The 72,089-nt window shown below is 29.5% G+C and overlaps 5 protein-coding genes and 2 pseudogenes across 13 annotated transcripts; all 7 read left to right on the top strand.

Annotated features, from left to right (window-relative positions):
- Positions 1-11,719: 11,719 nt before the first annotated feature.
- Positions 11,720-21,529, top strand: LOC149886369 (uncharacterized; annotated as a pseudogene). Its single transcript, XR_016454594.1, has 3 exons — positions 11,720-11,970; positions 12,603-15,237; positions 20,533-21,529. The product of XR_016454594.1 is annotated as an uncharacterized LOC149886369 (transcript).
- LOC149886371 (uncharacterized) lies at positions 15,527-15,895 on the top strand. The gene has a single exon (XM_090093779.1). The coding sequence runs from the start codon at positions 15,527-15,529 to the stop codon at positions 15,893-15,895; it is 369 nt and encodes a 122-aa protein (XP_089949905.1).
- LOC149886370 (uncharacterized) lies at positions 17,641-20,052 on the top strand (annotated as a pseudogene). Its single transcript, XR_016454409.1, has 6 exons — positions 17,641-17,768; positions 18,067-18,132; positions 18,927-19,100; positions 19,286-19,350; positions 19,569-19,660; positions 19,902-20,052. The product of XR_016454409.1 is annotated as an uncharacterized LOC149886370 (transcript).
- A 12,971-nt stretch (positions 21,530-34,500) lies between the features above and the next one.
- On the top strand, positions 34,501-41,126 carry LOC145183947 (uncharacterized). The gene is made up of 6 exons (XM_080059451.2): positions 34,501-36,670; positions 36,849-37,043; positions 37,302-37,635; positions 37,903-37,967; positions 39,326-39,514; positions 39,685-41,126. The coding sequence occupies exons 1-6, from the start codon at positions 34,553-34,555 to the stop codon at positions 40,846-40,848; spliced, it is 4,065 nt and encodes a 1,354-aa protein (XP_079915577.2). The 5' UTR covers positions 34,501-34,552; the 3' UTR covers positions 40,849-41,126.
- Positions 41,127-42,940: 1,814 nt separating this feature from the next.
- LOC145184735 (uncharacterized) lies at positions 42,941-49,453 on the top strand. 2 transcript variants are annotated; one of them, XR_016454485.1, is made up of 12 exons: positions 42,941-43,121; positions 43,443-43,618; positions 43,972-44,079; positions 44,323-44,416; positions 46,574-46,626; positions 46,955-47,036; positions 47,145-47,230; positions 47,424-47,539; positions 48,097-48,175; positions 48,282-48,370; positions 48,594-48,925; positions 49,043-49,258. XR_016454485.1 is itself a non-coding variant. In XM_090093987.1 (12 exons), the coding sequence occupies exons 1-12, from the start codon at positions 43,064-43,066 to the stop codon at positions 49,326-49,328; spliced, it is 1,563 nt and encodes a 520-aa protein (XP_089950113.1). In that variant the 5' UTR covers positions 42,941-43,063; the 3' UTR covers positions 49,329-49,453. The 2 variants fall into 2 exon arrangements, 1 of the variants encoding a protein (XP_089950113.1); XM_090093987.1 differs by having other exon boundaries at positions 48,278-48,370; positions 49,043-49,453.
- An 866-nt stretch (positions 49,454-50,319) lies between these two features.
- Positions 50,320-53,924, top strand: LOC145184012 (uncharacterized). The gene is made up of 3 exons (XM_080059551.2): positions 50,320-51,331; positions 51,732-52,477; positions 52,688-53,924. Exons 1-3 carry the CDS (start codon positions 50,457-50,459, stop codon positions 53,860-53,862), a joined length of 2,796 nt encoding a protein of 931 aa, XP_079915677.2. The 5' UTR covers positions 50,320-50,456; the 3' UTR covers positions 53,863-53,924.
- Positions 53,925-58,773: 4,849 nt separating this feature from the next.
- Positions 58,774-71,019, top strand: LOC145183885 (heterogeneous nuclear ribonucleoprotein L-like). 6 transcript variants are annotated; one of them, XM_090093025.1, is made up of 16 exons: positions 58,774-60,816; positions 62,591-62,702; positions 62,845-62,893; positions 63,575-63,613; positions 63,763-63,830; positions 64,292-64,565; positions 64,764-64,824; positions 66,671-66,784; positions 67,069-67,173; positions 67,660-67,725; positions 67,860-68,024; positions 68,286-68,389; positions 68,806-68,927; positions 69,015-69,280; positions 69,401-69,508; positions 69,601-71,019. In XM_090093025.1, the coding sequence occupies exons 1-16, from the start codon at positions 60,501-60,503 to the stop codon at positions 69,681-69,683; spliced, it is 2,052 nt and encodes a 683-aa protein (XP_089949151.1). In that variant the 5' UTR covers positions 58,774-60,500; the 3' UTR covers positions 69,684-71,019. The 6 variants fall into 6 exon arrangements, with proteins under 6 accessions (XP_089949151.1, XP_089949150.1, XP_089949153.1 ...); XM_090093024.1 differs by having other exon boundaries at positions 64,764-64,836; XM_090093027.1 differs by lacking the exon at positions 58,774-60,816 and adding an exon at positions 61,858-62,483 and having other exon boundaries at positions 66,671-66,721; positions 67,138-67,173.
- The last annotated feature ends 1,070 nt before the right edge of the window (positions 71,020-72,089 follow it).

The following is a 72,089-nucleotide window of genomic DNA, read 5'->3' as shown; positions in this document are numbered from 1 at the left end:
AAATATATATGCAAACAAGAAACTACATTTTCTACTGTGTATTTATTTGTGTAACATGATTCTATTTAAAAATATTAGTAACTTAGTCAACGAATGCCTATTCAATCTTTCTTTAAAAAAGTGTTTTAAGCTGTATTTTCGTAGATGTGTGAGATAATCTTTGCAATCGTGCACTTTATATCCATTTTTCCGTAAACCCAGTGCTTTGGATGTTAATCTGACTATGTTTAAAAAAAGCAATGTCTGATAAGGGTTTTCTCTCGTACTTTTGTTGAGAGCCAGTTCGCTGTATGCTTCTTCCTAGTATTCTTGAATCCTTAAGTAATAGTTTTAATTAAGATTCAATCAAAGCTCTCAGACACTTAAATGCCTTTACTGCATCAAAAGATTCGCCATCCTCAAGGAAACGTTGATCAAACCCTCGAGGGTGAAAGTTCGAGAGTTGCTAACTTTATTATGGGAGGTTTGATCTTGAAAACTCTAACTTGGTATTCCACACGTTTTTTTTTTTTAACCTCTCCGCGTTGATCGAAGTACCTGAAGGTATGCAATATTTTTGCTGCCACTAAAAAATAAATTTCTATGAGCTTCATAACTTCTTGCACCTTTTTTTTATGTTGCTTTTATTGTTTTTGGGTTGCGTCTGATAAATCTAAAAGTGGACAGTTAACACTGATCAGCTGATAATTTGCACTTCGTCGTCACAATTCTCAAGCGGATTTATAAACATCAGAAAAAGATCAGATTATTTCCAGTGTACGATGTCTTTTTTTTTTGGAGATTAAAATTTTGCATCTCTCTATTGTTAGCTGCATACCAAAAAAAATGGGGGAAAAGATGTGAAGAAGCACTTTCTATTCGAAAAAGTATGAATATCTGCTAACTTTGTTTCAAACGCACAAAAGTATCGATTACTGTTCATAACTCGCACCTAATTTTTTCCAGGTTCATTTTCCAGATTTGATTGAGGTGCAATAATAATTAGTTTATAAGAGGCAGATAGTGAAGGATCGGAGAACAAAGATGTTTAAGCTTCTTCTTTGGGTCGCTTTACAAACAAAGATTCTTCTTTGGATGCAGCTTTAGCTGTATCTCCTCCTGCATCAAACTTTTCTTTCAGGGAAACATTAAGTTTAGAACCAAAATAAAAAAAAAAGTGGGCTAAAACTTATTCACAGTACTGTATATGAAGATGAAACATCATGACGATATATAGCTTTTGGGGCGAATGTGCAATAAAGTAATTTATTTATTTTTGTAACAGGTGAAAATAACACCTAAAATACCATCATAGAAACTGGTCTAAAAAAAAAAAGTTGATTAAAAAAGGCAATTCATTAAACTTTCCTAACATTATTAAGCTTGTCCATCAGGTTTTCTCGTCTCAGTTTAATGCTGCAGTGGTAACAACCCTAATCTATTTACACACCTCTTTCATACTTTTATTAGCTTAAGGAAGATTAAAAGAATCACACGCAAAAATTGTTGGCTTCTGGTTATGAGTTTAAGAATAACCAGATATTAATCTTGTAAAAAAAACTAAACTTTCACACATTGTATTTACAATGCTATTCCCCAATTCTCTCCAATATTTTTCAAAATTGAGTTCCAGAAATTTAAACCAATACTAGTGGAAAAAATTTTTAAAAAAAAACTTAGTATTTTCCACTTGGGCATGGGGTTATTTAGTTTTCCTCTCGACTCACAAAACATTTATTTAGCGGATTTTTAATTGCTACGCAATGTAGTAAAATTTTGAACAATATGTAAGAATAAAAACTAGTAAAAATTCAAAATGTTTTATCGTAAACATTGGGGAAAGAATAAACATCCATAATGGTTATCAGTTTTTTCTGTATAAATTTCTATTCTTAAAGACGCTAAAGTAAAATAACATAACAGACGTTAAAATAAAAAATAGAACAAAACAAAACAAAAAAAAAAAATCAGAAAGCTTGGAGAATTACTTAATTGAATAAAAAGAAATTTTGAGAAAAATGAAATATGAAAATAATAATCGTCCGTAAAAAATTTAGTAAAGAAAGAAATGTTTTTCAGGTGGTAATATTTTTATATTTATTTTTTGATTTTTATTCAGTACATAGCTTAAATTAGGATAAACATAATGCGCTGCTTTCATTTTGAAAAATATTTTGACTTAGCTTAACAAAGTTTTTCATTTATAAATATGTCATCGCAATAGTCGTACATTTTGAAATTTTCTTAAGCATTTCTTCGTCTTAACATAATTGTTTTTAGATCTATGTTTTGTATTGGGTTAGAAAAATAGTTTTTTCAGCATGCGCCATTACAAAAGGATCTCATTTAAACACAGCATGTTCTAAAAAAAAAAAAGATCTGTTTACTACCTTTTTATGTGGGTTACTTGCTGAAGTGTTAAGTTTATTAAAATTAAAATAAAATCATAGAACTCAAAATACATGAAAAAAACATTTCTAAAATCTTGAAAAATATCGAATTACAAAATCTGCACTTTTAAAAATATTGCGCGCTTCGCAGACAAATGAAACCTATTCCACTATTCTTCCAACAGGAAGGTATAAAAGTTGATGCTTAACAGACAACAAAACCAAATAAACTCTCAAGAAGAGGAAATGAGAATTGGGTTTTCATATTTTTGATTACAAAACTTCATTTTTTACTCTTCTTGATTTGTCACTTTGAAAACATTTATACAAAATCCATCAAGAGCGGTTCATTGAGTGGAAGATGAGATTAATGAAGATACTGATGTTAAATTACGTGACTCCCGATCGAGATTTTGTTAGCCTATTAAACAAGCTCCCAAACTATTTATTGGGAGCTTGTATGGTAGGCTGTATCTATAACTTACAAGAATTTACAGTTAAGTGCAGCATTGCGTGAAACTTTAAGTAATGTATTATAATAAATAAAGCCAGAAGAAGTGAGACAGACAATTAAACAGCATAAGTTTAAATTCAATTACAACCTGGGCAATGAAGTTATCAAGTTATTTGCTGAATCTAAACCATTAAGAAATGCTATCAAAATCTAAAGTGGACTTCTGAAACCTTCGTCCCTATGATGATTAACTAATCATGTCAGTACTGGGAAAATCAGAAGTTGTAAATTAAAACATAAGCTGCATTACAAGTAGCATGAAAAAATATTAGTATTAGTCAGTTGATAGTTTTCAGCACTGAACACTGAGCTTGACACAAAATTACAGTCGGAAGATTTAAGAAAAACTAAAAAGGGTCGCATGGAGAATGAGTTGGAATTATTATACCGCTAAAAGGTGTGTAATCATATAAGTATGTTAACAGACATTAATGATTCAACGAGACTGAATTACTACCAAAGGGGGACTTCTACAGTCTACTAACTCGAGATTATATCCCAGACGAATATCAACACGGGCAGGAAGTTTGAAAGGCATTCATGTGTATTTTTCTTGGTGATTACCACAATCTATACTTGAAGACTGATATCAAACTACAAGCTAATTTGTTCATAGTAATGAATTGATATAATAATGAATTGATCATAATAATGAATTGATCGTAATAATGAATTGATCATAATAATGAATTGATCATAGTAATGAATTGATCATAATAATGAATTGAGACAGTGCAATACCTCTCGTTACCTGGCATGTCCTGAGATACTGTCCTAAATAAAACTAAAAATATGCTTGAGCTATTGACAGATAATGAAATGCGTCTGATCATGGAAAAAGGCTTCTGTGGTAAGATTTCGATGGTAACTAAAAGATTTGCCAAAGCCAACAACCCACAGTGTCAGTAGCATGAACGTTCAAAACCTCATAATTGTGTCATAAATCTCGATTCAAATAATCTGTAGGGCTGGACTATGAATCTTATATCACAAGTAGGAGGATTCCAGTGCTCCAATCCTGAACTTATTACAGATTAAGTATTAGCTACTCCTGATGATGCAGAATATAGATATATTGTAGAAGTTGGTATAAAGTATCCTGAACGCTTGCACAACACTTATAGCAAATATTGATTAGCACCGGAGGCAATCGCTGTACCTGAACTATCTATTAGTGACTATCAAAATAGTTTGGTAAATGAAGTGTTGGTAAACTCATCGAAGGAAAAAAACTGGTCTCAAACTTATGTAAAAAAACAAACGATATATTGTACATTACCGAAACCTAGAGCTTTATCAAACGCTGGGTAAACGCATGTAACCAAAATCCGTCAAGTGGTCAAGTTTAGGCAGACTGGATGGCTCCATATATTCAGCAGGATATAATTTACGGGCAACAGCATGCCGGGAAGAATTATCCAAATCAACCTTACTCTTCAGAAAAGTACAATGAACCTTACGTAACGAGTTCACATATAGTTCCAACAGTTTTTCATATTCCTCGTTATGGATCGCGAGTTTCTCATGACAATTTTTCTAATCGTTTAATTTGCGTCTAAAAAGCCATTTAAACTTCCTTGATGCATTATCTTTTGGGTGTTTCGGAGAACGACCGAAAACCATCTTCTGTTGCAACCAAGCTACCATTAGCAGAGAAAGTTGAACAATACCTGTTTAAGGAAATATCCTGACACCACATGATCAGTGCAACTTCTGATTCCAGAATAAACATTTGAGTTAGTAAGACCGGCTTTAAGCTCCTATTTATCATCAGAAACGGGAATGTTATATTGTTTTAAAATTGTCACTTACGGAGACAACAGCCTAGTTTATGCTTTCCATGCTCAAAGTCTTCTTTCAAATGCTAAAAAATACCTAACCTTGAAAAAAAAACTCTGAGACTTAACAACCTTACAAAAACAAAAAACTTACAGCAAACATAACAGAAACAAACTTCACCACCTGAGTTTGTATTTGATGCTATTATTATCCTTCTTTTGTAATTGAATGTCTTGCAATGGGCGACTCAACAGAGTTTAACAACCCGTTTCCAAAGAAACGCGTTTATCTCGCGTTTTGTGAAACAAAAAAAGAATTAAAAAAAGTTAATTGAGTTCTAGAGCACCACTATAAACAAATTTATCACTTGAGTTAATGACGTTACCCACCAAATATTTTGAAATAATAAGTAAAAGAATAGCACCTGCGATTTTCTGTATTTAAATTTCTGGATTAATTTTAAATCGTATTGAAAAGCCTCGCGTAGTGGTAGAAACTATTTAGTTTGATTGATGACCTATGATTTGCAACGTTTTAGTTTGATTGATGACCTATGATTAATGACAAAAAAATTAATATAACGTTTTCAAGAGTAAAAAAGTATTTTTTAAAAAGATTTAATAAATTTATTGATTCAATTTTAGTTTCAATTGATCGAGAAAACAAGTTTAAATAAAATCTGAATCAGCTTTGCTTGGAATTGCGACGCATTTTATTAATTAGAAATTATACAGATTTGGATGCTAATAATGTCATTATGCTGTAACTAAAAACGAACTAAATAATGTAAACCAGAAACTCGTAATTTAGTTTTAAAAAAACGCTTTAAAAAGCCGAGCATACAGTGTTGACGAGAGATTATCTCTAGAGCTTATAAAATAATGGTAAGCTATCAACTTCAGAGTCAACTGGAGACTTAATATATTAATAAATTGAAGACCATAATTATTATCTTAAGGTGTTATGATTACAATTATTTCAAGGAGGATTATCTTCTTAAATTTGTCGCAAGTAATCGAGCTAATTTGAGTTGCAAATAGACTGATGTTTGATTTCTGCATCATGAATCCGTACATCTAATGTGAAGGAAAAACATATTTTTAATAAAGACAATTGTCTCGATTTCTAAAAACCCGAAAATTCTAAAAATTTGTAGCACAAAAACCTAAAATATATATATATATATTTTTTTACTATAAAATTATATATTTTTTTTACCATAAAATTATTTTTTTTTTTTACTATAAAATTATATTTTTTTTTACTATAAAATTATATTTTTTTTTACTATAAAATTATACATTTTTTTTACTATAAAATTATTTTTTTTTTACTATAAAATTATATTTTTTTTTTACTATAAAATTATATTTTTTTTTTACTATAAAATTATATTTTTTTTTTACTATAAAATTATATTTTTTTTTTACTATAAAATTATATTTTTTTTTTACTATAAAATTATATTTTTTTTTACAATAAAATTATATATTTTTTTTACTATAAAATTATTTCACTTGCTTCGGAATTCATATTACAACATAAATACAATTTTTCTGGTTATCAAAGCTAAATGGTCAAACACGACATTTCTAAAAATGTTAATGTAATAAATTTTTCTAAAATGGATATAAATTATATGGAAAATAATCTTTGAAAAATCCATTCAAAATTTCATCATTGGATAAACGTTTTTCTTGGGTCCGAAAAAAGCCGAAAATACTATGTGAAAAGATAAAAAGTTATCAATTTATAAATTGATAGTAAATCCGTATTATTTTTTAAAATCACCTAGAACGTACGATTGTGTTTTATTAAAGTTAGTTATCTTTTTCTGAGATTCGTTCGAAAGAGGAAAAAGAGGGTTCTCAGAAAAAGAAAAGTAATTTTTTTTTTCTCTCTTTTTAAACAACTTTACTTGACTTCAGTTGATTCTCACTTCCTACTCTTGCTATAATAAATACCAAATCCTTCAAATCGGACAAAGCAACATTTGGATCTGTGGAATCTGTGGAATCAATTATAAAGGATCACAGGGTTTAGTGCCTCGCTGAAACTTTGCCAGAAGTTCTCATCAGATAAAATTTTGCCAATACTGGTTTTGTAAATTCATAAAAAATTACTATGATATACATTTTAGCTTTGCATTTATATAAGTCACTATGCAAGAATTTTATCATGTTGAAAATGGCTCTAAGACTTTTAATCTCCAGAACACTCTGACTTTAAGTAATCATATGGGTGGACATATAAATGCAAAACTCTCTCTCTCTCTTTTCTGGTCAATTTGGTAAAAACTGTTAAAAATCAACATGCGTCGCTATTTTAAAGAACAGTTCGGTAAAATTCCAAGAGCGACTGACAATATTTTTTGTTATTTTTTTTCTATAGAAAACGAAAAGCTTAAAAATAAAAATATTTTTGTACAAAGATTAGGGTAATTCCATGTAAAAGTGGGACAAAAAAATTAAAATTTTAGGCATTTCACAAATTGGTAGCATTTTTAGAACTTTGACAAGCTGAATGGTTTTGAAATTGTATAAACAAAGATTAAATTCCAAGAATTTGATAGAGTTCCAAGAATTTGATTAAATAATACCTAGTACAACTTCGTCTCTTACTTCACTTACTCTATTCTATACTACATTTGCTATATCTATTCTACAAAGGTGGAGTTCTTGAGAAACTTGAACTATATGATAAGATCTACGACCAATAAGTACAAAGTGATTCATCTACCAATCAATTTCTGAGAAGTCCACCATTATCAGAGTCTTTATTAAATGAAGTAGTGTTAGACAAAAACGATGAGGATTGCGGCTTTAAAGGAATTTTTTCATACACAAGTACAATCATCTCAGGTCCGAAAAACCAGTAAAAAAACCAGTAGAAAAAAAGATTATTGCTTTTCTTGCTCCTCTTGCTTTACCATCAGTTTCTACTCCTGGTAAATGCAGCAAGTTTAATAATTGGAAAACCGTCTGCTGCTCTAGAAAAGCTTTTTAGCGGATCTGGTAACAGATCCACTGGCAGAAGAAACAACTTGGATCCTGAAAACGTCCAAATGTTATCTTTTACTCAACAAAGTGTAACACATTGGCGCTACGTTTTACTAAGTGGCCAATTGACAATGATAAAGAATATTTGTCAGAACTACCCGCAAGATTTGCCTTTCGAACTGAAACTGAAAGTTAGAATCAGGACAATCTAAAATTATGACCAACCGGACATCAGAAATGGTAAAGAAAGTCTAGTCAAGACTGAGCTGGACCACCAGGTAAGAACGGAGTTTCTAACTCGTTAACAATCTACATCATCAGGCTCAATTAAATCCACATTTAAAACGTGAAAGTAAAATGTTTAGAAAATAAACTTGACAGGGACTCATTTAGATTTGATTTTTAATCATCCTTATTCTTGTTATCGTTCGATTCATTAAATATAATTTCAAGAAAGAAAAGTAAAAAAACTTTTTTCAGTAAGTTTCGAAAAGCTCTGAGAACAACCGAAAATATTTTTTTAATGTTGACATATTTCAGACTTCGCAAAAAGTTATCGTTTTTTGAATAATTTTAACAAAACCCGTTCCTAATAGAAAAAAAAACCCGTCAAAGAATCCAACGAGCCTTTGTCACATGCTTACCTTGTATAAGTGTTTCAACTCTTCAAGGTATTGCGTCCATTTTATTATTATTTTTTTTTTAAATTGAGTCCATATTATTTTTAATTTAGTCAAGCTTATTTTCTTAACATATGTTTGTATACATATAAACTTGACACAGCAAACACGTTGGTGTTTAAAAAGCATAAAAAGTATTTGCCATGTGACAAAGAGCGCCATCTTGAAAAAAAGAACTTTTTTTGAGTCACAGAAAGCATCAGTAATCCAAGGAAGGACATTAGTCTAAAAAACTTGCCCCAGATACTCTTAAGCACCTATCTTTTAGCCTGTCTTCAGAAAGATGTGTGGTATCTTTTCTCCTGAAGAGACAATGAGTCCGAAAACCATAACATGTGCACGATGCTTAGTTTTTTAGCTCTGATTTCATCAGGGACCATCTTGGGATTCTTCTTAGTTTTAAAATGATTAGTTTGGCTGTTGCTGACCAAAAATCATTAGTGAAACATTTTTCGTCTAAGAACTACAAAACTGATTTTTTTTTTCCCCTCCACACTTGAAGTAGTTTCTTGGAGCATTTTACTTTGATAACATTCAGAAGGTCAGTGAAAAGAAAAAAGTTTTGTTTTTTTGCGAAAGAGCTTGCACCAATCTTCGTTTTGATAAAATGTTGCTTTAGACACTTTGAGCACTTTTGTCATTCTTCTCACTTACCTGATGAAGTTCCTATCAATCCCATTTTTAATGGCATTAAGTTGCCTGGGTTTGAAAACTGAAGGCTCCCTTTCTGATCTTGCCTTACACTTGACATGACCTAGCTCTTAGATTGTAAATTGTGCTCAGAGATGATCCAACTTCTTAACTATCTGTGAAAATGGTGCTTACGCGCGAAGCAAAGCAACTCTTTACGTTTGGCTTTAATTCTCAGAGATGGGATTAAGTTATGCAACAAAACTTTTTCTCGTCAACTATTTGTAACTCAATCATATTATTTAATTAAATCGCGTGACTTTAACTTTTGGAAGGCCATTGGTTTTTAATAAAAAAAGAAAACTGACACCAGTTTATAAACATCTAAAACAGAGTTTAATCTCAACGAAAGAGTACATATTTACTTTGAAAATTTTAAAACTAAAAAAACGATCACGCTGATCTCCGTTTGGTTTAACACATAACTCGTTCGATATTTTTCTTTCCGCAAAACAATTTTAATTTTTTTCCATTTCAGCGTCAACCTTAACTCTTTCCTAACCATAAGCCGCTAGCAGCGGCTTTTATTTTTTAATAATTTTGACCACAAGCCGCTGGTAGTGGCTTTCTGATATGCTTCATTATTTATAGTTTTTTGAATATTAGTACTAATTTATGACTCATTTCATGAATTTATTCAAATAGTGTACTTAATTCTCTGCATAATTAGTCAAAAATAACAGCCATATTGTATAAATTATAGCAAGATATAATAACAAAATTTGTACTTTTTTTAAACCGCTTTCAAAGTAAAGCCGTCGAAAGTAATGCATAGTACCAATTAAGCTTCTAAATTAATCCTTGAATGGTTAAATGAAGATCATAGTGAATCAGAAAGTGAGTTTAAAAGCAGTTCTAGCTCAGAAGATTTAGAATATTCAATTGTCTCGTCCCCTTTGATTATCAAAGGCGACGATACTTCTTTTACAGAAGCTGCTCCTATAAATAAAAGAAAAAGAAAGTTTAAAGCTGGTATATCTGCTCATTATGACAATATTGACTTATGAGTACTTCTTGGAGAAGATTACAACGATATTCCAACACATTCGTTTCGTTTTTGTCCTTATAATAGACCTGGAGTCAATACAAACCTCGATGAAAGTTCACATATTTTAAACTCTTTTAAAGAACTTTTTAGCGACAAAATTCAAGATGAATTAGTTAGATTAATTAATTCTTTTGCCTTTTACAAAATGCAGATTAATAGTCCATGTTAAATTTCATCTATATATTTTTCTTGGGCCCTAATTAATGAATATGATCTTGCTAAGTTTATCGGTGTCATGATTTCAATGGAATTAGATAAAAGAACCTCAATTTAAAGGCTCACGTGGTCACTAACTGATGTATATCGCACTCCTTGATATAGCTCTATGTTTCCAAGAAATAGATTCGAGGCAATATACCATACAATTCTTCATGTTGCTCCATCTCAAGAAAGCCATGCAAAAGAAAAAAATTGAACCATTTATGAGAAATCTTATCGCAAATTATCAAAAAGGATTTTATCCACACGAAGATGTTTCTTGTATTACCATGATGCCTGATAATTCTACACAAGTTTCAAATCCAGTCTTAGAAAGATTCAACAATACAAGACGTTTGATTAAATATGTTGAAAGCGATAGAAAACGTGTGATCTGTAATACTCCTGTCAATAGAAAGCGTACAAATTTTATATGTTGTGGCTTCAGTAATGAACCTCATTTGCATCCTAAAGATTGTTTTTTGATTTGCCATTTCAGAAAAAATTTTTTCTGTTTGTGTTTAAAGCACATTTTACAAACTGTTTGATTTTTTTTTAACTTTTCAAAACTCAGTTCTAAAAAAAAAAAACTGGTTGTAGATTTTTTCTGCACTCAAAAGGAGAACAAAACTATTTTTTACTGTGTTTATTTTTATTTGCTTATGATAGATTCCATTGCCTATTTAAGTTGTTATAAATGTCTTTTAAATATATGTAAAAGAATTTTGCTTTTTGATTTTAATTTTTTTTTTCTTTCAATAAAAATACAATGTTTTTGAACTCTTCGCAGTTTTCAGTTTGAAATTTAACTTTTATATATTTAAAAAAAATTCTTTTCTTTAGCTTTTTTTTTTATATGTATATATATATACACAGTTTGTTACGTTTTCAAAAAGATTATTTCAAAGGGATTTATCACTTGAATTTCTATTAATTTTGAATAACATGTAATCTTAATTTTTTTTTTTTTTCTTAATTTAGATCGGTCACGGCAAAAAGCTTTTTTAAAAAAACTGCGGAAGTGAGAGTTAAAGTTACATAATTAAAATTCCTTACAGCGCTAGCTCACAAAACCACAAAAAAATTGGAAACAAACAATGGCTTTGTCGAACAACGTAGAATTCATCAGCAAAAAAAAGAACTTTTCGGAGTAAAAGAATATCTGGAACTTTTTTTTTGGCGGGAAATCATATTTGAAAACCTTGGCTTCGAATTCTAATTCTATTTCTATTTACAGCGCAAATATTTTGCGACATTTTACAGAGGATTTTGGTATAATTTATCGTGACATTTAACGGCCTTAATATTTATAAGAAAACTTTATAAGACCTTATTCTAATGGAGAACGAGTTTGATGATATCAAAGGTAATTACATATTTTTTACTTTTTTAATTTGAGACGGAGATTCGATTCTCACAAATAAATCTTGTTCTTTAGTTGAAAATCTTCCACAAGATGTGTTTACAACTCTAGCAGATTTGTTGACTTATGATTGGCAAAAAGTTGCTCGATGTCTGTTGGTTGATGACACAACAATTGACAATGTAATAGAAGAATTTAAAACAATAAGAGAACAAACTTTTCAAGTACTAAACCAATGGCGTAAAGATAATCCTTTAAAAAAATGGCGAGATGTTAAAACCGGACTAATTTGTTGTAAGCGGAAAGACTTGGTCCGGAAATGCGAACGAAGTACGTTTTTAAAGCTTTTTAATTTAAAGAAACTTTTTTTTTTCTTTTAGCTTTTAATTAAAGGAATTCGAATTTGAAAGAAAAATGTTAAACGTTAACTACGTGAGGTTCGTGTTCCAATAAAAAAGTTTGCTTCGATAACCGTGGTAGTTTTGAAGTTCAACTAAAAAGCGTAAGATAAGATTTCCTGAATGTAGACTTTGAAGACTAAGCATTTTTATCATCATTGCTGTAATTACATCTTAAAATACATTTAGCAACAAGTCAAACCGCTTTTGTTTCTGCAACTCTTCGAAGTAACCGTCATTAAAGTTTAAATCATGATGTGATTTTAATGCATGTGCTCTCTATATGATATATGTTATATGTTAAAAGCAGATATTAGTCACTTATAGTAGAAGAGGCAAAAAAAAAAAAAAGAAGAAGAAGAATTTAGAATAATATGAACAAGAGTCCAGATATTCTTTTACTCCAAAAAGTTCTTTTTTTGCTGATGAATTCTACGTTGTTCGACAAAGCCAGTGTTTGTTTCCAATGTTTTTGTGGTTTTGAAGAGTGTCCAATAGATAACTAAGAAGCCTTTCTGGACAATGTTATACCTTAGTTAAAAAGTAAATGTTTTTGTATTTTAGAATTGTTATCCCGACACTCAGTTTTCGGTGTCCTACCGCCGATAAAAGCCTTTTTTTCACGTGACGATGAACTTAATCAAATTCACGAACACGTTTGCAAAACAACCGCTTCGGGTAAATCAATCACGGTTTTAGTTGGAATGTCTGGAGTTGGAAAAACTCAGCTCGCTAGAAAGTATGCAGCAACTTACACAAAGTACTTTGAAAGGGTTGTCTGGTTGGACGCAGCATTTGATAAAATGCAAACCTCCATGACTAATCTTTGCCACATATTAGGGTTAAGCGTAAAAGATTCTCACAGCGATGCGTTCGACGTTGAAGTAGTTTCTATAAAAATACATAACTACTTCGAAAGTGAAAAAACGTTGTACATTTTCGACAGCGTTGATCATGAAAGCGTTTTGAATTTTGAAAAATACGTTTCTAATAAACCAAACGCATTTACCTTAGTAACGTCACAATGGAAAACGTGGTCTGCCAATGCTCATCAAATCCAAATTAATCCTTTTTCTCATCACGATGCATTTACATTCATGAAAAAGAACATTAAAACAAACGATGACAAACAATTAACAGAGATAACCGAAGTGCTTCGATATCATCCACTCGCCATTAATCAAGCAATTCTCTATATAAACAACAACAACATTTCCTTGCAGAACTACTTAGACCTTTATCAATCCTATCCCTTTGAAATACTCGAGGAAGGTATCCCCACCGAAGCTGAGACAAAGTCTGCAGTAACATCAATCAACTTAGTGTTAAATAAAATAGAAAGCTCTCATGAAAAATCATTTGAACTTTTAAATCATTTATCGTATTGCGACGGTCAACACATTTCAAAACAGTTAATTACCAAAATTTCAAAATACCTGAATATAAACGAAGAGTATTTGATTAATCGCTCTGTATTACTATTAAATAGTTAATCGTTACTTGATCGTTTCGACAATGATAACGAGATGTACGCTATGCACGAAATGACACAATTAGCGTGCAAATATTATCAAAAACGTAAAGAAATAACAGAAATATGCATCAAAAACATGGCGGACTTTTTAAAACTACAGTTGAAAGATGTAAAGGAACACGTTGATGATGGGAAGCATTTTTATTACCATTTTCTCCACATGTTTCGTATAAACCAATCAAAAATGTGTGAAGTACTCCATCAACAAAGTAAGAGAATCCTAAAGTTCTTATCAAATAAAGGTTTTTTTCAAGAAGCATTAAACATACTTGATGCTATTCAAAACTATAACACAAAAGCTTATGGAGCTGAGAATGAAATAACTATAAATACAAAACATGACAAGGCTTACTGTTTGAATGGAATAGGAAAACATAATGAAGCTATAGAGATTTATTATCAAATTGAAAAAGTACAAGCTGATATTTTAGGAATGAAACATACATCAACACTGCCTACAAAGCATAATATAGCAGTCTGTTTGAAGAATATGGGAAAATATAATGAAGCTTTAGAAATTTTTTATTATGTTGAAAAAATGCGAATTAATATTTTAGGAATTAATCATTTATCAACATTATTTACAAAAATAAATATTGCGAGCTGTTTGAAGAAAATGGGAAAATATTATGAAGCTTTAGAAATTTATTATCAAGTTGAAAAAATGGAAGCTGATATTTTAGGAACCAATCATCCGTCAACATTGATTACAAAAAATAATTTAGCACTCTGTTTGGATAATATGGGAAAAAATGATGAAGCTTTAGAAATTTATAATCAAGTTGAAAAAGTAGAAACTGATATTTTAGGATTCAATCATCCATCAACATTGGTTACAAAAAGCAATATAGCACTCTGTTTGGATAATATGGGAAAATATGATGATGCTTTAGAAATTTATTATACAGTTGCAAAAATGCAAACTGATATTTTAGGAATCAATCACCCATCAACATTGGTTACAAAACATAACATAGCAGTCTGTTTGAAGAATATGGGAAAATATAATAAAGCTTTGGGAATTTTTTACGAAGTTGAAAACATACAAACTGATATTTTAGGAATTAATCACCCATCAACATTGGTTACAAAAAATAATTTAGCACAATGTTTAGATAAAATGGGAAAATATAATGAAGCTTTAAAAATTTATTATCAAGTTGAAAAAATGCAAAATGATTATCCATCAACACTGGATACAAAAAATAATATTGCAGTCTGTTTAGATAAAATGGGAAGATATAAGGAAGCTTTACAATTTTACTATCAAGTTGAAAAAATGCAGGCAAATATTTTAGGAATTAATCATTCATCAAGATTGGTTACAAAAAATAATATAGCAAGCTGTTTGAATAATATGGGAAAATATAATGAAGCTTTAGAAATTTATTATCAAGTTGAAAAAATGGAAACAGATATTTTAGAAATCAGCCATTCACCAAAGTTAGTAACAAAAAGTAATATAGCAAGCTGTTTGAAGAATATGGGAAAATATAATGAAGCTTTAAAAATTTATTATCATGTTGAAAAAATGCGAACAGATATTTTAGGAATTAATCACCCATCAACATTGGTTACAAAAAATAATATAGCAAGCTGTTTGAATAATATGGGAAAATATAATGAAGCTTTAGATATTAATTATCAAGTTGATAAAATACAAACTGCCCAGCGGGCACAAGAACATTTAATGTATGTACATTGTACGTCCAAACGTCGTTCGTCCGATCTCGGACTAGAAATGAACCTTCAAATTTTTTTAAATAGTAGTACCAAAATAGCAACTAAACTTCAAATATATATATACTGAATGTTACTAAAAAAACAAAATTTAGCATTATCAACTATTATGTATTTTCACATGAAAATTGAAAGCGGACATCTTATCTAAATAACGTGGTGTTTTTTTTTAAGATTCAGCATAACTCACATTTGAAATTCAGTTTTTGTTTAAATGGCATCCTATGTAAAAAAATGGAAAGGTATCAATAGAAAAGTAAATGCATTTTTAGATTCACCAAATGAGGATGAGACAGTTGTTGAACAGCATGTTATTGATTTTTCTCTCCTTACAGAAAAATCAACATCGCCTGGTTCTACAACAGTTTCATCTTCATTTGATGACTTATGCTCAGAGAATAGTAACAATGAATTATTGGAGAGTATAAGTATGTCAGACAATATTTTTTTATGTGATAATGCTTACTTAACTGATGGCTATTATCCGAACAGTAGTGAATCTGACAGTAACAAAACAGATTGTTACAGTAGTAATGATTCTAATGAGGGTGAAATGTCATCATTAAATAATGAGCTTGCTTAATGTGCAATTAGAAATTGTTGGACTTGTTCATCTGTTAATGAACTTTTATCTATCTTTCGTGAAAATGGTTCTTCTCTTCCTAAAGATGCAAGGACTCTTTTTAAAACACCAAGAAAAATACCAACAGAAAGAAAATGTGGTGGGGATTATGCATATTATGGAATATATAAAGGAATTAAAAGTGTTCTAAGTGAAAAAAATGTTGTTGGTAATATCAAGTTGTCAATAAATATTGATGGAATTCCTCTTTTTAAATCATTAAGTATGCAGATTTGGCCAATTCTTGCATGCTTTGATAATTCTGATATATTTATTATTGCTATCTTTTATGGTGATCATAAACCAGATAATATTAATGAATATTTGTTAGATTTTGTTAACGAATGGAATGAATTAAGACACACTGGCATTATGTTCAATGGAGACCAGCTAAGCATAGAGATTAAATCTTTTGTTTGTGATGCACTTTCCAGAGCCTTTTTAAAGTGTATAGTCCCTCATTCCAGTTATTATTCCTGTGAAAGGTGCATTATTCATGGAACACATGAAGAAAGAGTGGTATTTAATGAAGATGAACACTTTCAATTGAGAGATAAAATTACTTTTGAACAGTTTGGATATCACAATAGTCATCAATGATCAATGTCACCTTTAATTGGAATAGGAATTGATTGCATTTACTCTTTCACACTAGATTACATGCATCTTGTATGTTTAGGTGTAATGCGTCGCATCTTAAATTATCTGAAAAAAGGACCAGGTGGGAAAATATCTGCTGCTCAAATTTCAGAAGTATCTCAAGTATTGGTTGGTAATAATAGATGTATACCAAGTGAGTTTGCTCGGCAACCTAGAAGTTTAAATGCCTTGGATAGATGGAAAGAGACAGAATTTAGACAATTTTTGTTATATACTGGTTCAGTTGCATTAAGAGGTATAGTATCAAAGAAGTTGTATGAACATTTTTTGGTCCTAAGTATTGCAATGACCATATTATTAGAGGATGATGACCATCTACGTGTTCCATATTTAGATTATGCAAGTGATTTGCTAAAGTATTTTGTGAATGAAGCTAAACATATATATGGCAACACATTTACAGTGCATAATCTTTTGCACTTAGTTGATGATTGTCATAATCATTCATGTTCTCTTAACAGAATATCGTGTTTTCCTTTTGAAAACTTTCTTCAAAGAATGAAAAGGAACATACGGAATTCTCTAAAAAAGTTTGAAAACGACAATCTGAGTACCAACATTTTTTTGGAAAATTACCTAAAAAAACTTTAGAAACTAAAGTTTCAGCTAACAGAAAAGATATAGTTGTTTTTTGCTCCATAACTCTTCTATTGCTTTTGTAAAGGCTAAGAACAATAATGGTACCTTTCAATGTAATGTTATTGCTACTAAATATTTAGACAACGTCTTTGATACTCCAGCTCCATCAATGCAGTTTAACATATCATTGTTTCACACCAAACATTTTAATAAAGTTGTTCAAAAAACATTAAGTTGTGCAGATTTTCAAAGGAAATGTGTTTGTTTGAATGAAAAAAGAGGTTTATCAATATTTCCATTACTGAACAATAATGAAAGAATTTAATTTAGTTTTTTTTCTGAACTTGATATGTAGATCTATAAATTAGTTTACTTATATAAACAGTTGGGAGAAAAACTTCTTTCCGTGTCTAGAACTCTTTTATATTTGTTTTTATTATGATATAAAACCGCTTTAGCTTCTATTATAGTAAAATAAGTATGTCTTGGTGCAGAGCAGTATGGTTGGAAGGGTCAGTTGAAGAAGAGCTGACAATCCCTTCAGTGTGGATTGAAGGAACTCCAAATGAAAAGCGTTTTGTACGATGGCCTAAAGGTATTAATGTTTTAAAAGCATGTAAACAGCAGCTAATACCTCAGAGTGATTGGTTTTGCTTTCCGCTCCTTAAGGAAAAGTGTCGTCATAGTAAGTATTGTGATATTGATATTTTCTCGATCCCATTTATATGTAAATGATCTATAAAATTTATATATATATATATGTATATATATGTATACACACACACACACACACACACACACACATTCAATTACATGTATCAATAAAAAATTTAGATGACAGAGCAGTATGTGAAGCTTTTGATTTCACAAGTGAAATCAAAAAGAATCTGAAGCACCTTCAAATAAGAAAGAAGTTGAAAATCAGAACATGACTAAAACTCGAAAGATAAATATAATACGTATGCTCTATTGTTTAATTGATTTATGTTGTTTGCAATTTTTTTGTTTTCAAATTTGTAGTATATATATATATATATATATATATATATATATATATATATATATATATATATATATATATATATATATATATATATATATATATATATATATATATATATATATATTAAAGATTTATATATATTGAGAATATTTTTATTTATTTAGCTACATGTCCTAAAAAGCCCACTTTTAACAGAGTTAGGTCTCGATCTCCTTTTAATGTATCTTCCCATACATTAAAAGGTGCAAGTTCTAGAACTGAATGTCTAGATTTCCTCTTCCTGTTTTCATTTTTTTTTTTTTTTTAATTTTAGTTTTAAAAAAAAAGCCAATAAACAAAAGACATATTTTAAATATTTATATAAAAATAAGCCATTAAGTTGTTATTGTTTTATTGTTAAATTTTTTGTATTCAACCTTATTTAATTTCTATTAAATCTTAGCCACAACAGCATCACAGCTGTTACACAAATTTGCAATACAATTCAGATTATATCTGGAAAGATAAAAATGCAAGGAGCATAAAATATTTAATCAAATTACATATTGTTATGACGAGCACTCATGAATTGTTCAAATTCCATAATAATTTTTTTTTTATAGCAAAAGGTACTCTCCTGATATGCAATTAAAGCCAAAATTTTAGTATTTCCTTAGTATTTCAAGGTTCAATCCGATAATTTTTTTGATGTTTATGTGATTAATATTAATATGATAAACGTCTTTAGAACAATTCAATGTTTATTTTCAGAGTTCCAATATAAAGTAATTCATTTGCTCACACAAATTCTTGAAGAGCAGTGTAAGATTGGGGCACACTATGAACCAGAGCCATTCTTCATATCATGTAAAGAAATTTGATAATTTAGAAGAATTTGAAAAGTTTGATGAGGAACTTTCTGATGTAATAAAATATCAGCTTCTAGTAAGTGATAATGTATGTATGTATGTATGTATGTATGTATGTATGTATGTATGTATGTATGTATGTATGTATGTATGTATGTATGTATGTATGTATGTATGTATGTATGTATGTATATGCTTTAATAAGAAAAATTTCTAATATGTAATAATGTGTATTATAATAATGTATCATATTAATTTAAGAAAAAACAATTAACAATGGTTGGTAGCAGTTCCTGTCATGCAAATGTCAAAGCCATCCTCTTAATGTAAGTTTGTTAAATATTGTTCTTTAAAACCTTAGTTGTTAATACCTTGTTTAAAATCTTAGCTATATAAAATTATTTCTTTGCCTTTAAAAAATTTACTGATCAATATTTTATCATATTTTTAAAAAATAAAATGACGTGAAAAAACAGGTCATTTTTAGTTCAAATTATCCAAATGCAGTAAGAAATTTTATCTTAAAACAAAATTTATAAAATAGGCTTATGACCAACAAGTTGATGGCTTGTTACAACATGTAGGGTAAACACAAGAAAGCCCTCAAGAAAACAAACATTATAAGAGTAATTACGGGTACATTATTTTCACATTTTTAATGTATTTATTAATAAAAATGGTCTATTTAGTTTTGAGAAAGTATTAACAATTTAACAAAGTTTAAATATATTTTAAAGATATGCTCGGTCCTTTGGATATATTTGATGTCTTATATAATTAGGCAAGTTAACTTGTTCTCATCTTAAAGAAAAGTAAAATTTCGTTTAAAATTTTACTTGTTTATAATCAGTTAGTATGTAATTATTTTATATTTTAGATTCTATGACGAAGTACACTATAAATGAAGTGCACCATTCAATTGGCAATGTTCTGAAACGTGCTCCTGACAGAAAAGATGGTGGTGGTCGTGGTGGTGGTAAAGCTGTTTTAGAGGAAGACTTTTTCCATAATAAATCTTTATGATCCCACATGAGTTGTTTTATTTATTTTTATTTGTGTGAGTCATTTTACATTAGTCAAGTAAAAGAAAAATTAAAAAATAAAGGTTCTTTACTCAAAATATAATACAATACAGATATAATAAATAAAATATAATACAAGAATGGTTTAATTTGCCTTTGTTACTTTTGTTCCAAATAGGCTCAAAATCTGTTTTTTTCGTATATACGATAACGTACAATAAACGATCTTATTGGACATATGTCTAAAAGATCGTAAACTGTACGTTCTAATTCGGAAGTCTTTCAGTAAATCCATTATGAACCAAAATCGAGCTTAAAATTTACGTACAATTTGGACCGAAATTGTAAGTCCAATTTGAATATACATTGTACGTTCAAATTTGGACGTCATTCAGTATTTCCAATCTGAACCAAAACTGAACTAAAATTGTACGTTCCGTCCGGACGTACAATGTATGTACAATGAACGTACCCGTGCCCGCTGGGTGATATGTTAGGTATCAATCATTCATCAACCTTGGTTACAAAGCATAACATAGCAGTTTGTTTGAAGAATATGGGAAAATATAATGAAGCTTTGGCAATTTTTTATAAAGTTGAAAACATGCAAACTAATATTTTAGGAATTAATCACCCATCAACATTGGTTACAAAAAATAATTTAGCACTCTGTTTGGATAAAATGGGAAAATATAATGAAGCTTTAAAAATTTATTATCGAGTTGAAAAAATACTTACTGATATTTTAGGAATCAATCATCCATCTACATTGGTTGTAAAAAGTAATATAGCAAGCTGTTTGGTCAGCATGGGAAAATATAATAAAGCATTAGAAATTTATTATCAAGTTGAAATAACCCAAACTGATATTTTAGGATTCAAGCATCCATCAATATTGGTTACAAAAAATAATATAGCAAGCTGTTTGGATAATATGGGAAAATACAATGAAGCTTTAGAAATTTATTATTATGTAGCAAAAATAAGAATTGATCATTTAGGCATCAATCATCCATCATCATTAGTTACAAAAAATAATATAGCACTTTGTTTGGATAATATGGGAAAATATGATGAAGCTTTAGAAATTTATTACCAAGTTGAAAAGGTACAAACTAATATTTTAGGAAACAGTCATCCATCAACATTGGTTACAAAAAATAATATAGCACTCTGTTTGTGTAATATGGGAAAATATAATGAAGCTTTTAAAATTAATTATCAAGTTGAAAAAATAAAAGCTGATATTTTAGGCGTCAATCACCCATCAGCATTGTTTACAAAACATAATATAGCATTCTGTTTGAAGAATGTGGGAAAATATAATGAAGCTTTAGGAATTTATGATCAAGTTGAAAAAGAACAAACTGGTATTTTTGGAAACAGTCATCCTTCAACATTGATTACAAAATATAATATAGCAATCTGTTTGAAAGAAATGAAAAAAAGAGAAGCGGAAACTTTATCTTGTAAACTATTTTAGATTTGCTGAACAACTGGCTTGACACTATCAATACGAGTAGACCATCTAGTTCTTGACATGCTGAATAAAGAAACAGGTATAAGTATTTTTAAAATATCTCACCTCTGGAACTACTACTGCAGAAATTATACATTTCCTGGATTGGACCAAAGTATGTGATTGCCTCTTTGCGTGATTTGGCAGAATTGTAACGCGCAAGGTTCAGAGTGTGATTCTTCATGGACAAAAAAGACAACTAGAGTTTACTTCCTGTGGTACTACTTGGACTCCTTTATATGTACCTACCTAGTTTGCACCATTATCATAGGCCTGACCAATACAGTTCTAAAAATCTAAATTCAAGTATTTAAAGTTTTTTAGGACACAACTTGCAATATTCTTGCCACTTTTCTTTGTAAAGTTATCAAGTAAGAGAAACCTCTCTTTAGTAGACATTTTGGGTCCATCAACTACGTTTAAATATCCTATAGTGAACGTAGTTTGTTCTTGGTGGGAACAATCAGGAGTGGCATCAATGATATTTAAAAAGTACTAAGCAATATGAATTTCATCAATAATTGCTGTTTGAAAGACAGACAAAGGAGTCACAGAGACCAACAAACTCATTTTGTGTTGGCGTTGAAAGTTTTTGATCTTGCAGACAGCGACTATTTTGATTTGCAAACGTTTTTCACCTGTTTTGACAAAAGTGGGTCATATTTACTGAGAAGCTATAAAAATATGCCCCAAAAGTTTCCTTTTTTCATTCTTCCTAGAATCTTCGTCAAGCTGTTAATAGAAGGTGATCAACAGGCTTTTCAGCTTTTGCTGCCTTACTGGCTGATTTTCATGCTACACAATTTTCACAATTTAATTTTTTTTACCTGAATCAAGGCTAATAGTTGAATGCACTTCATTTACTGCTGGCAAAGAAACATTACTATTTGAGCTTAGGCTATCAGATTGTCTCTCTAAGGTTTCCTGATACCACGGCGATAGGCGAATGAAACAAAGTATATACTTTGATAATCGTGGCATTCAATTGTCCACTTCTCAGCTCGCCTACCATCTCAAAGATGTTGAACATCTAACTGAAGCTACAGAGCTGTTAAAAGAACAGAAAGATTAGAAACGTGAAAATGACGAGGTCTATGCCAAGATAAAGAACAAGTTTGAAAAAGATGAAAAGTAAGAAGTAAGAAGTGGGTGGCTGAGAATTTGTCATTTTAAAAAGATTAGTTAGGAAAAGGTAGTTGATTGGGGCAGTTTACAAAGAACAAGCCATCTAACCTGTGCCAGCTCAAGTTTCGCATGAATCTCAAAATTTTGCTGGAAACGGAAAGTCTTCATGGAGGCAAGCATCGATCTTTGACTAAGTCCCAAGTGTGCCACCACGTTTTCCCGGTAAAAGTTTTTTTACAATTAAATTGAGTTTATGCAGATATAAATCGTTGAATCGATAAAAAGTTTGAATTTTAACACAGTAAACAGTTTCACAGATTTAAACTTCTACTGTTGTATGAAAACTTGCGAAAATGAGCGACAACTGCTGAATGCTCCCCCTCATGGTGAAGACGTTGTCTTCGCGAATGAGTTGTAGACCAGCAGATTGAATGATACGTTGGTATGAACTTCAAACAGAAGTAATTAATCATCAATTGTTCTCTATTCAATCAACGCCACATTGCTAAAAGGATTGATAGCAAGATGGACAGGTAAATTAAATTGTTAATTAAAATGTTAATTGTTAATTTAATGCCGTGTAGACGGTGAAAGACAATCATTTTCAGTCCGAGAAGTGCCCGGACTCAGGTCTAATGCCATGAAAACGACAATCTTCGACGCGGGTTCCAATATGATTCTTGCAGTCAAGAAAAGCACCAAAATCCAACTCGGTATTAGCTGCATAGCTCACCGACCGAACAGAATCATTGATGCAACGCTTAAGGCAAAAGGTGGTTTATTTGTCAGCGAGGCAATCAAACAGGCCACAGCGCTTGCTAGTTATGCCACAAGTGTCCGACAACAAACTCACAAATTAAAAAAAAATTGAAGTAATTGATGACGACAGGGACGCTGGCGGCAAACCTGAAGCTGCAACCTGAAGTGCGTGTACATGCTAGTGCATTGGCTGCGAAATGACCATTCCAAAGATAAATAAGCTGAAGACAAGTAGAAATTTTTGATTATGTCTTTTGTAAATTTTGATACATAACTTTAGGGAAAAGGCATTTTCCCTCTATTTACGATGAATTTCTTTAAACTTTATATAATTTTAGATGATCCTAACAACAAAAACCTTTAAGGAAAGACAAGCTCTCTTTAAGAAAGTAGAAAAGTCGTCTACATAGTAAGACGAAGAAATGGAAGGTCTCCTGCAAAAAAAAAACTAATGTATCTTATAATTCAACTTCATCCAAAGGCAAATGAAAGGCTTCATACAATCAATAATTGGTTTTAATTGATCTAAATTGAAAAACTTAAGTCACCGTGTAATGTGTAAATTGATGGTACTCCATATTAAATAATTAAATTTATCAAATTCAAAGGGAGTAATATCAGAGTTTCTACAGTATCACCTGTAGATTTCCATCGCCATCAGAGTTTCGATGTCACTGTTTTGAGACATTTTCTAAAAAAAAATAAAATTTTATTTCTTCAAAACCAACTTTTCCTTAAACTCCGCAATAAATTAAACAAAAGCCATTATTACGCCATTTTGTTAACCGATGTTCAGCACAAAATTAACGTAAATTTCCGAACCGCAGTCACCGATAACACGAAAGCAAAATTTCTTCACCGTTCACCGTATTGATGCGGTATGCAGACTAAGCATGGGACTTTTTCAAGAAAATGGGTTTCAGCTTCGACTCCGGACTTCGGACAATATAATATTTTGATTTCGTGATTTAACCGAAGACCGTCTACGCAAACTCGACTTCGACTTCGAAGTCCAAAAACACCCGAATTTTAGCGAAACAAAGCGAAGAACTTCGCCTACCTTCGTCAGACTACCGTTTAATTCAAATCATAAGTGTTATTATAATAATAATTACCTTTAATTAAACGCTTCTACCTTAATGTTTTAATTGTCATCACCAAATCTTACTTAACACTTCGCACATTATCGGATAACTTCGTCGGTCTACAAAATTTGTTTTAGAAAATCTTTTGCTCTCTTGAACCTTTTATCATCATCATCATCATCATCATCATCATCATCATCATCATCATCATCATCATCATCATCATCATCATCATCATCATCATCATCATCATCATCATCATCATCATCATCATCATCATTATTATTATTATTATTATTATTATTATTATTATTATTATTATTATTATTATTTTATTACTATTATTATTTCTGTTTAATTAAATTTCATGATTAAGATTTTTTTAATCTAATAAAAAAAAGGTTTTTTAGAACAGAAAATGACAAAAAATTGTCCATATCTCAGAGCCCATCTGCGCGCCGACATGCGGGGCCATCAAGAAGCTGAGCCTCTGCGAGAAAGGGTCTTTTCATCATTCAATCAATCAAAGCAGATTAGCTATTAGAAGAAATACTTTTATTATATGAAATTAAATCGAAGTTGATGAAGTTTAAAATATTGATAATAATTGAATACAAAAAGTTGTTAATTTCAACTTCATTTACTTTCTGTTTCAGCTGGGTTCCCATTCCATCATTTGCAGATGACCCCATTTGCTTCTAGACTTTCATTGAAGGACTCCCACGGTGTTCTATCTTGCAGCTCGCTTTCCTTGCTGGTGTTCCAACTTCACCCCTCAGGTAAACTCCTCTTTGTGCTTCTTGGTATTGACACTCTACCATTTTTAAGAAACAGCATTTCTAACAAAGTTAAAAGTGTTCTGACGAAGTTAGACAATGTTCGAAGCCGAATTCGACGACCGAAGTTGGTTATATAAAAACTTTTCAACTTCGCTTCTACTTCGACGAAGCTAACGGAGGCTTCCGAATTCTCGGAAAAATTAGAAAATTCCTCGAACTTCGTAATCTTCGCTTCGTTATCGCTTCGTTTATTACTGATTTTTGAGATTGTCGAAGTTTTCTCCCACCCTTAATAAAATCTTCTCTAAATTACATTGGTTTTCTTAAAACAAAAATTTCAAGGTTTCCGGAATAATTCACAACTATGGATAAACTGCAGAAAAGTATAAGCTTGAATTATTTGCTTTTTACCTTAAATATGTATCACCATCCCTTTAACAAATAATCCAAAATAAATCTTGTCATTTTTTCTATAAAATTTATAAGCTTAGTGTCGTTTTCAATTAAATAACGCATGAAGACGCCGTTTCTGTCTCGTTTGATCAGGCGATATCTTTAGAGGTCTGCCACTCTTTTGGTCTGGTATTGTCTCTAGGGGTCTGCGTTCTGAGCAGTTTTTATCGCATTTGCTCGCAAATTCCGAATTCCGTTGAATCGGAACTTAGAAGAAACTTCAAGCTAAACTGAAATTTGGGAGAAAAAAAAATGCTCAAGACGTAGTTTAACGATACTGCTTTGAGATATAGACCCTTGGTTCCTTACAGGTTTGCAATAACATTAATGTACCAAATTGGGAATTTTAATTGATTCAAATAAAAATACCTGGTGCAAAACCAATAGTGACTGAAAAATTACTCTAACACTTTCAATGTCTTCATTTTTTTTTTTTTTTTTGTCATTTTCTCATAAATAGTTTTTAAAAAATATGCAGTGTTCTCTAAACCTTGACTGCCGTATTTCTCAATGATACATAAATATGAAAAAAGCAGATTAAAATCGATGAAATTTAGCTTATGAGCTCTGAAATTCCTAAGAATCTTCAATATTTTTTGTAATCAAAAATTTTCACCAGAACACGTTTGAGGACACGTTGAGGACACATTCGAGAACACTTTGAGGACATGTTCTCTTTATGTAAGTAGAACTTGGTAATGAATTCTTCAAAATTTAGAAAACCGCACTTCAACAATTCAACTAGAAAACCACACTTCAACAATTTATGACTTCACGATGGGTAAGAGAATATTTGTGATCAAGAATTCGAATGTTATTAATCCCCCAATCACTAAATCTAGTTTTAAAAAAATAGTATCTTTTTTAATAAAAAAATTTTATGGAATAAAGCATATATTTCAGGTAAATAAATAAAGTATATATTTCAGTATATATATTTGATAAGGAATAAAAAAAACATTTTTGGATTAGCCATCAGAAGATTCAGTTTCTAGATGAAACCGCTGAACTTATTTACATTCGGTCCTCAACTTGGATTAACTTTATAAAAAAATGTCGTTGGTTTGGAGACAAAGGAAGCCGTCCGACTTTTCTTTTAGTAAACTCGATTTTTCTTTTCGAAATGCTCAAATCCAGTATGTTAGCAACATTCAAAAGTTGTATATACTTGATTTAATTGCAGTTCTAATAACTAATAAATCAATTTCGTTTTAAATTACTGCAGATGCGTTTTCTCTGAATTCTAGGTTTTTGGATTAACTCTGGGATTTTTAAATAGGAAAATGATCATAAAAAGAATGAATAATAAAAACAATAAAAAGACTGTATGGAGACCAACTGAACCATTTAAGTCATTGAAAATTTTTGATGATGAGTAACATTTTTGTGAGTCGTAAGCTGATACTCTTCATAATCTAAAATTAAACAAAGGAAATACTGGTTATAATTGAAGATAAGCCTTTAGTAGAGTAAAAAGAAAAAGGAAAACCTCAAACATTGCAAATATAAGTTATCACGTTTCTCCTGCGCTAAAACCTTTACCACAATTATTTTAATCCTCCAAAAGATTCTTAAACACATCAGAAACTGACTGTTTGATCGAAGAGACCACATTTTGCTTTTAGAGTTTCTATTGTTACAGTAATTTTCCAAAAACATGCATAAAACCTAATATATGTATAACAATTTTGGTAATTTCCTTGAAGGTAGTTTAAAATATTACACGTGGAAGAATAACCCAGTCAAAAAGAGTTTTAAAAACGTAAATTCAGCACACCCATCGACAACTAATGCATTAAAAAAGAAAAACTTCGGTCATTTAGCACTATAAATGTTTTCGAATATTGTGAAGAAGATGCAAAATACTTTATCCAATGACACTTGTTGCCAGAAGAGATGAGACAGGCAATCACAGAGCGTAAGTTTGAATGCAACAATAACTTGTACAACGAAGTAAATATTAACAGTTTCGGATCACCAAGAAGCTGAGATACCTAAGAGTTACCTGAGTTACCAAAAAATTTATTCAAGCGTTATTGTGATTAACGTTTACACCCTTTATTAGCGCTTCATATTAAAAATCTTATTTTGAATTTTTATAAAAAACAAAACTCTGCTTAAAATAAATCAAATTAAAAGAAAACAATAAACGCACAAGAGCAACAAACGTACAAAGATGGATCGCAGTATTTAGCTGGTTATGATGGATCGCAGTATTTAGCTGGTTATGATGGATCGCAGTATTTAGCTGGTTATGATGGATCGCAGTATTTAGCTGGTTATGATGGATCGCAGTATTTAGCTGGTTATGATGGATCGCAGTATTTAGCTGGTTATGATGGATCGCAGTATTTAGCTGGTTATGATGGATCGCAGTATTTAGCTGGTTATGATGGATCGCAGTATTTAGCTGGTTATGATGGATCGCAGTATTTAGCTGGTTATGATGGATCGCAGTATTTAGCTGGTTATGATGGATCGCAGTATTTAGCTGGTTATGATGTACACAAATTTGTTTAAAAAAAAAAAAAAAAAAATCAGGAAACATTAATTGATCAAAAATTATTTTTTTCTTTAAATAGAGAATATTTATATTTTTCTTTAAATAGAAATTATTTTTTTCTTTAGATAGAAATTATTTTTTTCTTTAGATAGAGGGAGTTGAACTGCTGTTACAAGAGCAAAAGAATATTTTTATTGTAGCTGAAAGTTTGTTTCGGGGAAAAACTAAAAAAAATTACAAAAAAAAAAATATTACAAAAATGGTAAGCACCTTGATGGGAGTTAGAGAAATTGTAAGTGAGCGTAGCAACATGATTGAAGCATTTGAAATTGTAAACCCTATTGTTTATGATCTGGCTTATAACACTTTAAAAAATACGCCTAAGCTTTATATTATATTCGAATTTACTCATTTTGTTGTTATTGTGAGGGCGGCGTTTTTAATGAAATTAAATTATTTGTTTGTTTTAATGTTTGTTAAGTGATGATGATGAAGGATTAGGGATAGGGAGGTTTGGGTTTTAGAGTTGAGTGGAGGGGTATATGGAGGTTGGGAACAAGGTTGAGGGTCTGGGGATTACTTGGCTAGGAAAAGGCAAGGTTTAATCGTTAAAGGGTTAAGGTTGTGTTTGCCGTCCTCAGTATATTCTGTTAAACAATAAAACTCAATAAACGTTCTATTAGTGTGTAATGGTCACCACTCTTTTACTCATAACGTTTATATAATACAAATAATATTTTCTTACACTTCTTAAAGTGTTCAATACTGTTTATATCAATTACTCCTCTTTTTTTATATCTTCTTTTTATTAAAAATCTTCTTTATTTGAATCTTCTGGTTATTCTACTTTAATCAATATTAAAATCTTCTTCTGATTATCAAAACCTTTTCTTCTTTTTCTCTTTTATTCACCTATAAAAACTGCTTCTTCATCAAAGTATTTTTTCAATCACAAAAAATTTTACTTTTTAAAATACTTTTTAAAAAAACTTTCTTAAAAACTCTAATTTACTTCTCTTTAAAAAACTTCGTCTTCCTCCTCCTTTTAAAACTCTTCTTCTAACTGAAAGACACTTTTTTTTTATGAGCTTTTATAGTTTTTGCTTTTCACATTAATTTCTCCCTCCTCACATTAACTAGAGATATAGTTTAGTCGTACGAAGAAAAGAAAAAAAGAAAGAAAAACCTTTGCACAGCACAATTAAAAAAGCATCTCACCGGCTTCGCAACCGGAAACCGGCTTTGTTTACGAGAATGAAGAGTATTTACTATACCAAAAAAATTTTAATATGCAAACAAAAAATAATTTTTATTGTTACACAAAAAAAAAATTTATTAATTTATTGGTTAAAAAAATCACTTTACTTTAAATTTATTGGTTAAAAAAATCATTTTACTTTAAATTTATTGGTTAAAAAAATCACTTTACTTTAAATTTATTGGTTAAAAAAATCATTTTACTTTAAATTTATTGGTTAAAAAAATCACTTTACTTATTAGAAATTTTAACGATATGTTTAAAAAATAAATTTTAATATGTTTAAAAAATAAGTTTTAATATGTTTAAAAAAATAAATTTTAATGACATGTTTAAAAAAATAAATTTTAATGACATGTTTAAAAAAATAAATTTTAATGACATGTTTAAAAAAATAAATATAATGATGTTTAGAAAATAAGTTCAACGATATGTCCGAACACTGCTTAAGAAGTCTTGTAATTGCACATGTACACACAATATATACGCACAGACAATGTATATGCACACACAATGCACGTATAAAAAGAAAATTTCTTTAAAAATTTCGGAGAACAAAAGAAAAATTTTAAAGTTTCTTGCAGTACCAACCTAAAAGAATTACCAAAGAAATCTTAAAAAAATTCAAGATAGACAGAACGTAAACATCAGCATATTGCATAAGACACAGCAAAAGGTAAAATTTTAAACTCAAAATGCTACCAGCGTTTACTCATCATGAGAAAACGACATCATTCAAAAAGTTTATAGAGCGTTTCTTGTTTCTTATTTATGAAATAATTATTGATGAATCCTTTGTCTATAGTTGAATTATCCTATCATGGGTCCTTCCGAATGACCTTGCTTTCATAAAACAATACTTAAGTATTGTTTCCAATTGGAAATTAAGAATAATGTCTTTATCGCCAATTAATAACTGAAGTAGAGGATTTTAAAGTGTGCCTAGGGTTGAGAATACTACCTCGAGTGAACTTATGCGTTATTATGTAACCAGTACTCTCAGTTCACAAGCATTATTTAAAACTAAAAAATTGTGACATTCTTTACACTTTTTCTGACCATATCTAGTTAATTGTCATTCTACATTTTTTCACATTAAGGTGGTTCACCTATAAAAAAAATTTTTTGATAAAAATAAGCTCTACGAAGATAATTTTTTTTTATATAATAAAATAAAAATTGAAGAATTGAAAAAAAAAGCTGAAAGTAATTTGCCTCGATTATCCATACTTTTTTGTACACTTTAGTGTAAAAAAATGAAAATTTTATCACAGGACAACTAAAAATGTTTACATCAGATAGTGCCAAAAATTTACATACTGGTTTTAAACTACCTTTCTTTCATTTGTGCCATGGTTTTTAAAAATACATGCTCCTGTGTGATGATATTATTATTTTTTTTAAAGATTGCACTAAATATCAACATTATTGCGTGTTACATTGCATAAAAATAATATTTCCCATTATCAGGATTATAAATCCATGGCATAAATGAATCTCTTAACTATTATGAACAAACTGTGAAAATTTCAAGTCAAAAGCAGGTGCTTAACTAAAATTACAATGTTTTGAACTTCTGAAAAATTGTAAAATCTAAAAATCAAGTAAATCAAGTTTTAAAGTTTTATTTTTATAGTTTTAGACAATTACAAGTTGAACAAACGCATCAAAAAACCCCCAGCTTCATACCCCAGTTGTTCCTTTTGGTTTTCAATATCAAGATACCCTTTTTTTTATTGTTCTTAAAGTTTTCCTACGCTCTTTAACAGGTTGACGAGATTTGTGTTCCATACGTGTTATTCGAAGAATATCTTGTTTCTGAGTTTTAGCGGCTGTTACAAAACCATCACATCCAAATGATGATAAAACTTCTCTAATACCATTTCTTCCATCATTAAAATGTAAGACTGCAGAGTATACTGCCATTTCAAAAACCTCTCTGGTAACAAAAACTGATTTTGGACACTTTTGCCACACTAATGAATTAAGACATTCATTAGCATTTTGAGTTTCCCCATGGAGACATTTTAACAACAAGGTATCAGCAGATAAATCAAAGAATATAGGCTTAATTATATCATGAATCCACTTTAATAGTGATATTTTGTTTTTATAGAAAGAAGTTCCTTTGATTTTATCATATTGCCATTTACACCATGTGTTTTCAGACCGTGGGCAAAATGAATGTCTAAAGTTTTGATCCGGAAACTCCGTTGAGTGAAAAAGAATAGCAAAAACTGCTTTTTTCATAGCATAGACATTACTTAAATTTTTTCTTATGGCAAGATCATAATAATTTTGCATACTGTTTATAGCAGACTCAGTCAATTTATTTCTACCATGAATTGGGGTCTTCGTACTTTTATGACTGTACAATACTGCGCAATCGTGATCCCATTCGCTTTTGAGCGTTCATATTTCAAAAAATATAATTTAAATGAGTTAAGGATAGGATGATATAAATATTTTTTTGGTTGCCAGTATGTTGCTATGTGCGTTGCTATGCGTTTTAAAAATACATAGTACAAGATTTTGTTTAATAACAAAAAAACTAAAATATATTTTAAACTTTTTTTTTTCACAATAAGAAAGCTGAATAAATTTTGTACAAAAATCATCCAACATAGAAAAACAATTTTTTTTGAACTTTGTGCCTTTTTTTTATAGGTGAACCACCTTAAAATAATCAGATTATCTGAAATAATTATTTTAATGGCCTAAATCTCCAAATAAAACTTTTGTCTCAGTTTTATTTTTTGTCTCTGTTTCGAATGACCTAAAAAGTGAGAAGAAAGATTTCGAGCTGTTTTTTCTGACGAGATTACCCAACTCATATCGAAGACATCTTAAAACATCTGCAGTGGTAATCGGGTAAACGTTTACTTCGCTTTTATTTCTCATAAGTTGACATTCAATCAGTAGTAAAAGCCTTTCTAACGGAAAATCCTTTCCGTTACTCTTCTCTTTATAGCTCCTCCTATTCCTCTTAATCATCCATCATCAACTAACATCATCATCATCAACTAACATCATCATTAACTAATACCATACCATATGAAATTCCAAAAAAGTTTCAGATTTTTAGTGACTAAGCATTGATTTTAAAAATGACCATCAGATCAAATTTGTCAATTTTTGACTCCGCTTTTTAAAAAGCTCAATTTTTACCTGTTTTATAAAAAAGATTATTAAATTTCACAAATGACTTAAACCAAAAAAATGGTCATTGATTTTCTCAGATGATTTAAAACCTTAAAAAAATGAACTAAACCTTGAGTACCGCTTAAATTCTTTTTGTAATCTTCATAGGCCGTTAAAGATTTAAAAATTAAGAAAAAAGAATAACGGGATGCATTTTTTTAATCATTGGGCAAATGCTTTTGTCTATTTAAAAGATCTTTTTAAGAGACCTATTTTCATTCATTCGCATATCTTATTCATACTCCTTATCAACCCCCCCCCCCTCCCCCTCGACCAGATACTAGCTGATTTCTTTTTCATCGTTTGTTTCGTTTAAACGATTTTAACAAACAACTTTTTTTCGTGCACGGACACGATTCATTTTTAGTGACTAAATATTTAAAAAATTTTCATCGTTTCGCAAAGAATCTTTTAACAAAGCTGTTTCGTAAAGTTGCTGGCAAAAAGTTGTGAGAATAAAGTAACGCTTGCATTTTTATGCAATGTGAAGAACATCACTATTTTTAAATTGTTGACACAAACGTTACTAAACAGCAGGCTTAAAAAATATATGGTCTTAAATTTGCTTAGATTTACCAGTAGAAAAATGAGGTATTTCTGATTGAAATATTTGATAAACGTCGTTGGTGCTCCATTCATAAGTATCTTTTTAGTTTTATATTCTTTTACCTGATAATTTTCACAAAAATAGTGGAATAGCTGATTATATTATCATATCGGCCCAAATATACATGCGCGAAGTCCGCAGAAAGAATTCGAAAGAGTTAACTAATTGCTTATTTGTATTTTTTAAATAAAACGTTAAGATTTTTGCCGATGTTTTTTGTATTCACTTTTTTCATGTCATCAAAAACGAAATGTTCTTATCACCAATTAAGACAAAAAAGATGTTGGAAAATATCATTTATCCTGGAAAATAGCATCTAATCTGGAAAAACCACTTATTGTTATTTTAAAGAACATCGCTTCTATATATATATATAGATATATGTGGATAAGGTTATATATAACCTTATCCACAGTTCTTTGTCCGCCGCTTGTTTTTTTCATTAAACCTTATAGACTTACCGTTAAACTATTTCGTGTTGTTAATGGCAATTTCGCCCGTAAAGTTAATGGCAATTTCACCCGTAAATTTAAGAGCTCGTGAATACAAAATGAGGTTTATAACATACGTACGGTAAAAAAAAATAAATAAAAATAAGTCACTCACATTCAAATATACACTTATTTGAATTTTGACTGAGACGGGATGATTTTAAGAATATCACTCGCATTATCGGTGGTATAAAATATTATTGCAATATGTCTGCCTGTTTCTACCTGTTGCGAAGTGTTACTGAACCACTCGAATGGAGTTTATTGATTGGAAATTAGATCTAAGAATTAATCTAGCTTAATTTAATTAAAACATCTGGAATTTCAAGTTTTAAAAATAAATATGATTTATTTTTATATTGAATGGTTTGATTATTACTCAATTATTTCAATTAGTATTTAAATTTACAAAATTAAAAATACTTATACTATTTCATTTATAAGAAAAGTTTTGTATTTTGATTTCTACATTACACTCCTTTTATTTTATTTTGTTTATTGGTCTGCTAGTATCTTCTTAAACTAACAGCAAAGCCAGCACTATTGAGTTTTTACTTTTTAAATAGCAAAACACATCTTGATTTTTTGAAAAAGTTTTTTTACCTTTCCCAAGTTATTTATTTTTAAATACAGTTTATCTTATACTTTTTCCAATTATAAATAGTCTAACTTGTGTTCTCATTGATTAATTGAAGTAAATAAATATTCAATAAAAAAAAAAAAAGTATGGATTCTTATCAGCGCCAACTGAATCAACAGCTTTTTTCCAGACCACATCACTCCCAAAGATATTTAGAACAAAATAATCAACAGTATGCAAATGAAATTAATAACCAACAGCGAAACCTTTTTCCAGAACTTCTTGAAACCCAAAGAAATGCGAGTACTGCATTAAAGGAATTTGGTGATATGGGTGCAGCAGTAAAAAAGTTTGCAGAGACAAGCTCTTCAAAAGCTTATCAAGACTCTATTGATCATGGAAAACTAAATTTTAATGATGTAGTGGATTTGAATCCTTACCGTAAAAGTCATGGATTGACTGCTTGGGATACATTTGGAGGAGAAATTCCTGATCCATATCAACGATTTGAAGACTTTAAAGGTTTGATGCCTGTCCAGTTAAATGCTCTTTACAATTCTGGTTATCAGGCTCCTACTCCTATACAAGCTCAAACATGGCCAATTGCAATGTGTGATCGTGATGTTGTGTCAATAGCAAAAACTGGCTCAGGAAAAACATTAGCATTTTTGTTACCAGCTTATATGAAAATAAATAATAGAAGATCTCAAGGTAGTATTTCTGTATTAGTTTTAGCTCCAACAAGAGAATTAGCAACACAGATCCAAGTAGAAGCTGAAAAGTTTGGAAGTGTTGCTGGCTATTACAGTGCATGCGCTTATGGTGGTGCACCAAAACGTGACCAGTTACAAGCAATTAATTCTGGAATATCTGTTTTAGTAGCTACACCAGGCAGATTAAATGACTTTCTGGAGTCCAATCAAGTTAATTTGTCATCAGTTTTTTATCTAGTTTTAGATGAAGCTGACAGAATGCTAGATATGGGTTTTGAACCACAGATACGTACAATTATACGCTGTTTACCTCGTAAAAGGCAAACCTTGATGTTTTCTGCAACTTGGCCAGAGGAAGTACGTCGATTAGCAAATGACTTTTTATATCAACCAGTTCATATTCGTCTTGGTGGTGTTGAAACTGGTTTACAAGCAAATGAAAGTATTCAGCAACATATCATTTTTTTAAATTCAGGTGAAGACAAAGATGAAGAACTAATAAAATTGATTAAGTCCAGATTTTACAAGAATCGAGATTTAGTTTTGATTTTTGTGGCAAGAAAAAATACCTGTGATTTTCTGACTAACATATTAAATCGAGTGGGAATACCAGCATCTGCTATGCATGGGGACCGGGATCAGAATTATAGAGAGAGGACACTAGCAGCTTTTCGTGATGGCTCAAGACCTGTAATGGTTGCTACTGATTTAGCTTCTCGAGGTATTGATGTGAGAGGCATCAGTGCTGTTATAAACTATGACCTTGCTAACAGCACAGAAGATTATGTTCATCGTATAGGAAGAACTGGAAGAGCTGGCATGCCTGGTGAATCATTTACTTTCCTTACACGCAGTAATGATGATATTTGGAAAGCTATTGGAATTGTTGAGGTGATGGCAAAAGCAGGCCAATATCCTCCTCCAGCTGTCCAGGATATGATTGATAAAGTAAAAATGCGGCAAGAGCAAAACAAGGAGAGGCGTGCAGTTGAAAATGAGCAATTTTCAAAAGTACTTATTGTTGCAGAAAAACCTTCTGTTGCCAAAATGATAGCAGAACAGCTATCCGGGGGACACTTTCGAACACGACGAGGAAAAAGTCGTGCCAATCAAATTTTTGAGTTCATAAAGTGGTTTGCTCCTGCTCAGCAAAAATGCAAGTTAATGGTGACATCAGTTGTTGGTCATATATTTGGTTTAGGGTTTGCTGGCCGTCCTGATAGAGATATATCAAAATTGTTTGATGCAGCAGTAGAAAAACAACTTGCTGATAGCACAAAAAAGTTAAACATTGTTGAGCATCTTCAAGAGTTAGGTCAAGAATCTGACTACCTTTTTCTCTGGTTAGATTGCGATAGAGAAGGAGAAAATATTGGGTTTGAGGTCATATCTTTAACTCAACAATGGATTCACTATGATAATGTTTACAGAGCACGTTTTTCTGCACTTACAAAAAGTGAACTTTTGCAAGCATATGAAAATCCTGTAAGGCCTGATAAGTATGCAGCAATGAGTGTAGATGCAAGACAGGAACTTGATCTTAAAATAGGGGTAAATTTAAAAAAAAAAAATTTTTTTTTTTAAGTTTAGTGATACTAGACTGTTTGTCGTGGTGTTGTATAATTAAACAGAGTATTTATTTTATATTTAGTGAATAACATTAGTAGAAGAATTTTTAATAATTATAATTTTAATTAACTTAATTAGCTAATAATTTTTTTTACTTAAGGTGGCATTCTCAAGGTTAATGACACGTGCATTTTTGGACATGGCTAAAGAAAAATTCCACTTACGAGATCAAAAAATTATTAGTTACGGTCCTTGTCAAACACCAACACTTTGGTTTTGTGCACAGCGTCATAAAGAGATTCAAAATTTTAGATCAACACCTTTTTATGTGGTATCTGTTGTAGTCAATGTCCAGGTAGGTTTCTTTACTTTTCTCCACAAGTAAGGTTTACATATTAATGACCCTAATATTTTCTTTAAATTTGCAAATGGTAAAGTTGATGTGCTGGTTGCTAATCTAAAATGGATTAGATAAAATAATTAAATGAGTATTACAGTGAAAGAAGAGTAACATCTTTAGGAGAGATTTTTTAACGTTAAAAACCGTTTATTTTGCTGCAGTTTTATGACATTGTAAGACAGACATTAATATGATATGATTTTATCTATTTAGGGCCAAAATATTACTTTGAGATGGGTAAATGACACTGTTAAAAATCCTGAGTATTTGCAGCAAATGGAGTCACTTATTAAAAGAGCGCCAGTTGCACGTGTTATAGATGTAAAAGAAGAGAAGAAAATTGTATATAAGCCAATGGGCTTGAATACTGTAACATTGTTAAAGTCTTGCTCTAAAGGATTAGGTATTTCCCCAACACAAGCAATGAATATAGCTGAACATTTATATACATCAGGTTATATATCATATCCACGCACTGAAACTACCCGGTATCCTCCATCCTTTGATCTGGTGGGTGCCTTGGAGGAACAAATTAATAATCCAAACTGTATGTTCATATTTTTCATTTTTCTATTTCTTAAAAAGAAGAAAAAATAGATTTTTTTTTTTGTTCTGCAAATACTAATTCATTAAAAGGGTGTTTTTGATAGCATATCAGATGTTTTTGATAAATAAGTTTAATTTGTTTTATCGCACTTCTAAACACTCCTGTCGTTTTTGCGATACTGTTTTGCATATCACAAATGCAGCAGTAACTTTAATTAAAATTGTTGTTCATTTATTTTTTGTTTTCATGTTTTAATAATTATTTAAGGGGGTCGAATTGCAGCATATATTCTAGAGTCTGGCAGAATGAACCCTTCTGAAAAAGGGTTTGATGTAAGTTGCTTTTGAATATCGTATTATGTATGTAAGTTTAACGAATAGATTATAACCAGCCTCACAACTACCTAACTTCTTTGAATATGATTAGCAAAAGTAAATTTCTACCATCTTGTTTGTTGTCAATTCTTTTTTCTGTTTTTTTTTTTTATTTTGGTAATTATAAATTATGTTAATTAGAGAAATAGTCTTAACAATCTTTTTCTGAGAGTAGGACTCCTCCAGGTTTGTATTATTGCATATAGGTATAGGTAATTATCTGAGAATTGTTCTACAAAAAATGTTATGAAATGGCAAAATTGTGTTTTTATTTGTAATTCTTCTATTAATTCATTTCCACTTGCTAATAGCGGGAAAAATTTTGAATACAATTGCGTTGATCATTTTACTCTGATTTACAGTTTAATAGTAAATAATACCTGGTAAAGTATTTTGAGTCAAGAGAACTTTTAAGTGATGCAATTTTTTAACAAGTAAAATTTAACACTATCCATTTTTCCATTTCCACATTTTTCCAATTACCAATCAATTTTGACGCTGAATTAGCTTGAATAGTTTGTCATAAAAGTTTTCAGTGGCATCACTTCAACAAAACATGGCTATTCATAAATGAGTCATCCTACTATGTTGCAAGATAACAGGAAACTCCTCCTGGATCTCATTGAAATATTTGACTTAGAGTTTGTTTTTTTTCTGAAATAACAGTCTCATAATCAAATGCATATAGATCAAAGTTGCAAATATTTTTCCTCGCTATTTAATGCTGTTCTTCTTTATTATAGCTAATGAGTATTCTTCTAATGAATTTACTATAAAAATGATAAATAGATTTTTGAAAAGCATTAAATCTATTTAACATTGAGTCCAAAAGATGACTGAACTTCTATTGGTATTGAATGGGTGTATGATCTCTTGTGATGTTCTATGCTGAAATGCTTAAATATAACTTGATTAATTCATTAGCATGAAATTTATCTAAAATAAAATAAAACCAAAAAGTAAATTGAATATTACTCTTTCCATAATACATATACTTTTTGACTTTGATGTTTGGTTTCATCAAGTTTTCGTCTGTTAATTACTGCTATATCTGCCACTGATCTAGCCTGAATATTTTAGTTTTAGTAGCATACCTATACCTTGCTCTTATTGTAAACCTGTTCTTTCTACATATTAGTAACAAATGCTTGCAATAAATATATAAAATCAAATAAATAAATTAAAACAAATAAATAAATAAATGCAATAAATAAATAAAAACAAATGCTTGCAATAAATAAATAAAAAAGGTATTTACAATTACTGTTGCAATTACAACAACTGATTTGCTGTTGCTTTTTTTTCTATAAAATTAGGTCGGTGACCATCCACCAATTACTCCCATGAGATCAGCAACTAGAGAAGAGTTTAAACCAAATGAATGGCGTATCTATGATTATGTAACCCGTCATTTTATTGGAACACTTCATGACAATATGGAATACATTGAAAAAAAAATATTAGTTGATGTAAGCGGATACCAATTTGAATACGTCTGGCATGAGGTAATTTTTTACATTTTTATACAGACATAATTTACTATGTAAGTGCTAAATAATGATAACTTACATTTGTTAAAAGGGTCAATTATTAAATGTTTATATTAGTAAAATGATTAAAATTATTCTTATTTCAAATGAAATAAATTTTTAATTGTAAATGTTTTGTTTTACAGATCATTGAAAAAGGGTTTATGTTTGCAATGCCATGGAAGTTAAAAGGTCTTAAACTTAATGAATCTTACATGCCTCCGGTAAACATGTTGCAAGGTTTAACAATGGGTGTTATAAACTTCCTCAAAGATGAACAGTATACAAAGCCACCTGATTATCTCCAAGAAAGTGAGCTTATAAGTCTAATGGACAAACATGGAATTGGGACAGATGCTTCAATACCAACCCATATAAAAAATATTCAAGATCGCCATTATGTTGATGTTTGTGGGCCAAGTGATGGTGGTCAACGTGGGCAAGTAATACAGCAGAATAAGTTCTTTGGAAAAAATAATCGTGGGGGAGGACAGAAGCAGCAGCCAAAGGCTGTTTCTCGTCATATGGTTCCTCGTGGGTTTGGTTTAGCCTTTTTGTCATGTTTTGAAGAATTAGACAAAGAGCTCTGTGAACCAAGTATTCGTGCTTACATGGAGCAGCAAGTGAGTAAAATTGCTACTGGTGAAACAGATAAAAATGAGGTTGTCTCGAGTAATCTTAAATTATTTCAAGAAAAATTTATTTATTACCGAGAAAATTTAGAACGTGTTAATCGGTTTTTTGCACCCAAAGTACAGGGTGGATATCCTGGGAGGGATTTTAATGGAGAAAATACAAACCAGAATTATAGTGCAAATGATAATAGACACAATAATTTCCAGAGAAATGATTTTGGAGGTAGAGGCAAAAGAGGTAGAGGTAGAGGTGATCTGCATAGAGGAAGATCCAGTGTTGCAGGTAGAGGGGGGCATCATGGTGTAAATAGTAATAATTATAGTTTTCAAGAATATACAGAGGGTGATCAAAGTTTTGAAAACAGATATCAAAGTGAAAGAGGTGGATACAAAATGCAGAGAGGTAGCAGCCATGTTTTAAACCAAAACACTTTTGGTAATAATTTTACTCCTAAAAATCAAAGCAATTTCCAAGGAAGCAGTCAGGGTAGTTTTCAAAGTGCCAGAGGTTTGGAAAGTGGTTTTAGAGGAGGAAATAATTATAATGGTTTTAGAGGAGGAAATAGTTACAGTAGAGAAACGAACATTGAAGGTTTTCATAATATCGGACAGAAAAGGGGCAATTCATCTGAAGCTCCATCAAATAATGTGAAACGTGTTCATCACTCTTATTAGGCTTTAGAAACTGTAAAATTTGAGCTGACCACAAGAATCAGTTTTTAATGTTTTTAAACAGAAAGAACTTTGATCGTCTTGATAAGTCAAAGCTTAAATATAAATCTATTTATATATTATTTGATAGAGAATTTTGACTGTCTCAATAAGCAAATACTGTCAAAATTTAATTAAAATTATTTGTAGTTTCTTTTTTAATATTCAAACTAAAATTTAAAAGGTGAATATTTTTGCTCTGTATGTTTTTTGTGCAAGCTAGAAATATATATGCAAAGAAATCTTTTGTCAATCAAGTATCATGGTACTCAATTGAGCAAAGGCTCAATCAAGTATGAGTATTTAATCTAGTAAGGCGGTAAATTTAAAAGTAATTTACTGCTAGTTTTTTAGTAGCATCAGCAATATTTATAGTAACAAAGTTAGCGCAAATTTGAAATTTAACAATGACACAGACCAACAACAATTGCCCCATGTGCTTTTACAATTGTTCCTAATTAGTTTTACAGTATTTCTTTTGCAGTGCTGGTTTTTTTTGTATTGCTGATTTATTTTTTAGTACTGATTTTGAAAACCCAAATCTTTTTATGTTAGATTGAAATCTTTAGTATTGCAAATAATGAGTACTTTAACAAGTTGTGTCTGGAAACCATTGGATATTTAAATACACAAAATACTTTTTAAAGTAAGGTCATTATCTAAGAATGCTGGTAAATTTCATAAAACATTCATTAGAATGTTTTCTATAACTATTTAAATCTATTCACCAGGCTTTGTCTGTGTTTTCAGATAGAAAGTAATATACACAAATAACAATTATTGCTTCTCAGTGAAAAAAATGCTTAAATGATCCTGACCTCTTTTGTTTTAGATGTGGTTTTTTTCTTTCTCTGTTTTAACAAAGAAAATTGATTTTATTTGCTGAAACAGAGAAGAAAAATTGAAATTATTACAAATTTATGTTTTTTGTATTTTAAGTTTAAGTTAGCAGACCATGATAAGAAAAGGGGTCCTCATATAGTTTGGGAGATGGAAGAAGGAAAGGAATGGCATTTGGAATACCAATGGTTTGGAGAGAACCTAAATATTATATCATAGAGTGCTATTTTCGTTTAGCTAACACTCTTTCAAAGTTTCAAAGTTTTAATTCAAAAAAAATGTTCACTGTGATGTTGTCCTGTTCCTATTTTAATAAAATATAACCTAGATGAGGACATCTAGTCAAAAGATGCAATGCCAGATAAACAGCTGTATAAAAGTAATATAGAAAATTGATTCTACAGAAATTCTCACAGAATAAATTAAATGACTTGGTTAGCAAATAAAGTCTCAAAAAAAAATCATCTCCTAGCCTTTACACTAAAGTTATTTGTTATCTGAAGACATTAGAGTATTGGAAACTGTTTTACTGATAATTCAAAACTAAGTTTTATGTGTGTTTTGATACACAATTGAAATGCGTTTGTTGCTAAAGTTCCCTGAAACATGTTACATTTACACAGTTTAAAATTTGATTAAAATATTTGATGTCGTTTGTTGTAATATGAGTATTAAAGTACTTTGATTAGCCATTTGAAGAGTTTTTCTGAAGATTTTATTAGGAACAAAAAAATGGAAGAACATTACCCAGGGACATTGCGATAAAAACATGATTTTTGTTGAGATTGTATTAGTTTTAATTATCATAGAAAGTCATAAAAAAAAAAGTTTATGATAATGATAATAATAATAATAATAATAATAATAATAATAATAATAATAATAATAATAATAATAATAATAATAATAATAATTACTCTAAAAATTAAGTTAGACTTTTGTGAAATCATCTTCTAATCCTAGAGAAAAAATCTTGACACAAATCACACACAAGTGAACTTCAAATTCAGCAGCTCAGAAATGTAATAAAGTTAAAAAGTGCCATGGGGTAAAATTTATTTTGTGTTGGTCTGTGGAATGCTTGTAAGAAGTCAGTTGTATCTATTTCTATTATATTGTCTATATATACTAACCTAATATTAAATGAGCGTTTTTAAGTTTTTTTATTTGGTTAAAATTATTTTATATATGGTTGTTAGACAACATATATTTAATCGAAATTATTTTGTGTATAACAATATGATAGCAAATAAAATTTTATTCAAATGAAAAATAATGAATATGGATTTAAGAGTTAAGCAACACAAAGTTCTAGCAGTGTTGATATGAAACTCTCAAAATGAATGACAGCTTAAAAGAGAATACGTTTGGAAACAATATTAAAGAATCAGCTAAGGGTAGGTTTTTTTTTTCTTTCAGTTTCTTTTGGTAGGAAGAAGGAGGCCACACACTAGATATTACTTTTTAATTTTGATTTTATAAAGTAAAATAAATAAGCAGTTGTTTATTTTTACAAACTCAAATAAAACCGTTTTGAGATTATATACCATATCTAACAACTTATCTATTCATTAACAAAAAGTAGACCATCTTATTCATCAACCTAAAAATTCTGCAAGTTAAATACTATTTTTGAAATCTAAATTAAATAAGAAATTTATTCTTTATGACTTGTAACCTGTTAGCGTTATTTGTAAATTTTGTTTTAATTTACTTAGATTTCAAATCAAAAAAGCAACCTTGCAGAAATAAAGAGAGCTATATTGATGCATGCAAAGAGTATGGTGTTGTGCCTGTCTCTTATTACTTATGCAATATCAACAATCGTAAATTAAATATGTCACGGAGAGGGCTCGGTGTACTGGGAACCAAAGCATTGTGTGCTTCTTTAATAGTACAACTTTATGATCCCATTTTAATCATCTATTTATCCTTCCACTTAATAAAATGCTAATGATCTAACAGTTGAGAAATTTGTTTGTTATAATGATTTCTATGTCATGCATTCAGTGAAAAAGTTTTGTTTTTTAAGTATGGAAATCTTAAATTTAGGTTGCAGGATACCCAGGGCTGTTCACAAATGATTACTAGTATAAAATCATAACTCTAAAACAAGCTATTACTAGTGTAAAATGTTAAAATAAACCAAAAATATCACTTATATTATGATCTTGAAAATTTAGATTTAAAATATTTTTAACATAAATTTACTTTTTTGTTGACATCCCATTAGTATTATTTTTTTAGAGCAATTATCAAGTGTCACACTTAAATTTGTCTGAGAACTCTCTTGGCTCTGAAGGTTGTCTATGTTTATCAAGGTTGCTAAGAGATAATAGCTTTATCTCAACTTTAGTGAGTTTTTTAAACTCATAGATAACTTTATTCTGTTCTTCATAAGGTTTGTGCTAGATATTGCATATATATATATATATATATATATATATATATATATATATATATATATATATATATATATATATATATATATATATATATATATATATATTTCAGTAGAACATATTTAACTTTAAGGAAGAACATTTTATTGAATTATTAAAAAAAAAATTTTTTTATTAAATTAATTGCATATTTTAGGATATCTCTGACAATGACATTGGTTTTCAAGGTATAAAGCATATCTGTGATATTCTAAGACAAACAAAAACATTAAAAAGACTTTCTTTAAAAGGTAAAAAAATTTTTATCAATCATAAAAATTAACATTAAATCATGAAAAGAGTTAACATCACATCATGAAAAGAGTTAACATTACATCATGAAAACTTAAAGTTTAAAAGTTAATCAATCCTCACACAAAGTTTAAAAATTCGACCTCTAGAATACTGCATTCAAAGTTTTGATGGATAGCATAGTATATCAGTTCAATGGATATAAAACAGTACTTTTGAGCTTCTTTAAGATTTTACTAAGTGTATGCTGCTCATAAATAAGAGTTACTTCATGCTGATCAAGATTTTGAATAAGGATGCAAAAAAATGGATTATTCTTTGTTCCATTCAATAATTTAGAATCTGTGTCATCATTTTTAACACAATTGCATTTTCTAACTGAGAGTAACCTTTGATGATTCCTTTATTTAAAAAAGAAATTCAAAATTTTAGATTAGATGAGCTATACCCTAGAATCTCACTAGAATATTCTAGAGTTAAAAATGAAAATTAAATAAATATTTAATTGAAAATAAATTATTTAATTGAATAAATATTTAGAGTTAAAAATTTAGGGTTCTTCACAAATTTTTCATTTTTTATTTTTATTACTTTTAGTTTATTGTTATTAAAATTGTTGTAATGCTGTTATTGACATTTGTTCTAAAATAAATATGGAGAATTAGGCGTTCACGTTGGAGTTAAATTCAGTTCATTCAGTGGAATGGCATTCACCCACTTGGTAAATTTGAAAACAAGTATTGATACAGGCTAGGAATTTAAGAGGTAGTCTTGAATTACACTCAGCAGTTAGTCCACTTAGAAATGTCAATTTTAAAACAAATATTGACACAGACAAGTATTTGAGAAGTAGGTAGATGAATTTTAAGCCTAATAATTAATTGATTGAATCCCATCATTATTGTTTATAGTGGAAAATTATTAATATTATTATTAGTAGTAGTAGTAGTACTAGTATTACTACTACTACTACTACTACTACTACTAAATACCTCTTATTAAATACATGTTTTATCTATCCCCGGGTACCTGTTAGTTTGCATTTTTTCAACCACTTCAGTGCCCTTAAATTATTGTGATTTTATTCAAGTATATATGTAGAATATGTTCTGCAAGATGATATATATGTTTTCAGGAATGGTAAGGACTTCTTGATGTTTGTACAATTTTAACAAATAGCTAAAAAAATTTCCCACTCCAAATCAAAAAAGAGTTTATGCTTGCCAAAAAAAGATAAAGAAAAGTTGTTACCAGAGTGCATGTTGGAGGCTCAGGGGTTTGTTTCTCCAACTCTGGAGTTGGAGATTAACTTAACATTAATATTATAACAAAAAAAAAAGAGGAGCATTGATTAAATTCTTGTACAAAATGCAGTTACATCTGAGTGGCAAATAAATGGTACTGGATTTAACTTCCAGCAGAACAATGGCTTTTTCAAGGTGGCCTTGACCAGGAATAAACAGTTTACCCTTTTTTAAATAACATACCTATAGTTTGACATTAAGTTGAAAAGAATTGTTTCAATTTTAATGAAAAACTCACTTCACTATTTCAAAATGAAGTAAGTGACAGTCTTGCTACAAAGTATTGTAAAATGTTGTTTGCTGTACTTTGTCAAAAGTGTAGCAAATGACAAATAATGTCACTGCAGAAAACCAAGAAAAAGTTTTGTAATTAGATGTACTTTTAACAGAGGAAAAAATACAGGAAAGTTTGGAAGATGTTTAAATATATATAAATACATAAGATTTAAATATATTCCAAGAAAAGACAACAATTTAACCAAATATCACCTTCTATCATGGAATTGTAGTAGTTACTTTAAGTACACAGAAGATAAAAAATTTAAAATGATAAATTAAAAATATGTAAAATGACTTTGCAATAAAAGTTTTGTTAATAAATTTAAGGGTGTGTTATTGTTACAGACTGGTTAAAAAAATTTTATAAACTGTTTTTTATTCTTTTCTTCAGAGTATTCTTTTTTTTTTTTTGTTAGAATTCTAATTCTTTTGTTATATAACAGCAAAGGTTAAACAGAAGCAAGCTCCTTATGAACATGAAAATGCTTCTAAAAAGTGTGTCCAGGAATAAGTCAGAAAATTTTTTTCTGTTAGTTGACTTTCTTAAATGGATTGACCCTGTTGTTATTTTAGGTAATGGCTTGGAAACTTCCAGCGCTGATATACTTGCAGAGACTCTAAAACTGGTATTTCTAAATTGTAAATTGAATAAATAAAATGCTGTGGACCTGGTAGTTGAAATTTCCACTAAAACAATACAGCTTAATATTAAATATTTACAATACAACTATACAGTAATGGTACTTGGATATTGTTTTATGCAATCTTTCTAACATGACACAATTCATTGAGAAATCAAATCATCTGAAATCATTTTTGTAAATGAAATATGTTATCTTCTAACTCTCAATCATTTGAATTAAAGTTGCCAGTGTCAATCAAAAGGCTAACAAAAAATTTCATTTTTTACCTGTCATGAAATATTGACTTAAAATTTTTTTTTTTTATTTTTAGTATGGATTAAGTTTAAAACAACTTAATTTGAGTCACAACTCTTTTGGAGAAGAAGCCGGCCTCCATTTTGCTCCTTTGTTAGGTCATTTGTTAAAAGCTTTATGTTTTATTTTCAAAAATGTTTTGCAAAAAATTTACAAGCTCAGCACAAAAAGTTTGTGTTTTAATAAGTTTTACAGTCTTTTTATAGTGGTTAATAAGACATTAGAAGAACTAGATTTAAGTTGGAACCATCTACGACAGAAAGGTGCTTGTGCAATAGCGTTGGCTTTAAAAGTCAGTTTAATTTCTCAAAAATTTTTTTTGAAAAAATTTTTTTATAATTTATTGTTAAAGTTAGTAAATTTCTTTTTTTATTTGAAGTTTTTTTATAGACTGTATTTTTTAAGATTTTAACAAAATAAACTTTAGAAATAAATTTTTTTTGAAACAAAAAAAAGTTTTTACAAAATTTTCTTCATTTTTTTAGGAAAATACAGGATTAAAGAAGTTGGACATCTCATGGAATGGATTTGCAGATAATGGTGTATTTGTTCTTTCTGAGTCTCTAAGAGTCAACAAATTTTTGCAACATCTCAACATAAGGTATTTTCATTTATCATACCTACTAAAAGCATATTAAGCGTTTCGCTTACATTTCTACTGTACTTAATTTCTACTGTACTGAATTACAGCTCTTTGTAAAAGTAAAATGCAAAAAATAGAATTTTCAAAAAGAAGCAGATAAAAAAAATGTTTCATTGAACATTTCTGGTTTTATTCTTTCAAATATTTTTTTGTTAATTTGGTTTTGTGGGATAAAAACGACAAATATGAATGTTAGTATCAATGTTAACATTAATTAAAGACGGTATACTTTTAACATTATGGAACCAATATAAATATATAATCAATATTAAACTGATATTGCAATAAATGTACGATTGATGTTATAGCAATATTACTATAAATATTACTATAAATATTACTATAAATATTCTTGTTTTGTAATACTACAATAAAATAGTAAAGTACTCTTTACGAAAACTTGTGATTTCAATTTTTTTTAAATGAATTTTTTTTTAATTGTTATTTAAAATTTATTTACATTAAAACCTTTAATGATGATGAATTCATTTTATTATTCTTTTTCCGGTTTTTAGTTCCAACCGCATTACACACGCTGGTGCGTGCCATTTACGTAGAGCATTGATGTTTAACACAGGATTGCTTGTTTTAAAGGTAGGAGGTTGTTTTTATTGTTTGTTTGTTTTTTATTAAATTTTCGTTTAAAATGGGCTATTTTTTACATGACTCTTTTCAAAATTTTTACCATCTTTTAAGGTAGGTCAGAACCCTTTACAACATGGCACCCATGAAATTATTAAGGCATTGCATAACAACACTGTTACTGCTATTGTTGAGCTTGATTTTACTGTGAGTGAACAAGTTTTATGTTTTTTAATTTTTTAAAGGTTTTTTTTTTTTTTTTTTTTTTTAAATAAACAAGTTAAATAAGACGGCTCATGAAAAGATAGTCTAGATGATCTTTCAGAGATTTTAATGGCGTTATTTTTGGCTATTTTTATTTTTTATTTAAGATGGATCTTTTAAAAGATTTTATTTTGTTTTTCTGAACAAGTTTAGTTATATCCTATAGGATATAGAGGTAACACAAGAGTTTGTTGACATCGTTGCAAAAATAAAGCGTAAAATGCCGCTTTTGAATGTTTACCATGGTGGCTTAGGTGGGAGCTTGCAGAGGCCTGCAGAGCGACCGAATCCCATGAAAGTATTGAGAGTTTACATAAAAGAAAATCAGATGAGGATATTTGACTTCTTTAAGAAATTGGATAAAGATAAAAGCTTGAGTCTGACTGTTGCCGAGTTTGTTGCAGGTCTCAAAGAATCTGGGGTTCCGCTTCGCCAAGATGAACTAGTCTCACTTGTTCAATCGCTTGACCTCGATGGAGATGGAGAAATCGATTATAAGTAAATAATTGTTTTCTCATAAGTTTATTGATTTATAAAAATTTTTTTAAAAAGACTTTTGATAAGCCATAAATTGATTGTTAGACAATTTATCTCTTATTTTTCGTTCGCTATCAGAGAGTTAGTGCTAGGCCACCATGCTATTTTAAAGGAAGAGCGACACGAACGAGAAAAAGAAAAAGCAATTCAAGCCCAAAAGGACCAACTCCTTTGTGGTGAAAACCTAACGCCCAGGTCCAAGGAGAAAAGTGGTAGCGAAATCTCATTGGTTCGAAATAGAAGTAAAACCCATTCATATTCGCGACCAGAATCAGCTCGTACTAATAGTTCCCAGTCTTTGTTGCAACGTCCCAAATCCTCTAAAATGTTAGAAATCAAAGAGATTGACTCTAAAAACACATAGTGTCAATGCGTTCCTGTTTGATGCATTATTTGTAGCAGTTATTCGGGCTGTTAGCAAATTCATTTGAAATCTCAACGAATAATAGGTCCATTTAAATCATATTCATAAATTATTTGTTAGTATTGTTTTATTTCTTTATCTTTTCTTTTTTTTTTTTCTGTTTGCAATTAGTTATGGATTTTTTATATTAAACAATTTATTAAGAATTTTATCAAAAATATTTTACTATTTTAATATTAATATATTTTAGCTCGAATTTTTTTAAATTATACTTTTCATTAATGTATTTTTATTAAAATTATTTTTATTAAATTGAAATTTCTTACAAGATTTGTGAAACTTATTAGAAGACGAATATTTTACTACCATTTTTGCGATGTAAGTAAATATAGTTTAAAACGAAGAAAGTATTTAATACTGAAGTTTTTTAATTTTCAAATATGCTTTAGTCATTAATATATTTGAGTATATAAATATTTAAAAGAATTTCTCTTATTAAAGTTACATATTTGTATATATTATGTTTTATTTTTATTATTATTTTATTACTTTCTATAAACTAGAGAAATAAAAACTTTTTAATTCGAAATCTTAATTACTGTTCTCTGCGCATGCGCAGAAAATTTGAGGCTTTTATCTGATTAAAATTAGTAAGATCTTTTTTTCAAATTTTTTTTCGTTGAATTTTTTTTATTTTCCTAAAATGTCAAATCATTTTATACTTCCGCCTTAAGTTCTACATCATCATCATCATCATCATCATCATCATCATCATCATCATCATCATCATCATCATTCCTTCTGTAATACAAAATCCACCTGTTACTTTTAATTTCAAACTCGCGTTTTTTAGTTTTGCAAAAAGTTGCATCATTTTTTCTAATTTGAAATAAATTATTTTTAACATTTATTATTTGTAAATGTGAAATTTTTTTAAGTATGATAATAAGAAATTTAAGTAATTAGAAAAGTAAATTTATTCAGGTTTTACAGTCGATTGTTTGTTTTTCACCTATTTCTGCTTTCTTGAGAAAATTTATTCAAATTAAAAACCTTTTTTATTCGTTTTATGTCAGTTTTTATATCATTTAGTTCAGTTTAGATATCTTTAGTAAAATAATTTTTAGGATGTTAAGTTGCGCTGGTTGCAACAAAATAAATAAGATTTTCTACAATAAACCGCGTGCCATCCTTCGTCCTCTTGTTTCTTGCTATACTACGCATGAAACCGTATTTCCAAACAGAGTTACCTTTAAAGACAAATTTAAAGAGGCTTGGAATGGACCAAATTTTAAATATTGGTTTTTGGGAACATCGTTTTTCGTGTCATGGATGACATACTACGGTTTAAAAACGTATAGAAAGACAAGAATCGATGTTGAGCTGTTGCCACCCTTGCCTAATCACCCAGTTGTAAAACGGACCAATGAAATAAAGCAGCTACATGAAAAAGTTTCATCACAGACTTTTTTAATTGGAGATGAAAATATCAAGACTGTCATGGTTTTGGGTCCTCCAGCCACTGGAAAAACTGTTTTAGTTCGCGATTTTGTAAAATCTATTATTGAAAAACAAGAAGGACCGAAATTAAGTCTTCCAAAATCTCATATATCAGCATTTTTACAGGGTGACAATGAAGAAGCCTTTCTTAATTCTCTTAAAGCATTAGCTTCCATGCTTAAGATTAAAATGAGCGAGTTAGATGAAAAATTGCACGAGCTGGGACTGCCAGATACATTTAAGTTAGCATCTTTTAGTGAACAATGCGATGCTTTAATTAGTTGTATCCAAGAGGTCCTTACGAAGCATGCTGGATGGGTTTTTGTCGTCGACAGCTTGCAACCCAACACTCCTGAATCGGTTGTAAGTGTAATTGATAAATGGTTTGTAGGAAAAGAATTTGCAAATAATTGGAGCAAAGGTACAATAGTGCTGGTGTATGACGCATTGAAGTGTTCTGCATGGAACATCTCTGAAGACAAAAAGTTTTACATGGATAAAGGGTGTGTTTTTTATAATTGAAATTTTTTACAAAAAAAAGTCCAATTTGTTTCAGGTTTTATTTTTTATGTTGCATTTTTAGGATGAGTAGCGATAGAGACGAAAATGATTTCATATTTTTTTTTTTTTTTTTTTTTTTTTTTACGCCTTTTTTTATTACTGGTCATTAGATTTAATTATCTGTTTTTTCTAAAAAGAACAAAGAAGTTTTGCTGTTATTTATTACCGTGGTGTGACCTAACAAAGTCCTAATTACAGTTACAAAGTCCTATGCTTTAAGGAAGTCCTAATTATTTTTTAATTATTTATTATTTGATTATTTAAGCATAGGACTTTGTTAGGTCACACCACGGTACCTCCTTGTTGTTTTGCTGATAAATAATACTGGGCTGTTGTTTTTAGGCTTTCCAATGCTGATTGTTTTCATGCTTTAAAGATAGCTGCTGGTTTAGATGTGACATTAGAAATATCTTCGAGTTTTGAGCGTCTTATTGCTGTAATTAGAAGGAACCCTTTAGCAACTTTATGTGCTGGAATTTTGTTAAAAGAAAAGTTGTCGTTGAAAGAAATACGAAATATCGACGCCGTAGTTACAGAGTTGTGCGCTGAAATTGAACGGGAAGTCGTTGAAGTAAAAGATAAAAATGGTTTTATGTCACAGTTTATCGAGAGCGAACTTGGAACAATCTTGGTGGTTACAGAAACTGTTGTTGCAATGACTCTAAATCTGTTACTTCGCGATGACAATTATCTTAATCATGGCATAGATTTGATTGCTTCTCTTAAACCAAGTACACCAGTACCTCAGTCTCTTTTAACCAGACACTTTTTAAATTCATTTTATAAACTTCCAGTGTTGTCCAAAGCGTCCTATGGTCTTGCTGATGTTTTTAATAGACAAAGAGCCGAGCTTGACAAACAAGAAAACACACCAGATGAGTTGATTGACAAAGGCAAAGCATGGTCTAATAAAAATTTGGCTGAGTATATGCGTAAAGTTAAAGATTTTGTAATAACTGGTTTTGAAACAATCAAAATGATATATGAGTTGATATATGGTGCATTACCAGATTTGCCGGAAAAAAACGACGGCTTGGATATGTTTCGGTCCTTCCCACTTCTGATGACGTTAACACTAGAACCAGGCGGTAGGTTACCTATTCTCTGGTAAATGATATTTATTCTTTGTAGTTGATATGTTCCAAATATATAAATTATATGCTCTAGTTATGTTTCCATAAATATCACTTCATTATGTTCTGTAATTAGATATAATATCATTGCAGCATATACAACATAATTTTCGTCATAAAATACTGTGTGTTTGTAGTATATTTCAATGAATTTATTTTGCTCAGGTATCAAAGCTGTTTCAATGCATCCTATAGTGTACAATGCTGCGCGTCAACACTTTCTTTCGTCAACCGTACATCGCATGGAGTCCGCGCACCTTCGCGAAAGTGAATTGTTATATAGAAATCAACCATGGTATAAAAAACTCAGCGCCTTCAGCCGTCAAGCATCGTTACATCTGTTTCGAAATTCTGTTGGGGAATTTAACGCTGATGTTGCTTTGGCACAATCTATTTTAGATAAATACAATTTTGGAGTTAACGTATCTTCGGTGTTTCAAAAGAATCACAGGCATTCTAATGATGAATTGTTTTGGGTTCCAAGCGATCGAGAGTTAGCACGTTATTTGCAAGGGCACTTAACCCGTACTTTATCTTCAATCAATGAAGAGATTTTAGTATCTAAGCAAGATGCTGGAGGGAAATGTTCTAGGAAATTTTTAATGACCCATTTGAAATATATTCTTGAGAATCAGAATATGGAAACTATCGGTAGAAAAACCTATATTGAATCTTTAAGTTCATTAGCCAGTTGTTCTGCGAGTATCAATGAAGATTTAGAGGCAAGTAAACAGATGCTTCAACATGTTTTAAATTTGCAAGAGTCTTCCCAAGGCGCTAACTCTTTGGATGTTGCCAAAACAATGACCGAGATTGCTAAATTGCACCAATCGTTGCAACAATATGATGAAGCAAAGATCCTTTTAGATAAAGCTGCGCAGCGTTATGAAGCTGATCGTCGAAGGTTTGGCGAGTATAAAAGACCTTCTGAGTATGGTAGACTTCTCGGATTACTTGGAGTTACTTACAGTGCTCTCGATATGAAAAAAGAATCAAAAGAAACCATTGAAAGATCTCTTATGATGTTACAAGCTGTATCTCCTGACTTATCTGACGAAGCTAAAAGTAAACAATTCGGAGCAGAGTTTGCAAGTGCATTGACGGATTTAGGCCATGCTTACACTTCTATGGGACTTCCCCTTTATGGAAAAAAGATCCTGGACCTATCGTTAGCTGCACTCAGAAATATTCATGGTACAGACAATCATCCCGAGGTCGTAAGAGCTTTAACTGTGTTAAGCATTGCGCATCTTATGCAGGGCCATAATGAGGAGAGTAGAAAGTTAAGGAACGAAGCTGGAAAAATACAGGCAGCCATAAACGCATTACCTTTGTATTAGCTGTTAAAATCCTCGTCTTGCAAATAAGATTTTAAAAAGTTCCGCAATTTATGCGTATCAAATGTTTGACTAATTTGTGCGTATCATATGTTTGAATATTGCATACCTCTCACGCCTCTGATTCAGAAAAGATTCTTTCACATTTAAAATTAATTAAAATTGACACAGAAAGTGAAAACAATAGATCTGAAATTTTCCTACATATTTCAAAAACAAGTAATCTGAGGGAGTTGTCTCCAATTCTCCATGTATTTCAGAAAATTACCAAAGCCTTTTAAAATGGTTTCTCCAAGTTTGGTTTTTAATCTTAAACTCCCCTTAGTTGTGTTTTATTTATTGTCCGCCAAATTCCTGCATTTCAAGTCGGGTGTTATTCAAAAAAATGCGCTAGTTTTTAGATATCATAGAATCATTCTTTTCGGTGAATTTTGCTACTTGAATAGCTTCAGCAAATTTTGCTGATTATAAAATTATAAAAAGTTAAAACACTTTTTAAAAGATAATCAAAGCTATCATCATCATAATCATTATTATTATTATTATTATCATCATCATCATCATCATCATTATTATTATCGATGTTTTTAGAACTATACGTTAGTAGTGATTTTATCGATGTTTTTTGAAACCACTCGTTAAAGATTTTTTTATGATTGTAACTTTTCAATCTCTTGCGCTACATCTAAACGTTACTTTTCTATAAAACTTTGTTGATCGAAGTTTTATCTTTGAAAAACGCTGAAATGCTGATTCCTCGTATTTTTGTTGCTTAATTGAAAATTCTTCGCCTTAAAAATAACGCCATCATAACGTATTGAATACTTTTACAGGATTTTCACTGTGAAAAATTTAGTTTATCAAGTTGATCACTTTTTTTCCAAAAAAAAAAAAAATTTTTTTTAACCACACACATGGTTTTTTTCAACCATACGCATGGTTTTTACAGCGCCACACAATGTGTATGGATTTTATATCGTCACACAATACTCATGGTTTTTACATCGTTCATGTATGATTCATTTGGATTTTCAACTTAAGAATTTTCAAAAGTTAAGTAGTTTTATTTACTGGTAACCAAATAATTTTAGATTCATTTAACTTTTTGGAAAACTTTGAAAAGAATTCTTCTGCTAACCGCTCAATATTCAATTAATCGTGTTCCTATCGAACCAAACTTATGTTAAATGCTGTTAAGTGGGTATTCAAAAATGGAGAATTCTTCACATGCTTAAGTTGTCTTTACATATTTAAACGAAAGGCAATACTTATATTCATACAAAAGGCTTTACATATTTATATATAAAATATTGATAAAAAGTGTAAAGGCTGTTTCTGTGAGGAAGCTTTCCACAGAAAACCATGCATAACCAGTTTCGTTTAAAAATCAACCCCCGTCTCAAAGATTCATAAATTGCTTCAGGTTTACATTGTAAAAAGTCATTTAATATTTTATTATCACTTTTACATCTTTTACTTCTCTGTTACAGAGGTGGTGTGATCATCCATTCCAAGCAAGACAGTAAAGAGTATTCTGAGCTACTCGGCTCCTGAAAGTAATATGGTTTTAGAAGTTCATTGTAAATTATTACCAGTTTCGGTGCCAATGTACATCTCTATTATCAAATCTTTAACCATTCACTAAAGACTGCAAAAATATTTGAAAAAAGTGTAACTAAATGTTAACTATCTTCGAGTATGGCAAACTGTACGTTTCAAAAAATTTAATTTTCAATCGATATTTTCAATCGATATTGTACTTCATATAAAAACATTTTTGTCCAATAAAAATTTGAACGAATATTCTTAAATATGATTTTAAAAAAAGAATGAACATTACTGAAGAGAATTAGCTTGAACATTGCTGAGCGTTATAATAGTTTCTCCTGCTGAGAACTTCGTATCTCTATTTTACATATTATGCAGAACTCAATCGGAGATTCCGGGGTATTTTTAAAATGTACACTACCGTCCACAATTATTCGAATGACACTACATTTAAATGTTTTCTTTTATTTACAAATGTAGGGATAAATTAAAAAAGAAAATCACTTGAAATATATGCTCTATTAATATTAACTAAAGTTACATATCAAAAAAACTAATTTTAATTTGTAACTTGCTCATATCTATGTAGCCTTTAGCGGTAATGATCGTTTTACATATTCGTGGCATTCTGCTTAACAAACTTTCCAATTTTCGAAAGCCTATTTTATGTTACTCACTTTAAAATTTTTGCCACATTTTTTAACTCTTGGGCATTAATCTTTTGACATTTCTGTCGAATTCACTTCATAAAATTTCTCCAATATCGACTTCCTGAAAGGAAAGGCATAATTTTTTAAAACACCAAAATACACTTCTTTCGCCATCATTTCGTCTTTTTTAACAAAATTACCAGTTTTATTACTACCAAAACAACCCAACACCACTGACACTTTTCATGTTGTTTTGCCCACTGAAGTCTTTTTTAATTTTTGGGTCGAAGAAGCGGTTTTCTTGCGGCTACTCTACCACCAACCACTGTTTCCATCAATTGCCTCTTCACTGTAGTCACAGATATTTGATCTTCTCTGGAACTATTCACACCATTTGTATTTTCTGGGGCAGTTAATAGCCTATTTCTTTTACTAGTGGCAACATTTCTCAGTCTTCAGTAGCAATAATAAATAATTCATTAACGTCCTGATCATTTCCAATTGACCACACTTCCAGTCTCTTCCTTCTTTTTTATATTCCATACCGTTGAAATGGAAATTTTTTTTTTTTTTTTGCAATTTGTCCTATTGAATATTTTTCTTATTACAATGTGAATATTTTTTTGACACAGTCAAGAAATGGTATTTTGAATTACTGTTTAGATTTGCCGATTCAGAAAACCTAGAGTAACGTGACTTACCCTACAAAAGTCTGTTTTTATATATTATTTTTAGAATTTAAGCTCTCCGCTGTTTTATATCACTATTAGTTGATGCTAAAAAAAAATTATGAAGGAGTAACTCTTTTGGCCTAGAACGCTCAAAGTCTTTCATATCAACTTGTTTTTAGTCGCCTCCACTAGAGAGAGAACTTTTTCTTAAAAGCCTTTTAAACTCTTTATTTATCGTAAATAAAAACGTGCGTTCTATTGGTGAATTTGGAATCGAATGTTAAAGTTTTTTAATGATGAACTTGGATTCGATTTTTATATCTTTTGCAATTAAAAAAAAAAAAAAAAAAGGAACCATATAAAAAAACAATACTAAACACAAAAAAGGATTCGAATGCATAATAAAGTTCGATTTAGAATTTTAAAAAATTTATTACATTTTTTGTTCAACCTACTAAAACTGCGTCAAACCTTCCAAGGTAATGCATATTACTCTTATTCAAGAAGCTTTGAGTGCGGCAATAAATTTTCTTAACGAGCGCAAACATTTCTTAATCCACATAAAGATTTGCATCCTATTTTGTAAAATTTAGCTTCTTTCAACTGACAACTTGGTATACATAATGGTTTAAATTCGATCTTCAGCAACTTAGCTGACATACTTTTGGCAAAGTTATCTAAAAAAAAGTTCGTGCTTACCCAACAGCGTTTAAATTGGCACAAAAAAAAGTTAATATTTGAAATTAGACCAATTGAGCAAAACTAGTTGAACAAACCAATTGTTGACTGGGTTTATTACTAAAAAAACAATGGAAATGATCTATATATTTTTATTAAAAAAATATATATATTTTTTTATATAATAAATATATATATTTTATAAGATATATATATATATATATATATATATATATATATATATATATATATATATATATATATATATATATATATATATATATATATATATATATATATATATATATTCAAATGTTTATCTAAAATCCAAAAGTCATAAATTCAAATAACTCTGTATTTGGATAATTTCACTGATCTCTATAATAACTGGACAGCGCAATTCCGAGCAAAACTTCTCATTTTTTGACGCCAAAATCGCCATATTGGAAAGCCCCAAAAATTTTAATAACGTAAGCTCTAAGTTCTGTTTTTTGGCTTATCGCTTTATCGCTTTATCGCACATATCAGATTTCAGCGTTCTGGGGCTTTCCAATATGGCGATTTTGGCGTCAATTTTGATATTAAAGATGCCCTATCCAGTTATTATAGAGAATATTATAGACTATTTTCTTTAAGTTTTTTTTCCTTGTTCATACACACACACACACACACACACACACACACACACACACACACACACACACACACACACACACACACACACACACACACACACACACACACACACACACACACACATATAACTATATTTGCAGATGTTTTGGTAAACGGAGGATGCATATGTTAATAAAAAAATTACCAAAATAATGAGTTCTTTGTGATCTTAAAAGATGTTTCCCATATAGTGAAATAACTAAAGAGGTTTTTAACTACGAAAAAAAGAAATCGAAAGTTTCAGGCTAATATATTTTCAGGAAAAAAATTAATGATTGTATGGATCCAGCACAGTGGCGTACCTAGGGTAAATAGCGCCTGGGGCAAACACCGATCTCGCGCCCCTCTTCCCCCACATAAAGTGCTTAATTACAATTTTTTAATAAATGATGACACAAACTTTATTTTATATAATATATTTATTTTATATGATACATTATTTCTTAATTTATTTTATACAATTCTCGCTTATTGTATCGCAACCAAGCCTCTTTTGCGCCCCTTTCAGGCTGGCGCCCATGGCACGTGCCCTGCCTGCCCTACCCTAGATACGCCACTGATCCAGCAAGCACACAACGTTGAACACAACGTTGAAATAACGCTGATCGATGTTGATTAACGTTATTTCAACCTTGTTTCAACGTTTTTTGCTTGCTGGGGAGTCATGTTTCCATTTTTTCAAACCCTTTTTTTTTTTTCCTTGTTCACATTTTCATCTTTATCTAAAAAAAAAATATTAATTTTATTCCACCGTGACAATTTAATTGGCTTTTTTATAAAGCTTTTGTTTCAAATATTTTTATAACGTGCTTTTTGTTTCAATAGATTTCTTAAGCGGTACTTCGAATTTCAAAAGTTTTTAGTTCGAACGAGGTGGTACGTATCGTTGTATGTTGGAAACAATGCAGAGAAAGAGATAAGTTTGCTCACCGTTTTTCCATTTGTAGTATGAGAAACTAACGGCAAGACTACCTAAATCTGCCAAAAAAACTTCTTATAGATTCAAAGAATTAAAAAAATTATTGTTGTCGAATAACATATAAAAAAAAAATTTTCATGCAAATATATAAAATATGAATACAAAACCCAAAATCTTTATAATTTTTTTTATAAATTATCTGCTCAAGTATGTAAATGTAAATTAAAAAGTTAATATAAATTAAAAAGAATAAAATGTAGTGTTAAAAAACGCGTCTTCTAATTTTTTTTTTTTCTGTAACCGGTTCGCTGTGGATATTTGTTTGAAGTCGAGTGAAATGGGTAGGCAGTTTTTTAGATTATTTGATCAATTTAGTAGTGTTTCTATTCGTATTGATGATTACCGCACAATATATCAGTTATAGTTTAAGTCATGAAATTTAAGATCGAAATAATAAGTTTTAATGTTACATGGAACTCGAGTCAAAAGTTTTATAAGAAAGCGCCAGAAATTAACGCTTTAATTTGAATTTTCAGCTACATATCTGACCAATCAAATGATTTTATTTCTTAAATACTTTAACGCGTTCACAGGGAGTGATTTAACGACCGTTTAATGTTTTTCTTCAAAGAAAACTTTTAGAGACACATGCATCCGAAAGGCTAACGGCAGCAAAATAAAACTATTTTAATTCGGGCCTTACTTATGTTTTTATAACTTTGTTTCGGACAAACCTCATTTTACTTTTTTGTGATTAAAGAGAAAATTTATAGCTAAATTAAGATTTTTATAATTTAATTCTTACTCAAAAAATAGTTCTTTAAAAGTTAAAATATAACTTAAAAACTGTACGCATTTGTTTATTTATAAATTACAATCGTTTTTAAATATCAAACCGTTGAATAAAAAACGGCTATTATAAAAGAGACATGCTTGACATAATAAGATAGTATGATGTCAAAGATCAACAAAGCCTTTCAGCTAAATTACAGCCTAAAGCATTTTGTTACTTTAATAAGGTAACCTTTGACTCGATTTTTCAAAAATATTTCAATGGTCGTGAGAATTTAAAAAACTTTAAACCAATGAATAAAAGCTTTACTATTTTTTTAATTGTGTGCTTTGCATTTTTCTCAATTTTATAACCAAATGACATGAAGTACATAAAAAAGTAATCGAAACGCACCTGACGAACACACTGAAAATTAATACATCTCTGGCGGGAAAATTTAATAGCATATTAACATTAGTCACGCGGCACGACGAGAACAAATTTTTCTTAAAGTTTGTATATTTGAGTTTTTTTTTACTTGCTAAACTCCTTTAATCTATCAATATTATCAATACATAGGAAATCTGAATAAACCATCAGCATTTTAAAATATGAGAACGTGGCTCTATTTCTAGTAGCTATTTAGTACAATTGCTAATCTCCAGACTCATTTTTGTCAGCACCGAAGTGGCAAAAGCTTTATTTTTAGTGGTTATTATGCTAAAAACATGATAAACGACGTGTTTTCCTCCTTTTCTAATCAAAATATTTTTAATCATTCGAACATGGAAAACGTTATATCTTTTCGAAGATCGCATAACTATTTTTCTTATCGCCCGGCGTTTGAGTATTCTCTCCGCTCAACAGAATCGTCTGGCAACACAGTCTCAGTAGGATCGGTGGGAAATCACACCATGCATGATCAACGCTCAATAACTCCTCTTAAACATCGCAATGGAGTCGCAACACAAAAGAATGCGTTTTACGAACTTTCCACAATGAAGCATCTTGGATCTAACAATAACGAAATCAATTCACGACAAGGTAGAATTCTAAAGATAGCCTCTTTTTAGTTGAATATGTCGTTTCGTATGATTCTTTTTCAAAAATGTTTTTTTTTTTTTAATAGTGTTTAGGCGATTTGCGGTCTAGTTTTAAAATAAATATATATAGTTGTCGCGAGTTATTTAATAATGGTTAATGTACAGCTCAGAAACTATATTGATATTTCATAACGAAAATTTGCTACTTATTGCTACCGTATTCTATATTATAATATACTTTAATTTATAGTTAAAACTCCAAAAGTTTGTGCCAAAATAAGCCCTATGTATTTATTAACTAGAATTTTTAAAATATTTTTAAGCTAAATGTATATAAGTTTAAAAAAATTAATTTCTAATTGGTAAATTTTTTTATTTTAATCAATTTTTATTAAATATTTAAACTGATTCTTTTGCCCAGAAATAACACATGGCCACTATGTGCTGGTATTCATAGTATTAATATTAACAGCAAAATATCTCAATTCTATCAAATGGTTTGTCCATATGTCTTGAATTAATGATGAATGAAATAATACTTGACCAGAAGCAAATAGCTATACATGCTTTAATCTATCTATACATATAGATAAACATGATTATTTAATATCTGTGCATATGTATATGTATATATGTGTATATATATGTATGTATGTATGCATGTATGTATGTATGTATATGTTTATTGTTTATATATTTATTTAAATATTGTATGTTTATTTGTTTTTTATTTTTAAATTTAATGCATTTATGTTATGAATATTGCTAGCTATTTAAGCACAATGATTGACATGATTTAATATAATCATTACACTGAAACAGTATATAAGTTCACATAGCTTAAGTAAGTCAATTTAATAAAGTGTTGAAAATAAATATTTGAAATTTTAATGCCCAATATTATGCCCAATACTTTGAAAAATTATACAGAGCAATGTGTTGAGAATTTGAATTTTGCAAGTTACTGAGAGATGTGTATTGTGTATGATAAATCAGTTGGCCTGCTATTAGTATAAGTTGGTCCATCACCCACTCTCCATGCATTGATCTCTCATAGGTTTTTGGTAGTGAACCTTGAAAATAACTTTTTTAATTGTGCATTTGGATATTTTCTTTGTTGCATTTTGAAGAGATTTTTTACTAAGAACTTAACTCTTCTGACTCAGTGGTTGCCATTTTGGTTTATTTATATATAAATTTTGAATAAACACTGTTAATTTTAAGTGTTAGATTTAAAAAAAATCTTACAAGCAAATAGTTTGATAAACAATGTAATGACTGCTCCTGTTGAATCTGTGAGCGTGCCAGAGGAGCTGACTGACAAGAACACCTCTGTGTTGCTTTCTTCAAGTGATACTCTGGTTTCAAAAGGAGAGGCAAACCTTAATTTTCATAATACAGAGCAAAATATATCACATCAATTACAGAGTTCTTTGGCGCATCTAGGTGCGCCACAAGCTTTGGAAATTTTCTCACAAGTTTTTCAACTTGCAACTAACCCTTTACTTCGCTCGCAACTGCCACAAACGTTTGGAGAGAATAGTGGTATTAATAGTAATTCCACAAAGGGTGTTGCTTATCAAAGAAAGTTGAAAATGGAAGAATTGTATAAATGGCGAGTGTGGACTCCATATACTGTCCCAGTGATGAAAGCTAAAGGGGATACAGGTATTGCTGAAAAGCTCTCCAACCATTTCCATCAAATCAGTTTCATGATTGCGCTAATAATAAAATAAGTTGAAACAAACTACTTCAGTTATAAAATATTTTTTTAGCTTTTGACAACCACAATATGCCACCTTCTAAGGTGGTGCACTGCCGTGCGGTTGCTGATGGTTGCAAAGAAACAGATTTGGTGCAAATCATGCGGCCATTTGGAAGTATCAGGTATTTATAATTTGTAAATGTTTTTGATAACTTTATGAAGTATTTTCATTAAATTTAATTTAAGTATTGTGTTAATAGTTAAGTTAAATTTTTCTTTTATTTATCTAAAGTTAAAAAGATTTATTTTGGGTTTTTTTTTAAGAGCACTAACATTAATGCCTAAGTTACGTCAAGCTCTTGTTGAATACGAGGTAAGGTTTAATTTTTCATTCAAGTAAGATCATTCATTTAAAATTAGATCTTTATTTAAATATGATAAATTATTATTAATTATAATAATTTATCATATTTTATCATATTTTATCATAATATTGGTAAAATACTTTTAAATGTTTAACTTTATTAAGCTTATATATACAAACACATGGTTGTTAATAACAAAACAGTTGTTAACAACAATATTCTAGCCATCTAAATTTTTAGTTTCATTTTACTATTATTAAACAAATTTATTTTATTGCTAAAATTGTATTAACTTTTAACTTATAACTTTTTGTTTCTATACTTTCAAGAGATTTGCTAGAATAATTTGTTCCACCATCTAAGTAAAATATTTTTGCTAGTCATCCTCATCAAGTTACAGATTGATATTTACAGCTCTTAGTATGTTATATATATATATATATATATATATATATATATGAGAGAGAGAGAGATCTAAATAATAAACTCAAAGAAATATGAAAAAACATTTAAAAACTAAAGTGTTAAATATGACTATTTTATAGTAAAGTTTTTTTTGTTTTTTTTGTATGCTTTTTTGCCTCTTTGCTTTTTGTGTCTTAAAATTTATTTATGTAGTTGAATTATTCTTGAATTGAACAAGTTTTAAAAAATACATCCTTTTTTTATTTATTTTTTTACTATTTTAGGAATTAGAATCAGCTATAGCTTGTGTTACCTATGCTCAAGTATGTTGTTTCCCTCAAATTTCTTTCTTAGATTTCCAAATATTTTTAACATCATCATTTTTTAACTAGTTACTTTTTTGCTAAGATCCAACCTGTGCTTATTTTTATTTTTTTACTAAGATCAAACCTGTGCTTATTTTTTTACTAAGATCCAACCTGTGCTTATTCTTGGTCGCCAAATGTATGTTAATTATTCCAAAAGTACTGAAATAAATAGGCAAGTTTTTTTCAAAAATAATATTTGTTCTTTTAAAAATATTCAATTTTAATATATAATGAGTTTCTTTTTATTGATTTACTATTGTGGTTTACGATATTCTGCAACAAACTTATAATGTTAATTTTTAATGCATTTATTGATACCTGTGCTTTGATTAACTTTGTCCTGCATTATTAGCCAAGCTCTAAAAAAAATATTTTTAATTTATAAACTCTTTGCCAGATTAAATAATAATGTACTTGAAGAATAAAACTTAATTCTATGATGATTGCATTTTCAAGTTAAATAACAAAAAATGGCCAAAATTGATTTAGTCAATTCTTGGTATATAATGAGATGTAAAATTATTCAAAACATGAGTATTAATTCCATGCATTTGAACCTAACATTTTAAGTTTTAATGGCACAGATTGCCTCAATGCAATATGATATATCATTAAAAATGATTTTTTATTTAGGGACTTTAGTAATTCCAATGCATCTGTTGGGCAAGCACCAACAAACATTTTGTTGTTTACAATTATTAATGCTATTCATCCTGTAAATGTGGAAACAGTTAAAAAAATTTGTTTGCAACATGCAGAAGTTCAGCGAATTGTTATTTTTCACAAGAACGGTTTGCAAGCTCTTGTTGAATTTTTATCTGTTGATGATGCACAAAGAATACAGCAGGCATTAAATGGTTGTGACATTTTTGCTGGTTGTTGTACACTAAAAATCGACTTTTCAAAGGTAAATTTGTTTGGATATTTATGATATATTTTATGAAAAAATTATTTAAAGTTAAAAAATTAATGTTGTTTATTTATTATATGTTGCATCAGATTTCATTCTTTTTTTTTATGTTTTTTATTTAGCTCAAATTTATAATTCATACTAAATCTTATAAAAATTTTAGGAGTTAAAAGCCTTTACTATATTCTTGTTTAGACAGGCAGGTTAAATGTGCATGCGAACACTACAGAAACATATGATATTGAAATAGAAAAACGTAAGAGAGGAGGTTTGTTTTTTGCTCCAGTGTTCAAATTTATTTGTATGCAAATAAAAGTTGCAACTGCAATTTTTATAATTATAATTATTGCTACAAATAAAAACTTTTTTGAACCCTGAGTTACATTAAAGTTATGTTGAAGAGGCTTTTTTTGCATGTCTGTATATTTTGTTAAATATAGTAGTTTAAATTAAAAGTTTCTGAAGCAAGAACAGATTTGATATTCTTATAAGAAAAAACTAAAAAGATTAGATAAACAAAAGAGAAAATTTAAACAAAACAACAAAAGTGATGAAAGACGAGTGTTAAATAATTGAGAAACTGCAAATGTCTAAAGTTTATTTCTAAACTTAATTATAAATATAATTTTTGTAATTTTTATGGTATTTAAACTAAAAATAGATGAAGTTTCTGTTACAATGATTTAAAAAGTTTAACTTTTAAGGAAGTTTTTCTGAGAAAGAAAACGAAAGTAGACTGGAACACTATTCATCATTAAATTATCATAATAGTAATTTAATGGTAAATGGAGAAAGTTTTAAATTCATTTTTACTTATGATAGTGTACAAGTTGCATGTATAGTTTATAAGCAAATTTGATTTTTTTATTTTGTTTTAATATATTCTCCTAAAAATTCAATGTACTGTCCAACTGCTTCTTCTGTCATTCTACTCCATCTCAGTAGTGCGATTCCAAAAAATCTGCAAATTACTGATTCATGGCTACCTTAGGTTCCTCTATCCTTAGGTTCTTTATCTGACAAAAATAGTTTTAGTGATTTTTGCATTATTTTAATAAAAAGTTAATACTTTTGTAAACTTTTCTTTTATAAATTGCTGCGTACAGATAGTTTTGAATTTTCCGAGCTGGTTGTTTTAACTTTCTCAAAATATTCAATCAGAAAAATTCCTTTTGAAACCCAAAAAAAACAGTTGCTGTAACCTTTTCTATTGGTTGTTCATTTTTTTATCTTCTGAGCTGAACATCCAACTTCATTCTATCGTAAACATTCCTTTTTAAAATTATAATTGTGTATATCTCATCTCTGTGGTTACAAAATCACATGTAAATTTGGTTTTTCTTTTTCTAATGAGCCAAAAATTCAGTTTTTTGTTTAATTGTTATTATATGCAACAGTACATTTTGAAGCAACTTTTCTATATGTAGTTATTAGTTATTCATGTAAAATTAGGTGCACTTGAAACCTTTGGTAGTTTTACTTTCACATCTAATCATGCTAAGATGTTAACAAATTTATTGTATTTGCTCAATTTACTATTTGTTGCTGCAGTTTTTGGACATCTAGTGTATGGATTATCAAGTTTGTGTTAGAATTTAAATTCATCGCAATGTCAAATCCTCTCATCTCATTATTAATGGTTGGAAATGAAGGAGCAAATTCATTTTATATTTTGCCACATTTCAGTTTCAGTTGTCAATCAGCTCTCCTAAAGGAATAATTTATTCACTGGATGACATATTCATGTTTCTTTAAAAGAGTGGCATAAAAATGCTGTTTCTTCTACTGTTTCCAGATACTATTTAAAAAAAAGTAACATCTAGAAACATCTCATGCAACCTGTAATAAGCTTTTTAAGCAAAGTTCTTTTTTCATTGTTGCAATAAAAATTTCCTTCAAAAAACATTTCAATCATATTCAAAAGCATATTGTTAAAAATTTTTTCTCATACATTGCAAACATCATGCAAATTAATCTATATTTTTTTACATAAATGTTTTAGCATAACAGGTATTGATGTAATTGTATCAAATAATAATGAATATTTATTGTTTTATTTACAGTAATGGTTGAAAACTGTTTAATGCTTTTTCCTTTTTTAGGTTCATTGTTATCATTAATTAATAATTCGGATACTAGCCCCATGTTTGCTCAAGCAGCAATGGCTTCAGCATTTTCTCAGACTAGTGTAGGAAAATCAATGCAGTCTTTATCAGGTTCATCTACTTAGCTTTTGTTTTGTATATAGACAAACAAGAACTGTATATAAGTTTCTGGGTTTCTGTCTCAAGATGTTGTTTTTGTTGGCTAAAAATATTGATACCTCAATTGATTTTCTAAAACAAAAAGTTTAATTCAAAGTTTGCTAAGCATTTACAGATCTAAAAAAGTCTTGCATGTTGCTTATAACATAATTGCTTAAGGCAGAGTATCCAGTATTTCTGCTCTTTGACCAGTAGTTTATTTTAATTTTTCTAAGTTATATATATTTTCTATTTAGATATATTTAGCAATTCTAAAGCATCAAATATTGAAAATGGAAAGTTGAGTGCTGATGTTATTGCTGCTCTACTTGCTAGCGCAGCAAGTTTTCCACAAATGCAAAGTAAGATATTTCATAAATCTTGTATAATTATTTTAAATGTTACACAATTTTAAAATGCACAATTAAAATTAAGTTGTTACTAATTTTTATTTGTACAAAATGTTAATACACAATGTGAGGGAGTTAGTATTTGAGAAATGCTTTTCACATGGGCTTGATTTTTTTTCTTAAAAGTTTGAGATTCTTATAAAGAGTTTGTCAAATAACACAAACTCAATTTATAAATCTCAAACTTTTCTTTTGATGTAAGCAAAGTTATGTTGATTTTAACAAGATGTTCTTCACTTTATTGATTTTTTTGTTATTGATAATTTGTATAAAAAAGTCTTTTATACAAATTTTTATACTATATGAACACAATGCAGAAAGTCCTCAATCTTCATCTTAACATCTCAAATTTGCTGTTTTTTATTAATTCCTTTTCTGCTTTTCCACTTGAATTATTTTAAAAAAGAGTAGCATGTTTTTTTCTTATTTTTCTGTCAGATATTATTACAAAGTTGTTAAGCAATGAAAGTAATCCTCAGGTTTCACATTCTGGTTCTTCCCCAGGTATTAAAATAATATTTTTACTTTTTTGTTACTTTTATTGTCATTTAATGTTGATTCAGTTTAAGAGTTGACATTTTTCTTATTCTGGATTTTGTAGAGGATATTTTAAGTGAGTTTTTAACTTTACTTTTTAGGTATTGGTACTCTTCTTTCATCTGGAATGGACTCCTCAATAGATAATGATTCAGGTTCAAGTATGAATTCAAATATTAGCCGTACTACTCTTTTGAATCAGCAACCAAGTTTGACTGAACCACATCCATCACAATTTTCTGCAATTGGCAGCGCCCTAAGCCTCGGTAGCGTTTTTTATTTTACCAAAATGTTTTTGATATCAATAAAGAGTTTCTGTAGTTCTAGCATAAAAAATTATGCTTTTATAGATACTTATATGAAATATATGATAGTTATATAAAATTATGCTTTTATATATACAACTTGTTGTAATAGCTATAAAGTATAATATTATAATTATAATATCATACTGTTCAAATTTAGTAACACAATACACTTTTCTGATGCTAAGTTTTAGTCATTGTATACCTCATTTCTTTTGATAGCTGGTGGAGAAGGTTGTGTTGCAATGGTGTATGGTGTAAACCATGAAAAAATGAATTGTGACCATCTTTTTAATTTGTTTTGTCTCTATGGAAATGTTGTTAAGGTATATATTTTTATCATACACAGTTAATTAAAATCATTTCTTACTATTTGAAATAATTTTTAGATGTTTATTGAAAAAAAGAACACCATATTGCTGCTTGAACTTTTCAAAATATTTGTTTTTAATCCTTTTTTTTTTTTTTTTTTTTTTTTTTTTTTTTTTTTTTTTTGATAAAATTGTTAGTATATTTGTAAATTGTAGTATTCTGCTGCATTAAACCTGTTATGAAAACCACTATGCAGTTTGTTTGTTTGTTTTTTTTTTTAAAAAAAAACAAAAGTGTTTTGCCAAATTAATTGACAAATTTGACATAATATTCTCATCTGTAATTTTTTTCTTACTGAAAAACAATAAGTGTGATCTGTGATGTGTTTTACATTTCCTGAAATTTTTTAAATTATTTTGTTTTCTTTTAGGTTAAAACACTTGTTAACAAACCTGGCTCTGCAATGATACAATACACAGATAAAGTCTCAACTGACATCTCTATTAGGAATCTTAATAATCTGACATTGTTTGGTCAAAAGTTCCAACTATCGTGAGCTGTTTTTGTTTATGTAAATTAATCCAATTCTTTCTTCAAGTTTTTGAAACCGTTCTTGCTGATTAACTTGTTTTCTTAAAGGTTCTCAAAACATCCATTCATTGCTGACTCATCGCAGGTTACTCCTTTATTTGATGGTTCTCCTTCTGCTGTAAGTTACGCTGACTCACGAAACAATCGCTTTAAGTTCATTCCTGGTGGAGTAGACATATTCTCACGTATTCATCCTCCTTCAAAGGTCTTGCATTACTTTAATGCCCCTCCTGACTGCACAGAAGATCAGTTGACAAAAGTGTTTCAGATGCTTGGCTGTGAAATACCAATTAAGCAAGCAACATTTTCTAAAAGTATGTTAAAATATTTTAAAGGCCTTTTTTAATTTCACAGAAATCTTAATTCATGTGGACCCTGTAATCTATATTTATTAATTTGTTTGTCTGTAGTTAAAAGAAAATATTGATTTTCAGGTAACATGAAATCATCATCAGGTCTTCTAGAGTTTACTTCTGTACCTGCTGCTGTTGAAGCTCTTATACTAGCAAACCATTTCACAATGCACAGAGATAATACTTCTGGTAAGTTTAAAATTTCTCTCTTCACTTGTAAAACCTTTTAAATTACTTTAAATTAACTCTAAAAATCTAAATTTCATTAATTTTTACTACAGATCCATTTCATACGATTGAACAAAACAGCGCTGCATTCACACTTAAACTCGCCTTCTCTCCTAGTAATGCAATTAACAATTAAATAGTAATATTGACAAATATCTACCACTTTAACAACGACATGGTGTATGCAAGAAGATACCCTCAAAGTGTAAATAGTTTTTTACTTCAGTTGTTCGTCCAGACTTAATCACCAATCATTTATCCCTCAATGCAAGCCAATCATTCAGAATTATTTCACCGCCTGCAAAAGTATGCAGCCTACATGAATTTTAACGTATTTTTATCTCCCACTGACAAAGATTTGCACCCTATATAATGCCTGCAGTAACGCGTTACCCATTGTTTACATTTGGTTGATTTTTTTTTTCTTTTTTTTGACACGTATCTTAAAATTTCTTTGAGTATTTTATCTGATTCATTCAAAGAGATCTTATATTTATTATTTTCATTTTTAAGTTAAAAAAAAGTTAGAATTTATATGTAAAGTGTTTATAAGCTTGACAGCTTTTATTTTTTTGGTACAAACGTTTGTGTATATAAATATATATTATATATTGCATAATAACATTTAATGGTTTCTGTTTGTTCTGAGAAAATTTTCAAATAACCCAGACCAGTTCTAGAGAAAAACCAAATCAGCAAGTATTTGCAGGTGTAAAGAAATCTACGTTTTATACTTTGAATGGTTTCATTCGGGCGTCTTTGAAATAATGAAGAGAATGTTGTGTTGCTATCACTATGAGTGACCACCAATCGATTATGTGTTAGGAAAAATTATACGTGCATGTAAAACATGCGCGATTGAAAATTTACATACAGTTTTTTGTGAGTGTTTACGCGCGCCATATATTATTCTCTCTTCATGACTTTGATGTATTTTTAATTTTTAAAGCTTTTTAAATGTAAGGATTCGCGGGAAATTTTATGAAGTCTAAAAGTTTTATGGCAGTTTTTAAGTTTTTTTCAATTTGTAAGACTTCAGAGTTCTACCATTATGTCAACAATTTTAAAAAACTTCAACGCCGTCAGGAAATTGAATTTTGCTTTTGTTTTTGTTTTGAGACGATTTTCAAACTTTGCATTATGTTCTACGTTGGTGATATTCGTTTGTATTGTTGTTTGTTAATCTTTGTTACTTTTTTTCGTTTTTATTTTCTACGAAGTCGCTTATTTGTATCCTACGATATTTTATTAACTTAGTTATTAATATCAATTATTTTATGGGTCACAAAGAGGGAGATGTAGCCGCTTTTTAATTATAATCCACGTGGCGTGATCACATAGTGAAACGTTTTCATGAGAGTTTCTCATTTTTCGATATAAATATTGTAAATACGTTGTTCATTGAAGTTTTACTGTTGTAGAAAGTTACGTATTTTGCATGTTTTGCGAATAAATAGCTAATTGGTTTTCGATGTATTGCCTTTTTTATGCTCTAATTTACCATTGATCACTCGTTTTCCCGAAGAATATAAAGCTATTGTTCCTATCTCCTCTCATCATTGATAGAAACTTAGTGTTATGCATCATTTGCATCGATTGTGTTTTTTAAATTTCTCTTTTAAGTGCGTTATAACATGGACGTATAAGAGATGGACATGCAACGTTATCGTTTTTTTTTTTTGTGAACCAAGCGTATTGTTGCAAATCTTTTGTTTTACACAATAGAAATTAAATTTTTATAAAGTCTGTCGGATTCGTTAAAAATTTTTGGTCTCGTCTAACTAGTCACATCAACTTTCTTTTACTTATCAAAGATAACAGCAATAGAACCAAGTTTTAAGCTACATAATTTTATATACGTAGATATTCTTAAGAAATAACGCTGATGATGAAAAGAAATTGAGATCATTTACTTGACTACTTTAGTACATGTATAACTTGAGATATAATGAATGATACAAAATGTCAACAAGTATTGCTGCTACCTAGAACACAATGGTTTCTTGTTCAGAAAACTACCGTGGTGTGACCTAACGAAGTCCTATGCTATAAGAAAGTCCTAATTTAAGAAATGACAAGTTTCGTATATATAAAAGAAAGATTTGTGGAAAATAATTTTGTTGTTTTAACTAGATATCTAGTTAGATAAAATAACTAAATTTTTTTTCTCTAAATGTTTATTTTATGTATACGAAATTTGTCATTTCTTTAATTAGAACTTTCTTAAAGCATAGGACTTTGTTAGGTCACACCACGGTACTTCATCTACTATATTGCTATAGACATCCAGTTTATAAATATTAAAGAATTTTCTATTTTTATGTTTGAAAATAGAAATATATACAGTTAAGGATAAAAATAACTTATACATAAAATGAATATAAATGCAATAAAAAAAAAATTTGTCACAGTTTTAAAGAATTTAGCAAAGCCAATTTATGACAAACCACAAGAATAACTAAGTATTTAATATTAACATAATATGATTTACCAGCTATATATAAACTAAATTTTATTTTAAAAAAACAAATGGGTTATTATG

Source organism: Hydra viridissima, unplaced genomic scaffold (assembly GCF_058129835.1).
Source record: "Hydra viridissima isolate aposymbiotic clone 2 unplaced genomic scaffold, HvirCarnegie_v1 scaffold_7, whole genome shotgun sequence".
Classification (NCBI taxonomy): domain Eukaryota; kingdom Metazoa; phylum Cnidaria; class Hydrozoa; order Anthoathecata; family Hydridae; genus Hydra; species Hydra viridissima.
This window is presented reverse-complemented; position numbering and strand designations above follow the sequence as displayed.

What these genes read in the sequence shown, in the direction of transcription:
- LOC145184735 (XM_090093987.1), top strand. Translation starts at nt 43,064, where the DNA reads ATGAATGACAGCTTAAAAGAGAATACGTTTGGAAACAATATTAAAGAA. An exon ending in CATTGTGTGCTTCTTTAATA is followed by an intron (nt 43,619 to 43,971) that starts GTACAACTTTAT and finishes TTATTTTTTTAG; the next exon opens with AGCAATTATCAAGTGTCACA. An exon ending in TTGTTGAGCTTGATTTTACT is followed by an intron (nt 48,371 to 48,593) that starts GTGAGTGAACAA and finishes TATATCCTATAG; the next exon opens with GATATAGAGGTAACACAAGA.
- LOC145183885 (XM_080059361.2), top strand. Translation starts at nt 62,090, where the DNA reads ATGACTGCTCCTGTTGAATCTGTGAGCGTGCCAGAGGAGCTGACTGAC. An exon ending in GAAAGCTAAAGGGGATACAG is followed by an intron (nt 62,484 to 62,590) that starts GTATTGCTGAAA and finishes ATATTTTTTTAG; the next exon opens with CTTTTGACAACCACAATATG. An exon ending in AAGCTCTTGTTGAATACGAG is followed by an intron (nt 62,894 to 63,574) that starts GTAAGGTTTAAT and finishes TTACTATTTTAG; the next exon opens with GAATTAGAATCAGCTATAGC.
- LOC149886371 (XM_090093779.1), top strand. Translation starts at nt 15,527, where the DNA reads ATGGCATCCTATGTAAAAAAATGGAAAGGTATCAATAGAAAAGTAAAT.
- LOC145183947 (XM_080059451.2), top strand. Translation starts at nt 34,553, where the DNA reads ATGGATTCTTATCAGCGCCAACTGAATCAACAGCTTTTTTCCAGACCA. An exon ending in AACTTGATCTTAAAATAGGG is followed by an intron (nt 36,671 to 36,848) that starts GTAAATTTAAAA and finishes TTTTTACTTAAG; the next exon opens with GTGGCATTCTCAAGGTTAAT. An exon ending in CTGTTGTAGTCAATGTCCAG is followed by an intron (nt 37,044 to 37,301) that starts GTAGGTTTCTTT and finishes TTATCTATTTAG; the next exon opens with GGCCAAAATATTACTTTGAG.
- LOC145184012 (XM_080059551.2), top strand. Translation starts at nt 50,457, where the DNA reads ATGTTAAGTTGCGCTGGTTGCAACAAAATAAATAAGATTTTCTACAAT. An exon ending in AAGTTTTACATGGATAAAGG is followed by an intron (nt 51,332 to 51,731) that starts GTGTGTTTTTTA and finishes TGTTGTTTTTAG; the next exon opens with GCTTTCCAATGCTGATTGTT. An exon ending in GTTAACACTAGAACCAGGCG is followed by an intron (nt 52,478 to 52,687) that starts GTAGGTTACCTA and finishes TATTTTGCTCAG; the next exon opens with GTATCAAAGCTGTTTCAATG.